Source organism: Aotus nancymaae, unplaced genomic scaffold (genome assembly GCF_030222135.1).
Source record: "Aotus nancymaae isolate 86718 unplaced genomic scaffold, 86718_ANA_hifiasm-v0.15.2.pri h1tg000040l, whole genome shotgun sequence".
NCBI lineage: Eukaryota > Metazoa > Chordata > Mammalia > Primates > Aotidae > Aotus > Aotus nancymaae.
In genome coordinates this window covers 33,850,512-33,922,600 of record NW_026988454.1, presented here as the reverse complement: position 1 = coordinate 33,922,600, position 72,089 = coordinate 33,850,512, and the positions used below count along the sequence as shown (strand labels likewise).

At 35.7% G+C, this 72,089-nt stretch overlaps 1 long non-coding RNA gene across 2 annotated transcripts; it reads right to left on the bottom strand.

The window, feature by feature from the left end:
• Nucleotides 1–27,545: 27,545 nt before the first annotated feature.
• Nucleotides 27,546–60,940, bottom strand: LOC105732440 (uncharacterized). 2 transcript variants are annotated; one of them, XR_001110984.2, is made up of 3 exons: nucleotides 60,799–60,940; nucleotides 40,925–41,022; nucleotides 27,546–27,670 (listed from the first exon to the last, which is right to left on the bottom strand). It is a non-coding gene; the product is annotated as an uncharacterized LOC105732440 (long non-coding RNA). The 2 variants fall into 2 exon arrangements; XR_001110985.2 differs by lacking the exon at nucleotides 60,799–60,940 and adding an exon at nucleotides 46,209–46,260.
• Nucleotides 60,941–72,089: the final 11,149 nt, after the last annotated feature.

Below are 72,089 nucleotides of genomic sequence, written 5' to 3'. Positions count from 1 at the left end.
ATTTCAAATTTCCTTGCTTTTTAAACATGATTCTATCACATATGTCTATATCCTAACAGCACAATGTTTAGTTTCTGAGTGTTCTGAAAGTGGTATCATACTATCTATAGTATGCAGGACTTGCCTTTTTATCACTTAACATTTTGTTCTAAGGTTTATGCATGCTGTTCTGTGATCATTCACTTTCACTGCTGTATACTAGGCTTTTGTATGACTAGACCAGATTTTATTTATTTGTATCCCTGTTGACATTTGGGTACATTATCACTTTTTAGAAGTCTGAACAGAGTTGCTGTATTATTCTGTTTTCACACTGCTACGAAGATATACCCAAGAGGGTAATTTATAAAGAAAAGAGGTCAAATTGACTCGCTGTTCTACATGGCTGGGGAGGACCCAGGAAACTTACAATCACGGCAGAGGGGAAGATGTACCTCTCACGTGGCAGCAGATGAGAGAGGGAAGTGCATGAAGGAGGAAGGGCCCACACTTAATCAAACAACCAGATCTCATGAGAACCCACTCACTATCATGAGAACAGCATGGGGAATACTGCCCCCAAAATCCAATCACCTCCCACCAGGTTTTGCCCTCAACACATGGGGATTGTGGGGATTACAATTCAAGATGAGATTTGGGGGACACAGAGCCTGACCACATTAGTTGCTCTAACCATTCTTGTCCATGGCTCCTGGTGCACTTGTGCTATTCTCTGTCCAGTGTGAACACCTAAGAATGAACTTACTAGTTATTTGCATGTTTTGCTTTACAAGATAGCACCAAATTGTTTTTCCAAAGCAATTGTTCTACTTTACCAGCAATGTATGAGGCCCCATTAATCCATATTCTCTCAATATTTGGTATATTTGATTATGCAGAAGATTTGTTTAGCAAGAGAGAAGAAATGTTTTCTAATGCAAGAGAATGAACTAGCTAATACTACTCAGATTGAGAACGCTGCTACCAGCTACCAGGCTTGCACTTTGGGATGCATGACTCCTTTTGGTTTTAATATACATTTTTTAAAAATTATTTATTTTAGAGACAGGTTCTCACCCTGTTGCTCATGCTGGAGTGGAGTGGGGCAATCATGACTCACTGCAACCTCAACCTCCCAGGCTCAAGAGATCCTCCTGCCTCAGTCTGTCAAGTAGCAGGGACTACAGGCATGTACCATCATGGGTCCCCCTATGTTGCTCAGGCTGGTCTCAAATTCCTGGCCTTAAGCGATCTTCTCACCTCGGCCTCCCAAAGTGCTGGGATTATAGGCATAAGCCACCATGTCTGGCCTTAAGATCCATTATTCACATTTGTCAATAAAGCTGTTGCTTAGGTGTGGGACATTCCAGAGAGGAATATATGAATGACTCAGCTGGAGAGAAAACAGATATACTTCTTTCATGGACCATCCCAGAACTCCCCATCTTGGAAGAAAGATAATTTTAGGGCTCCCTGACCCTTGCACTGATGATAGAAAAAACATAAAGCAGGTGATGTTTTTCTAGGTAGCTCCACTGCTTTGGTGCTGATGATAGCTCTGTGCTAGATGTCCCTAAGCTTGTTCTGTCACTCGAAACACTCAGATATGCTCTTTTCAGGAAGGAATGTGTGTGTGTGTGTGTGTGTGTATGTGTGTGTGTGTGTGTATTTGAGAATATAGGCTTCAACTTCCACCTTTTACTGGCATTATACTATGTGTGTTATCTTCAGAAGCAAGACACCAGCTCAGTAATGTCCTGGTCTGCTCTGTACTAATATGAGATGCTAGCATCTTAGTCTAGGTTACACGTAGGAATTCTGCATAGTGAAAATTTCAAGGTAGGCAGGAAAGAAGACAAGGCAGAAAGACAACTTGAAAGGCCATAACACCAGTTAGTAAGTAGACAGTTAAGTGACTTTTGAGGCTAAACCAAATGTCATTTTGAGAAAATTTAGGCAGACTCAGATTTGCTGATTCACTTAAATGCATTTAATTTAAAGCCTGAACTTTTTCTTTCCAATATCAAACATTTCTATATTTGGAAAATCCACATTTAGAGCTGAAATTTCTAGCAACCAACTGGCTGCTTCATATTACACAAACACAAATTTTAATGTTTATTGAGTTATCTGCCTGTAAAGTTTTTCAAAAGTCCTGGAAAATACATGATATATTCAAGGTCACAATTTGCTCTTGGGAGTTCTGAAAATATCTTTGTATGCTGATTTATGGCACAGTAGCCCTTCTGAAGCAGAAAAGCTCTTGCTCATTGGGTATGCACACTTGTCCTTTTGTAAAATTGGAAATATTTTTCTGTTGAAAAAGTGGTGTAGAAAAGAAGGAAACAATAGAATTGACAAGCTAAAAAAGATTGTGAATTGTGAAAATTAAATACTATGGTCAAAAGATACTTCCTCTCTTGTTCCTTGTCATGAGAAGTATGCACTTGTATAATAAATAGGCTATTTGCCACGCTTTTTTATTCCCTGACTTCTAAATTCACTAAATGTTTTCCAAATTAAGCAAAGGAAATTGGAAGATAAGTTTATGACTACAGTTTCTGGTGAATAAACTTGAGGCCAATTGGACATGACTTGAGTGAAGTAAAGGTGGTGAAATAGAGCAGTGAAATCAGAACAGTCTAACTACCCAATAAGGATGAATCATAATGCAATATAATCTTAGGTTTGGAGGGATTTTAAAGGTCATCTAGCCCAGCAGCATGATTTATACCATAGAATATTTTAGCTCAGCAATATAAAACCAAAGTTGTGAAGTTTTTTCTTCAGAACCAATCCAAATTGTTCTGGCAAAATCAGATTTGTATTCTAACCTCAAATACCAACAGATTAGCTCTTTGACCTATAATCTGTGGATGTGTCACAAAGGGAATCAAGGGGCCTTTTGAAGTGGAACGTAAAATTTTGTGGGATTGTGTGCATTTGTACTTTAATCTGATACAGTAAATATTGATAAATATAACACAAATAAACAAAAGCTCTTTGGGATCCTCAGCATTATAAACATTTTTAAAGGAGTCCTGTAATCAAAGAGTTTGAGAACTATTGTTTTATACGTTGTTATTGTTTTTCATTTCCTCCACAAAATAAGTGCCTGGTACAGTCATACACCAAGTAACATTTCAGTCAATGGCAGACCATATATATGACAGTGGTCCCATAAAGTTATTACACCATAGTTTAACTGTGTGGAGTTTAGCTGCACCTATTAGAATTTTCTCAGAATAATATGAAGATTGTTGTACAACTTGGCCAGAGAATTAGAATGAAATGAACATCCAGAAGGCCTGTAGTGACAGTGGTAGAAGTAGCTGTTACACAGACAGCTTGCTAGATTACTCTAGCTGACTCTAAACGAACATGCTTTGGGAAAGAAGAAAAATGGAAAAGCAGAAGGCAGGAGAAATAATATAAAAGACAGGAGACACCAATTTCACAAGGCAAGCGTATTCCAGATGTTTCTCATTGCCACTGCTTTTCAAAACAAAGCACTAAAGGAAGGCTGCTATGGCTAGAATGTTTGCCTCCTTCTAAACTCATACTGAAATTTAATTCCCTCTGTAGTAATATTAAGGAGGGCCTTTATGAGATAATTAGGTCATGAGAGCCCTGCCCTCATGAGTGGATTAAAACTGTAATTGTGAGAGTGGGCTCCTGATAAAAGGAAAAGCTCAGTTCTCATTTGCTATATGTCTTGTGTTCTCATTTTCCCTTCTGCCATGTTATGATGCGGCAAGAAGGCCCTCACCAGATGCAGATTCTTGATCTTGGACTTCCCAGCCTGTAGAACCTAAAACCAAATGAATGTCTTTCCTTTATAAATTACCCAATTTGTGGTATTCTGTTGCAGCAGCAGAAAACAAAGAAGATCCTTTATGAATTTTTTTGTTTTGCTGGAAAATAACATTTTAGGAGATACCTGTTTTGCAATTGACCTGATGGGCCTTCTTAAAGTTTGAGAACCATATTTGTATTAAATGCAATTTAACATTCTGTCACAGTTTCTGTTACTGCTTTCACAAAGAGTTAACTTAAAAAGAAGAGAAAATTAATTTCTCTTCTATTTTCTGCTGTAACAACAAATTAAAAATTGAATGATGTAATGTATTTACAGTAATGTATATATATGCTGTATATATGTGGTGTTCACATAATCTAAATTCACATATGTAATAGGAAAAACATGTTTGATGTCAGGCAGACTTAGGTTTGAATAAGTATGATCTTGGGAAAGTACTTAATATTTCTTCATATTTGCTTCTTCATCTATAAAGTGGAGTGTAAAATATCTCCCTAGCAGAATTGTGGTAAGATTTGGAATAAGAGATGTAAAGGACCCTAAGCACCACACTGGAAATACGCTATAAACTCAGTAAGTGTTTGCATGTTACTTTTATTGCCACTATTACTAATTTGTTGTTATTGCTGATGATCTAATTAAAGACTCATTTTGATGTATGGATACAGTAGATTAGACAAGTTTTCTAGGAGTGTGTTCAAAAACAATATAATACTAAAGCAAGTTCCAAAAAACCACCATAATGCTCTTAGCAGCAGCAGCAATAAATATATGTTTAGTACATATTATCCTTAGAAAACATCTAGATCTCAAATATACAGTAATTTAGAAACAAATAGCTTGTTCTTAAGAAATGTTACAAGCTATATATTGAAAGACAATGTGTTAGTTGGGGAAAGTGAGAGGCATAATTTTTGTAAGACTCCACAATTTAAAATTATCAACAGAAATTCTGATCCTGGGAAAAATTGGACCTACTGAGCTGTGTGTTGTGAAATATAATATTCAATTTACTATTCTTGAGGTAACATTTCTTCAGAATCTCATGTATATAACATACACATATAAGAATACTTAATATTGATTAGGACTCATATATAAAGGCATAGTCTGTCTTAAAATTAATTTTAGCAATGAGTATAATTTGAAATTTTATTTTTTATTTCTTATAACAAATTACTAAAACTTGTGTCATTCTCTCTTTTACATATAATTTTATGTGATATTTTTAACATTATGATAATATTATTTCAATTCTTTTTTATGAGCATATGGACAGGAAATATGTAAATGTTTGCAGAAAATGAAGTTGAAATGTTCCTAATCTTGGCTATAATTCTTGGCATATAGTATATGTTAAGAAAGTGTTGAATCAATTATTTATCTGTTTTCATATTGAAGCAAAACACAAAACATAATATTGACCAATATTAACAATTTGTTAGGACCTATGAAACTGCTAATACTCAGTTGTATAAATAATATAATTTAACAATATGGTTCTTTTGTGCTTTTTTCTAGTGAAGGGAAGATGAGAAAATCACAGTGTCCTATGAAAATTGTGGGACGTTAGTAAAGATACTTTTAATTTGATTTATTATTCTAATAATGGAATAATTATATTAAAATAAGGGAGTCATGAATATTTTTTAAACAGGTTTCTGCAGGATGAAAAAGTAGACATGTTTATAAATACAATCTTGTGATGTTGTCAAAAGAGAATTTTGGGAACTATAGTTGTTCTACCAAACCTAAATTAGCATCAAGTCACATATAAATTCAGTAATAATGTTTGAAGATTAAAGTGAGTTACGGTTTTTATTTTTTGATCTAGCCTAATTTTCATTTAGTTATGCTAATGGCTGATATAGGTAATGAAATGATATGACCATATTTAGAAATATTCATAATGTTTATGCTAATATGTAAGACAGTTTCCAAAGACTGTTAATGCAACAACTGAACAAGAAAATCTAGTCAGAGTGAAATTTGAAAGAGGTTAATATACTCTAGTCACTTTTCTTTTAGAAAAGACCTGTGTTTTAGAATGAGCCTTCTCAGGAGGAGATGATGGTGCATAGTATTTATTAGTGATGTGACTGTTAAAGAGCATAAGCATATCTTACCATCATGGCATTTACCAGCTGATCCTTACCTTTTGTGTCACCTAGAGTGTATGGACCTGAGGGCTCTGGGCATGGAGTCTGAATTAGTCGTCCTTGAATCCTCCTCAGTCTATGACAGTGACAAATAGGCATATAAAGAACAATTAGCATACTTCCTAACTGGGCTGGATATATTTTTATCAGGGGCAACAAGCATGCTTTGTCCATTCCCTGTATCCCACGTTGGAGCTGGAACCAAGGAGTACTTCTTCCAGAAGCCCTTGCCAGCAGAATTCTGGTTCAGATCCTGACAAGAGGCATTTGCATGGAGTGTGAAATGCTGAGGGAAGGCAGACTCATTAATGCCCCTTTAGCAAGTGGCTTTGACAGATGGCAAATGTGCAGTTCTGTTGTGGTGTGAGCAATTTCCTTCAAATCACTTGCTGACGGTGTGGGCAGTTGAAATCTTGACTGTGGTTTCCTGTGATTTCTGAAAGCTACTGTGGCTTTCCTCAGCAGCTAATTCTGTATATTCTGTTTATTACTGCTGGTAATACTTAAAATTGTTTCTATATTGCTGAGCCATCTATGACTTAAAATGCTTAATAAAATATCTGAATGACGTTTATCTGAATATTACTTCAAGATTACTCATTAATTAGGGATGAACCAAGAAAATTAACAATGAATTAAAAATAAGGCAACCTGGTTTTGTATACAAATCTGCAACCATATTAGCACAAGTCAAAAACGTCATTCTACACCTGTTTTCCTATTTGTCAAATGTAGATACTTAGAAAATTCTCTTAACTACTTGAGTTTACATGAAGATCAAAATCATAAAATTGAGGAAAATGTTGTGAAGACCAGAAATTCAAGGTGTTGTCATATTGACCTACTACATTTATAAGTTTAGAATGTCTCGTTTTTCTTCAGGTTAAATATTATAGTAATAGCCTAGACTAATTCAATCAATCCCATGATAAAATTAATGTGTATTTTTAATATCACTTGAATTAATAAAATTCAACTACATGTAGCATATAGTAATCAAAATTCTGTAGACTTAAGTATATGACATATTTGTTTATAACAAAAATTTATCATGTTCTCAAGCTTCTACTTTAAATCTTACAATGTAAACATAAAATTCAGAAAGTCTATTCTCAAATGCTTCCCTCTTTTCTGTTATTCTATATTTATTGGAGGCATATAGTTCATTCACTAACCATTTATTTAGTAATGATATTCTCAAATATCTGTACTAGTTTTTTCTCTTCTATAAGGTTCATAGTAATTGCCTTCACTGATGATATGTTATACATAAGTCAGACTGGTTCATTATCTTCAACATCATCCTACTTTCCCTAATTCACCACCACTGTATCTGTTCACTATATTCATTTCTAATTAATTATGTGAAATGTATATATTTTAACATACTATAGTTATTAATATAATATTTCTGATACAACACACTGGTTTTATTTTGTCCTTGAAAGTTTCTGTGAAAATCATCTTCCTAGAAGTAGAAGAGGATGACACTAACAACCCCTAAACCTAAGTTAAGAAACCTGAATCCTATTTCTGCCTGTGTCATTAACTATGGACCTTGGATAAGTTGCCTAACTGCTTTGTTATCTACAGAAGTAACTCATTAGACTATCTTCTTTCTTTCTTTTTTCTTTTTTTAAAAAACTTTTATTTTAGGTTCGGGGTACAGGTACAGGTTGGTTATATAGGTAAACTCTTGTCACAAGTGTTTGTTATACAAATTATTTTGGCACCCAGGTACCAAGCTTGGTACTCAATAGTTGTTTTTTCTGATGTTCTCCCTGCTCCCACCCAATATCCTCAAGTAGACTCCAATGTCTCTTGTTCCCCTCTTTGTGTTCATGGGTTATCATTTAGCTCCCACTTACATGTGAGAACATGTATTTGGTTTTCTGTTCCTCTGTTAGTTTATTAATGATAATGGCCTCCAGTTCCATCCACGTTTCTGAAAAAGACATTATCTTGTTCTTTATTATGACTGCATAGTATTCCATGGTGTATATGTACCACATTTTCTTTATCTAGTCTGTCACTGATGGGCATTTAGGTAGACATTCTGTCTTTGCTATTGTGAATAGCGCTTCAGTGAATATTCACATGCATGTGTCTTTAGGGTAGAGTGATTTATATTTCTCTGGGTATATACCCAGTAATGGGATTGCTAGGTCATATGATAGTTCTGCTTTTAGCTCTTTGAGGATTGGCATACTGCTTTCCACAGTGGTTGAACTAATTTACACTCCCACCAACACTGTAAACCATTCCCTTTTCTCTGTTACCTCACCAGAATCTGTTATTTTTTGACTTTTTGGTAACAGCCATTCTGAATGGTGTGAGATGGTCTCTTATTATGGTTTTGATTTACATTTCTCTAATGATCAGTGATATTGAGCTTTTCTTCACATGCTTGGTGGTCACATTATGTTTTCTTTTGAAAAGTGTCTATTCATATCCTTTGCCTACTTATTAATGGGATTGTTCGGTTTTTGCTTGTAAATTTGTTTAACTTCCTTATAGATGCTAGGTGATAGACCTTTGTTGAATACACAGTTTGCAAATATTTTCTTCCATTTTGGAGGTTGTCTGTTTATTCTATTGACAGTTTCTTTTGCTGTGCAGAAGCTTTTTAGTTTAATTAAAACACACTTGTCAATTTTTGCTTTTGTTGCAATTGCTTTTGACATATTTGTCATAAAATCTTTGCCCATTCCTATGTCCAGAAAGGCATTGCCTGTGTTACCTTCCAGGGTTTTTATAATTGGGGGTTTTACATTTAAGTGTTTAATTCATCTTGAGTTGATTTTTGTGTATGGTGTAAGAAAGGGGTCCAGTTTCAATCTTCTGCATATTAAACAATATTATGTCTAAGTTACTTCCAGTTGTAAATTTTCTTTTTATTTACATATTTATTGAACATGTACTATTGCAAAAATTTTTTGCAAAATGTTTGTACTAAGTACTATGAGAAAAGTTGTTTTAAAGGTTCTTTAAAGCCTGTTTCTTTAAAGCCTGTTTAAAGAGTCTGTACTTTGTAAGGGGAGTAAGATAATTCAAAATAGATGAATGGAGGAAGAGAGAAGGGACCTCTTCATTCTTGTTTCTTATTGTATCTGCAATGAATTACACAAAGTCTGATACATGATAATAATAAATAAATAAATATTTAATAAATGAATATGGAAAAGGCATAAATGTGCACTGTTGCACTTACATAAACTGAGTCTTATTTGATTATTTAAAATACAATCCAAATTCTGGGTACCATTTGGCCACTAATTTCAATCCAATCATTTTATATTATGATTCCAAATTAATTATGTTTTCTCCATTAGAGATAGTAGCTATGTCCAAAGAATGAAAAAAATCTGAGAAAGAAATATAGTCAAATGAACTACAAACCACTAAGTTCAGATACCAGTTCAGCTGGATAAATGATTTGATATAAATTTTTCAGATATTAGTTGTATTAGTTCGTTCTCATGCTGCTAATAAAGACATCCCTGAGACTGGGTAATTTACAAAGAAAAGAGGTTTAATTGGCTCACAGTTCAGCATAGCTGGGGAGTCCTCAAAAAACTTACAATCATGGTGGAAGGGGAAGTAAGCATGTCCTTCTTCATATGGCAGTAGGGAGAAGAAGAATGAGAGCCAAGCAAAGAGGGAAGCCCCTTATAAAACCAAATCTTGTGAGAATTTACTATAACAAGAATAGCATGTGGGAAACTGCCTCCATGATTCAATTACCTCCCACCAGGCCCCACCGTTGACACATGGGGATTATTACAATTCAAAGTGAAATTTGGGTGGAGACACAGAGCCAAACCGTATCATTAGTCATAATAATAACTCTGAAGTTTAACCTACATGGCTATTTAAATCACTACTCACAAAAAGGTCTTACTTAATAATTGTGTAATATGAATTATTATTCAATAAAGTATGTTGTTATTAATAATGATAAGTTATTTTAAAATATAATTGCACGAATCTTTTTTGTGTATGTGGAGTGGAGGACTCTAGGAGCACTGCAGTTGGACTTTCCCTCATTTCATCTATACCCATTTGGCCTTACCTTAAAGGCAGCATTAAATCTGCTACCTCAGATAATACAAAAGATTTTTCCTTTTCTTTTTTCCTACTTAATTTTGTTTTTGTTTTATGTAGTTAAAGAGTGCAACATGATGTTTTGATATACACACACATTGTGAAGTGATTACTACAGCCAAGCAGATTAACATAACCACCATCTCATATAGTTACCTTTATTCTTTTTGTAGTAAAGTATGTAAAATCTATTCTCTTGGTAAATTTCCACTATACAATGCATTAACTATAGTCTTCATGTTATACATTAAATCTCTAGACTTCTCCATCCTATATAACTACAAGTTAGTACCCTTCAACCTACATCTCCCTATTTCCCTCCTCAGCCCCCATCCCTAGTAACCACCGTTCTACTCTCTGTTTCTATTTATTTGATTTTTTTATTTTAGATTTCACACATAAGCAAGAACATACAGTATCTTTCTTTCTGTGCCTGGTTAATATCACTTAGAATAATGTCCTCCAGGTCCATCCATGTTGTGGCAAATGGTAGCATCTCTAATCCTGCCATTATATTCTTGCCCATAATATTCTACTGTATCATGGACTATTCTTCAGTCTTAAAACATATTATATGTATACCATAATAATTGTGTTTGTATATATAGATCACATATATATGCATGTATTTTATATATATATATATATATATATATATATAAAACGTTGTCTTTTTCATTCATTCATTGATGGCCATTGAGATTGTTTCCATATCTTGGCTATTGTGAATAATGCTGCAATGAATATGGGAGTGCAGATGTCTTCACAAGGTGTGATTTCATCCCCTAGAAGAGGGAGTGTAGATCATATGGTAGCTCTATTTTTAGGCACCTCCACACCATTTTCCACAATGGCCACACCAATCTGCATTCCCATCAACAATGTTCTAGATTTCCCTTTTCTCCTCATCCTTGCCAACACTTATCTCTTGTCTTTTTGATAAAAGATATTCAAACAGGTGTGAGGTGATGTCTCATTTTGGTTTTGATCAGTACTTCCCTGGTAAGTAGTGATGTTAAACACCTTTTCATATACCTGTTGGCTAGTTCCATATCTTCTTTGGAAAAATGTCTTTTCAGGTCCTTTGCACATCTTTTAACTGGCTGTTAGTTTTTGTTGTTGCTATTGAATAGTATGAGTTTCTTATATATTTTTGATATTAACCTCTTATCAGATATATAGTTTGCATATATTTACTGCCAATTGATAGGCTGCCTTTTCAAGAAGTTTTTTCCCCACAAGAATCTCAGAGGGAACAGCCTAATGCATTAACTTTAATCTAGTTTCATCATTAATTCACCTCCTCCAAATTTCTTTACATTGAACACTAAATTGAATTCATTAAGCTTTTCTGCTTCCAATGTATATGTTACATTTTTAAGTGATTCTTGCTGTCCTGAAGCAGCAACATTAAATTCTTTTTCTCTCCCAAATTACAGTTTTAGATGACCATTTATCAGGTATATATTAGAGGTTAGTGCAATTTTTAGAAATTCCATTTGTTATATGCTGTTTGTGATCTTTGCACAGAACTTTCATTTGTCACAGGATTTAGCTCTCAACAGTGTTTAGTTTTTAGGTCTTCAGAACAAGTTAATCCATATTCAGACACCTAATGACATAATTTATGCAGTGCAAAAGACTTGACTGCCCTCTATCAACCTCTCTTCAGACAATTCCTTTGAATGTAGTAGTGGGTAACATATAAAAAATGTACCTCTTGGCAAACCTCAAAGTTTCATTAAAAACATGACTCTATAACTTAGACTTAAACACATTTGGCACAATGTCAGAAACTTCTAGAATATTCACTTATCCAACACTTGCCCCAAATAACCAATGTCCCAATGTGTCTGTGGATTTGTTTTGAAATCTGTTCAAAACTAAAATGTTAGAGACTGGTAACACTAAATTCCATGAAATGAAAAAAATTCTACAACATATATGACCAAGAATCACAGCAATGTCTTTCATATTAAATGAAAAAAAAATTCCTACAACATGTATGACCATAATTACATACATGTCTTCCATAGTAAGCATCTTTCTAGGTATAAGGAAAACATAATTTATAAAGTAACAAATTATCTCCTGCATCCTTTTTAAAAATATAATTTTAAAACAAATAAGAGCTGATCAGGGGATCACCTAGCATTGTTTTAGTGTCTAGTTCATTGGAATAAGTACTGACTAATATTAAAATTGAGACCTTAATTTATCTCATTAAGATTTATCTTGTGCTTTAAAAACTGAATTTGACACTTCATCAATCATTTTGTTTGTGAAAGTCTCCAAAGTGTTCCAATCTTTATCAAATAGAATTTATCATGTATTCATTTCCATTTCAATTTTATTATATTACTTTGCCTCTATAAAAGAAATCTTTATGCTATATTAATTTATTCTTAATTAATTGCAATTAATATACTGAGTTGTTGATTTCAAATAACTTTCCACCTTTCCATAAAGCAAAGATTTATGAAAAGATATTAGACACTCTGAAGTCCAGGACATTTTACAAATATTTTATATTTCTAAGTGCCTATTTGGAGGATTCATTTCTAATGACCTAAAGAAATTTTTTTAGCCTTTAGATGAATTACCAAAATTTATGTGATTTTGGCTGGGATCTTTGGGATTTTTACCATAGTTCATTATAAATGAAGTCTAGCTATGCATCATAAACCCATGTCTGAAGTGTGAATGCTAATGTAATTAGTTAATTTAGGAATTATATCAATTTTAAAGTGTACATGAAAACTTGGAATACCACAAAACATTAACCAAATTATCTATGAAAATATGCATCTCTCAAATGGATATTAAATGAATGGTTATTATGTATGAAGTGAATGCTAGGTTATCAAAAGGCATACCTCATAAACATGTAGGCTTAATAGATTTGCCTTATAAATGCCAATTAATAGAGAATTAAGATTGTTATTACTCTTCTGCTAGCCTGATATTAATCTCTTGACAGTGGAAAATGAAAGTAACTTGTGATTTCTGCATTGCCCTGGATGCTGACCTCATCTTCTACCCCTCATTCCCCCATAACATAAAAAGGACATGCATAGACTGATGCTTCTTACATCAGGGTTTTCAAACATTTTTAACAGTGATCTACAATAAATATGTTTTGCATTGCAATCCAATGTGGTCACATGCATACAAACACACAAGAAAAATAAAATAATTTCTACTATTACTACAATTGACATACACATATTTTCTCTATTCTTTTATCATATTCTTTTACATTTTTTTAAATGCTGTTTTCATACCACCAATTTCATGACACTTAATTGGTCATGGACTAGAGCTTGAAAAACACTGTCCTAGACCATATCTGATACAGCTGTTGTCAAGAATTTATCATAAAAGACGAGCAACTTGGAGGATGATGGTCTGGAGCACTAACAATAGAGGCTTCTCACATTAGCTCAGGGTCAGAGAGAACAATGGCCTTAACTGGTGCTCATGTATGTCCTAGGTTTTAAAGGTTTAGATGGTGCTTTTCAACTTAACCCTGCAGAAAAATATTTGCCAAAAGTCATCTTTGAATTTTTTCTCCTTTTTGTTCCTTACATTCAGTATTTCACCAACTCTTCTGAAATACCACTTGGACTTTTCCTTTCCTGTCTATGACCTTTGTCTTCGTTCCAGGCCAGTGTCTTATCAACCAACACCTAGATCATTGCAGCAGCCCCTCACTGCTCACCCATCTGCAACTGCTGCAAGATAGATCTTTGTAAAACATTGTTTCAATTATTTCATTCACTCTGATTAGAACTCCATAATAATGTTGTACTTTCTAGCATGTGAGGAGAGGAAAGGGGATCAACATTTGCAGAACATTTACTCCATAGAAGGAATCGAGTTATGTTCTTTTTTATTCAGTATTTTCTATACTTTGGAAAACTTTCCTATAAGATACATAATAATTAGCTTCTCTATAATAATTCAAAAAGAAAGAGAATTATGGCTTTCTAAAAAAACCACATGGAGCGTTTGTATTAATGTCCTATTGCTGTTGTAACAAAGTACAACAAATCTAGAGAACAAATATCACAAACCACAAATACAAATATAAATTTACTACTTTATAGGACAGGAAGTCAGAATTCTCACTAAGCTAAAATTATGGTGCTGGCAGGCTTGCATTGCTTCTGGAGGATCTAGGGAAGAATCTTTGCTTTTCCAGCTTCTAGAGGCTGTCTACATTCTTGGGTTTTATGTCCTTCTACCATCCTTAAAGCCAGCAATCGTATTTTTCTAATCTCTATTACCATGGATGTGTGACTTTCCTGCCTCCCTTTCATAGTACTTATAAAGGAGTAGAAGAACCACAGTAATAACATTAGGCCTACTCAGACAACCTAGGATAATCTCTCCATCTCAGAATCCTTAACTAAACACATTTGCAAAGACCCTTCTTCCAAATAAAGTAACATTTACAGGTACCAGGGATTAGGACCTGATGTCTTTGTGGCCATCATTCAGCCTCCTGCAAGCAGAATAAATGTTCTTTTTAAGTGTAAATGGAACATTTATTTAGATAGACCACATTATGGCCCATAAACCTAGTCTCAATACTTTTTTTAAAATTTGAACTATACAAAGTATCTTTTCTGATAACAGGGAAATTAAACCAGAAATCAATAAGTAAAATATATCTGAAAAAGAAAATCCTCCAAAAGTTGTTATATAATGCTAAATCATTCTAAGATCAAAAAATAAGTCACAAGGAACATTGAAAAATATTTTAACTAAAGAAAATGAAAATACAACATCCAAAATATTGTGGGATGTTACTAAAGTATTGCGTTAAATGTTTATATTACATTAAAAGTGTCAAAGTCAAATAAAAATACAGACACAAATTTCCAGGCAAAACGTTTTATCTGGGAATGCACACATATAAAAACAGAATTGCAATTAGGGTCATACACATAGATCAGGGCAGTCTTTGATATATTCAAAGAAGAAAAGGTTGAGAGTTTTAGGAGAAAGATAAATGTTACATACTGTTTCAAAAGAAAGCTAGTGCCAAGAAAGTTTGGCACTAGCAAAGTTTTGGGGAGCTGGCAAGATCTGATTGGTGAATGATGGCAGTAGGTAAAACCAGTCTTGGAGGCACGGCAGGTTGTTTGGTAGCTACTAGGTAACCTGATACTATGGTTATAGCAGACTGTTTCAGCAGCTAGGCTTGCAGATAATCTTCTGAACTGGTACTACGTGCCCTGAGTGATTTTTCCTCCTGCCCCTTAACTCTGATTTAGTTGGGTATGACAAGAATAACACAAGGTATATATTTAATTTTCACAAAAGAAAGATCTAAAAATCAATAATCTGCATTCACCTGAAGAACAATAAAAATGGGGGAAATTAAACTCAAAGTAAGTGGGAGGAAGGAAATACTAAATATAAAATCAGAAATCAAATAGTTTATATCTCTAAATACCTATTTAGGGGGTTCATTCTTAATGACCTAAAGAAATTGTTTACCCTTTGATTGAATTAAAAACCTTACCAAATTCAACAAACCCACATGACACAAGTTTGCCTTACCAAAGTCATGTGGTTTTGGCTACTGGAGACTACCAAAGTTTATTATGGATGAAGTCTAAACTACCCACCATAAAAGCATGTAAATTACCTAGAATAGCCAAAGCTATTTTTAAAAATAAAAATAAAGTCGGAGGGCTTAAATGATCAGATTTTAAGACATGTTACAAATATAAAGCTCTAGTGTTAATATTAGATTTAATATTAGTATAAAGCTCTAATAACCAATAAAGTCTGGTAGTGGTGTAATGGTATATACAAAGAACAGACATACAAATTGGAAAAAAAAAGTTCAGAATAGAATATACATATGTAGTTAAAAATTCTTTATGCCATGGAATACTATGCAGCCATAAAAAAGAACAAGATCATATCCTTTGCAGGGGCATGGATAGAGCTTGAGGGCATTTTCCTTAGAAAACTAACACAGGAACAGAAAACCAAATACTGCTTGTTCTCACTTATAAGTGGGAGCTAAATGTAAACACATGGAAACAGAGGGGAACAAAACACACTGGGGGCTTTTGGAGGGTGGAGGGCGGGGGGAGGGAGAGAATCAGAAAAAATAACTAGTGAGCATTAGGCTTAATATCTGCGTGACGAAATAATCTGTACAACAAACCCCCATGACACAAGTTTGCCTATGTAACAAACCTGCACTTGTACATCTGAACTTAAAAGTTAAAAATATATATATTTACTAATTATCAATTTTCAACTCTATATATTCTACTTTGTACTTTCTTCCATTAACCTCTGCATATTATGTGTGCATGTGTGTGTGTGTGCACACACATATATACACAGTGTATATATGTATACATATACACTTAATTTTTAACAAAGGGTCCACGACATGCAAATGTGAAAAGGAATGTCTTTTCAATAAATCGTGCTGGAACCGCTGGCTATACATAAGGAAATAAATGAACCTAGACCCTTACTTGACACTATACACAAAAATTAACTCAAAATGCATCAGACCTATATGCAAAAGTCAAAATGTAAGACTTCTAAATGAAAACAAGTACAAAATCTTTGTGACCTTGAAGTAGCCAGAGTTTTCTGAGATAGGCTACAGAAAGCATCAATCCTTTCAAAATGTTGACAAATTGGATTTATATAAAAATTTAAAATATCTGCTCTTTGGAAAACACAAGAAAATAAAATACGAGACACGGAATGGGGAAAAACATTTTCAATAAGTGTATCATACAGACAAGACATCAGGTTTAACAAATAAAAACAAAGAACATACACATATCCAGGGGTAGAAGTGCAGGTTTGTTATATTTTCATTTTGGATAAACAACAAATGATTTTTTTGAGATGTTTGCCCCATGTAATATTTGGACTATATATTAACTGGCACATTATTCATTGTTTATCTGAAAGTCAAATGAAACTGGTTGTCCTGTATTTTATCTGGTGATCCTCCTTACAAACAATGTGTATTCAGAATATATAAAGAACTATTAATAACAGAAATTGAGCAGAGGATATGAAGCCAATAATATGCTTAGATGTTGTTAGTGGTGGGGATGAAAAGTTCTAAAACCACTTTGGGAAATAGTTTGCCAGTTTCTTATAAAGTTAAACTTATACTAGCCATATGACTTCATAATTTCACTTCTAAGAATTTACCCAAGAGAAATGAAAATTTATTTTATTTTATTTTTTATTGTACTTTAGGTTCTGGGGTACATGTGCATATCCTGCAGGATTGTTGCATAGGTACACACATGGCAATGTGGTTTGCTGCCTCCATCCCCCCGTCACCTACATCTGGCATTTCTCCCCATGTTATCCCTCCCCGAACTCCCCAATCCCTTGCTGTCCTTCCCTTGGCCCCCTACAACAGACCCCAGTGTGTGATGCTCCCCTCCCTGTGTCCATGTGTTCTCATTGTTCAATACCTTCCTATGAGTGAGAACATGCAGTGTTTGATTTTCTGTTCTTGTGTCAGTTTGCTGAGAATGGTGGTTTCCAGATTCATCCATGTCCTTACAAAGGACACAAAAAATATATGTATTCACAAAGACTGGTAGACAAATGTTTACAGCAACTTTATTCATTAATGTTAAAAACTAGAAACAACCTAAATGTCCATCAAGAGGTAAGTGGATAAACAAATTGTGGTATATTGATACGATTGAATACCACAAAAGGAAACTACTACTCATGTACACAACAATTGTGAATAAATCTCAAAAATATGCTGTGCCAAAAAAGCCAAACACAAAAGAGTGCATATTATATTAATTATATTTACCCCTCTTTTTCCCCGAGAAAAACAATCTAACCTAAGGTGAGGCAATGCAGAGTAATGGTTATCTGGGTTGGGGGAGTGAGGGTGGGAGTGAGAGGCAGAGGTGAGATCAAGGCAGAAAGAGCACAAGGGAAGTTTTGGGAGTGATGGAATGGCTTCATATTTTAATTGTAATAGTCACACAATTGTTCAAAGCAGTCACAACTCATCAAAATGTACAATAAAATATGTGTGTCTTTTCCTATATAAATTATATCTTAATAAAGATAATCAAGAAATAAAGATATATGACATAAGTCATTGTAATAACCAGGAAAATAAATGATTATCTTTAAAATTAGTAGAAGAAAATTTGATTTAGCCTAATAAATGGAGAAAGGTGAAAATACAGAAAAAAATCAAGCACAGTGGTGAACGCTTGAAATCTCAGCTTTGGAGGCTGAGGTGGGAGGATTGCTTGCATCCAGGAGTTCAAGACCAGTCTCAGCAGTACAGTGATACCTCATCTCTAAAGAAAAGCGTTTTTTTAATTAGCCTGGTATGGTGGTGCAGGCTATTTCCAGCTGCTGGACTCGGGTGGGAGGATCGCTTAAGCCGAGGAATTCAAGGTTACAGTGAGCTGTGATCACGCCACTATACTCCAGCCTGGGTAACAGAACAAAACTCTGTGTCTGAAAGAAAAAGAAAAGAAAGTATGGTGAATAAAAACCATGAAATGAAATTACAGAAATGTATTTCCACAGTGCAATAAGTGAGTCTATCAAAACTCTCTTGACTTATCAAGAACATTTGATACAGTTAAACCAGTTCCTTCTAGGACACTGCAATCTTCCAATTTTCCTTCTGCTTCATTAACCTGTCCTTAATCACTCATACCAATTCCATCTCATCTCCATGGTTTCTGAATATTCTAGCACTTCAGATCTCAAACCTTGAACTTTTCCTCTTGAGTGCACTCATTTACTTTGTGATATCATTCTACCCCAAGTCTTTAAATATCATCTACAAGTTAACAGCTCTTAAATGTACATCTGCAGCAATTTCCCACTGAGCCCTCAACTTGTGTGTCTAAACTGCCTGCTCATTAGTTTCTTCTGAATGTCTAATTAGAATCTCAAACTTAGGGCATACTGAGCAAAACCAAAACCTGACCTCTATCCTCCTCTCAGACCAGCTCTTCTTGCTGTCTGTTGCTGATATTGGCAATTCTCTCCTGTTGCTTAGGAAAGCTGAAATCCTTGAAGTCATTGAAGTCATTTTTGTCTCTGCTTCCTCTCACAACACATCCAGTAAATCATACAATCCAAGCTTGCCAGCTCTGCCTTCCAAATATATGCAGAATTTCATCACCTCTCATTACCTCCATGCAAGCACTCTGGTCCAAGCCATCACCTTTCCTCTGTTGTATTGTTCTTTTATCAATCTTCCCTACTTTTACTCTATAGAATTCATTCTCAACAAAAGAATTAAAATCTGTTAAAATGTAAGTGGGATCACATTAATTCTCTGCTCTAAATCCTGCACTGGCTTCCAATTACAGTAAAGTCCTTACTTGAGCGTACAAGACCATAAGCATTCTGGCCTCTCCTGCCTTCTCTGCATTCATCTCTTACCACTCCTCATTCAGTTACTCAATTCCAGGCACACTGGCCACTTCTGTGTTCCTCTAGTTCACATCTGGGTTTGGCAATAGTTTTTTCTTCTCCCTAATATTCTTTTTCCTCAACTGGACCCTGACACATTTTATTACCTCTTTCAGGTCTTTTCTCAAATGCCACTTATCAAAGAGGTCTGCTCTGATCAATGTCTTCCTCTCACTAGTTTCACTTTCCTGCTTTATTTTTCTCTATAACATTTATCTTATATACTATATATTTTACTTATACATTTTGGTGGGTCTGTGTGCCCCACCTAGCACAACATATTCCACAGAGCAAGGATTCTTATCTGTGATCAATGTCTGACACACAATAAGCATTCAGTATTTACTGAATACATGAATGACTTTACCTAAAAGCAGAGACATTCAAAATTGAAATTTAAAAGATTCAAAGATATTTTCAACAAAACACACACTAAAAACTAAAGGACAAGGACAAGCGCGGTGGCTCACGCCTGTAATCCCAACAGTTTGGGAGGCCAAGGAGGGCAGACCATGAGGTCAGGAGATTGAGACCATCCTGGCTAACATGGTAAAACCCTGTCTCTACTAAAAAAAAAACCAAAAAATTAGCCGGGTGTAGTGGCACACACCTGTAGTCCCAGGTACTCAGGAGGATGAGGCAGGAGTATCGCTTGAACCTGGGAGGCAGAGGTTGCAGTGAGCCAGGATCACTCTACTGCACACCAGACTGGGCAACAGAGATTCCATCTCAAAAAAAACAAACAAACAAACAACAACAACAACAACAAAAACTAAAGGACATACAATACTTAAAAGAATAAAAAAGACATACCATGAAAAAATATGCACCAAAAGAAAACTTAGGTTCAACTCAAGATGGAAAACATTATAAAGCACTGAGATAAATATTCTTACAAGTAAAATAGTAGCTGATCAAAAAGTTTTAATTATCCTGAATAAATATGCATGTAACAATATAATCTCAAAATATAAAAAGGAAGAACTGAAATAATTCTTGAGTGATATAGGCAGAACAATAGAGATACAAATATTAATGCATATTTATCTTGATTATTAAAGCAAACAAAAATGTAAACATGAGTGCCATGATTTTTAAGCTTATAATAATAAAAAGATTTCCTGAAATATTTATAAAAATTTTATTCTTGGCTGAGTGCGGTGGCTTACGCCTATAATCCCAACACTTTGGGAGGTTGAGGTGAGCAGATCATGAGGTCAAGAGATGGAGACCATCCTGGCCAACATGGTGAAACACCATCTCTACTGAAAATACAAAATTAGCTGGGCATGGTGGTGTGCACTTGTAGTCTAAGCTACTTGGGAGGCTGAGGTGGAAGAATCATTTGAACAGGGAGATGGAGGTTGCAGTGAGCCGAGATTGCGCCACTGCTCTCCAGACTGGTGACAGAGTGAGACTCCATTTCAAAAAAAAAAAAAAAGAAAATTCCCTGGGCCACAAATAGTCTCAGGAATTCGAACTCAAAGAAGCTAAATTCTCCAATTTTAATACAATAAAAATAAATTAAAAAAAAAAAAACAGTAAAAAATAAAGCAGAAAAAATACAAAAGAAAACAATGGATTTCATGAGTAAGGAGTCAATATAGGATGCAGGAACAAATTGAGTTACAGAATGACAATTTATTATATAAACGAAACCTCATTGTGGGAGAAAATGGGGAAGCAAATGTCCAAGAAGAACGTTTGGAGACCAGAGGAGCCCCAAGTCAATCAATCTAAGAAGCCTAACATATTTTGCCATCTCAATCAGACTGGAAAGGGAAGACTCCTTAAAAGGTCTATGAGAAGCTGTCTATTTATGTTGCTACCACCTCTGTGATTTTGCTCCCAAGAATCTGGTGATGGATCTGGGATTTGTATTAGTCAATAGGGTCAGCAGGTGGGAAGAACTGGACGTGAAGCAGACAAGACTGAAGATAAACTGGAACCCGATGCCACCTCTGTGTCTGTCACTGCAACTAATCACAATAACTGTCAGCTCATAATAGGTACTCCTCACTTCAACCTTCCAAATCTCACACAAATTCCTCTTCTGATCAACTCTAGACAATATGGAAACGTACAAAAAGAAATTCTGATGCAGTTGCAATTTGACCAAGATGACACAGTGCAAAGTACTACAGACACCATTTATTATAACAAAAATAAAGAAACAAAAGGAATTTAGGAATGAATCTAACAAGAATGACAAGGACTTCATAAATAATTGTTAAAGTTTAATTTTAGAACATAAAAGAAAATCTCAATAAAGAAAAGATACTACGTTCATGGATGGAGTGACTTAATAAACATAATGATCTTGCTCCAAATTTATCTACAAATTCTTCACACTCCTGTGTTAGTCCATTCTCACATTGCTATAAATAACTATCTGAGACTGGGTGATTTTAGAAGAAAAAGAGGTTTAATTGACTAACAGTTCCTCATGCTATACAGGCAGCATGACTGGGAGGCCTCAGGAAGCTTACAGTCATGGCAGAAAGGCAAAGGGAATGCAAGCATGTCTTCACATGTCAGAGAAGGAGGAAGGGAGCAAAGGGGAAAGTGCTACACACTTTTAAACAACAAAATCTCATGAGAACTCACTCACTATCATGAGAACAGCAAGGGTGAAATGTGCTCCCACGATCCAGTTACCTCCCATCAGGTGTGTCCTCCAACACTAAAGATCACATAATTCAACATAAGATTCGGGTGGGGACACAGAACCAAACCATATCAACTCTCAATCAAAATTCAAAATGAATATTTTGAGGACCCTGACATTTGTATACCAATAACTGTGTAAATATTCAAAAAAGAGCTGAGCAATTTTGATAAGGAAGAACAAATAGGAGGACTCCAGCCTTGCCTATGAGATGTTAAAATGCACTACAAAGCCATAACAATAAAGACAGTATAATATCGGTAGAGAAATTGACAAAGAGATCAGTGAAACAGAACAGAATGCTTGCCAACAGGCCAATGTATTTATGGAGATGTTCTACTACATGCTAAATATTATACTACAAATAATTGAGAAAAATTGATTGTATAGTTGAGGGGGTGGGAAAATTGGGCTTATTTTTTGGAAAAAAGTTGGAATTCAATCTTTAAGCATGTCAAATATGAATTTGAGATAAATTAATTAAATGTGAAAGGCAAATCTGTAAAGTTTAAAAAGAAGAATAATGCCTTTTTAACTTTTATAGGTGGAAAACTTAAGATGCTAAAATAATGAACTCTAACTTGAAAAAAAGTTTCTTTGAGTTTGAATTCCTGAGATTATTTGTGGCCCAGGGAATAAAATTTTTATAAATATTTCAGGAAATCTTTTTATTACTATGAGCTTAGTAATCATGGTACTCATGTTCACATTTTTGTTTATTTTTGTTTGCTTTAATAATCAAGATAAATATGCATTAATATTTGTAATTTAACAAAACATACTACACAAAAGGTTGATATGTGAATGACAGATTAGTAGAATATATTTGCAAATATCTAAAACTGACAAAGGATTAGTATCCAGAATATATGTAAATAAAAAAAAACTCTTGCAAATGAAAAAATAAAAAGCAAGAAATGAAAAAGAGAGCAAACAAATTATATAAATTGGCAATAAAGACGTTCAATATGTAGAGATATTAGCTTCACTAAACATCAGAGAAAAATAAAATAATAATGAGATACCACTTCATGTCAAGAGATTGTAAGATTTAGGAAGGTAGAAACAGAAATTGCATGCCCTGCAGGCAGAAGCCTACCTACAGGGCAATTTCTGTTCATCTGATGACTCAGGATTCCCACTCTGGGGTATACACCTGAAAGAATTGATCAAGGATATTCATTATGGCACTATTGGGGAGTATTTTAAGTGTTCATGCCAGGAAATGTGGAAGGAAATTTGGTAGATGTATACCTTGTAATGTTATGTACCAATTAGAAATAACACCAATACATGTATACATAACATATGAATAGTTCTTAAAAAGCATTATGTTTACTATTTTGAAAAACAAGAATAAGGAAGTTTGGGTTTTTGAGACAGAGTCTCGCTCTGTCACCCAGGCTGGAGTGCAGTGGTGCAATCTTGGTTTACTTCAACCTCTGCATCCCAGGTTTAAGTGACTCTGTTGCCTCAGCCCCCCAAGTTGCTGGGATTACAAGCTTGCACCACCAGGCCTGGCTAATTTTTGTATTTTTAGTAGAGATAGGGGTTTTACTATGTTGGCCGGGCTGGTTTCGAACTTCTGACCTTAGATGATCCACCCACCTTGGCCTCCCACAGTGCTAGGATTACAGGCATGAGTCATGATGCCAGGCCCAAGAATAAGCAAGTTCTATAGCACAATGCTACTGTAAATATAAAACCCATATATACCAAAGCAATATATATTTTATGAGAATACACAAATCTAAAATGTATACATCTATCATAACAGCATATTGTACCCCATAAATATGTACAATTATTTGTTGATTAAAAATTAAATTATTAAAAATGTACAGATATATCCAAAGATAGAGATAATTCACAACATGTTAGTCTAAGGAAATATAAAACAAAACAACACAGAAACCCCTATGGACTGAGGATAAGAATGTGCCATGAACTGAGAAAGATGATTAATGCAATTATCTACTCTCTGAGAACTGAAAGAAAAAAAAAATTAATGAAGTGTTCCCAATAAGTGTACTTTTTTTGCAGTTCTCCAAGGGTACAAAGATGAATGGATGAAGGTGGCTCTGTTAAGCTAGAGTACATTTAAGAAAATGAGGCATCTCCCTCATGGTAAAGGAATTCAAGGAATGTGTGAATTATTTCCTTCTTTTTAAGAATACACAGTTATTTGGGGCTGAGATATATTACGGAACTTTAATAAGACCCATGTATTCACATCAAATGTATGACAAATGATAAAAATACAGAATAAAGATACACAATCCATATTCGTGGTAGTGTGGGTGATCACTTGTTTGCCCTGAGAGGCCCAGCAACTTGCTAAGGAGTTAGCTATGTATCAAAGACTACTTGAGAGCTACCCCAGGCTTCCCTTTTAGGTATAATTAAACAACCACTAACATAAATTCATATGTGAACAATTTATCTAAATGCATATGCTTTTGTAAAGTGGAAATAAACAGATATTCATTTGTGAGTGCAATTAGACATTTTTTTATATGTGTTACAGGTTAACCCTGAGTGAGGCTTGGTACAAAAATTTTTCAATATTTGATGAGGAAAGACTGAGAAGAAACTAGGCTCAAATTCAAGTAAACTAATCTTGACTGAATGTTTATAAACAAGTGTAGTACTATTCAAGCCCAAATAAGCATAACTTTAGGTACTATACTATTGTGAAGCCATTATGTGACTATTCCATCAGGTTCATAGGGCCATGCATGTTTCAAGAGTTAGAGTTGAACTTCCCCTCAAGGTAAAGAAAATTCTCATTGACATCATCTTAAGAATAGGTCAATATAGGAGCATATAATCTTTGCCTAAGACATACACAAAAATGGAAAGACCTCATATATTAATAGATTGGATGAATTAATACTGTTAAAATGGCCATACTACCCAAAGCAATCTACAGATTTAATATAATCCCTATCAAAATACTAATGTCATTCTTCACAGGAAAAAGAAAATCTTAAAAATCTATATGGAACCACAAAAAAATCCTAAATAGATAAAGCAGTTTTGAGCAAAAAGAGCAAAGCTAGCATCATCACACTACCTAACTTCAAAATATACTACAAAACAATAGTAAACAAAACAGCATGGTGGTGAGATAAAAACAGACACATAGACCAATGGAACAGAATAGAGAACTCTGAAATAAATTCATGTATTTATAGCCAACTGATTTTTGACAACAGCACCAAGAACATACCATGGGAGAAAGGATCACCTCTTTAATAAATTGTGCTGAGAAAACTGAATATTCATATACAGATGAATGAAAATGAACCCCTATCTCTCACCATAAACAAAAATCAACTCAAAATGGATTAAAGATTTACAATGTAAGACCTGAAACTACAAAACTATTAGAAGAAAACATAAGAAAAATCCTTTGGCAGTCCTTGGACTCAGTGTTCTGCTATACATAATATGTTAGTTTTCCTATTTCAGTTTTCTTCTACTTTTATGTAGTGTTGTGCAGTGTATGATGTGCCCAGGGATGATTTGCTTTTTATTCTGTGTGCATTCTGCTGAGCTTCTTAAATGTGTAAATTTGGGACATTTTTCAGTTATTATATATTTTTGCCCTCATTCTTTCTCTCTATATTCTTCTGTAACTCCAATTACACATATGCTAGACCTTCAACATTGTTGCACAGGTTCCTGAGAAACCAGTCAGTCAATACTTTTCTCTCCATTCTTCACATTTGGGTAATTGTTATTGATCTATCTTAAAATATACTGGATCTTTCCTCTATCACTTTGAATCTGTTGTTAAGCTCAATTAGCGATTTTTTTTCCTTCAGTTATTGTATCTTTAGCCTACAGTTTCCATGTGGTTTGTTAATAGTCTAATTATCCACTGAAAATTCTTATATTTTTCACTCATTGTGAACATACTTTTGTTTATGTCTTTGAGCAAAGTTATTATAGCTACTTTAATATCCTTGTCACAGGGTGATGTTAGTAAGATGACAGACAAGGAAGCTTGAGTTCCCCACAGAGGCACTGACATAACTATAACAATATATGCACAAGAATACCTTTATGAGAATTCTAGGGACCAGTTGAGAAGCTACAATACTCAAGCCAACATCAAATCAAGAAGTGAAAGGGGTAGGAAAATTGATTGCATTTTATGTACTCACATTTGACCCTCTACCCAGCATAGAGGTGCAACTGGAAGAAATCTTTCATACTAGGACTCCTTCCTAAGGACAGAAAAAAAAAAAACAAAACCGTGATCCAGTGTTCTTGCTTGTCTGGGAGCTGCAAAGGGACTGCCTGACTTGTGCTGATGGGACTGGCAGCATAGTTTGGAAGCCAGTGAAAACAGAGGTGAGTGCTGCAGCATGTTACAGCTACAGTTTTGGAGGCCTATGCCAGGGAGCAAGAGATTACACTTCTGAGAAGAAGCAGGGGCAAGCTGTTTAGGGAATTTAAGACAGCTAAAAGCACATGCACAGCCCAGAGAAGACACATCTCTGGAAAATGTTTCAGAGGTCCTAGAACCTCTAGCAGGGCTGAGAGCTGAAGGTCTTCCCCTGCATAAAGCCAGCTCATAATGATTGGGGAGGTGATTTTTTTTTTTCAAATGCCCCAATTTCAACAAAATATCACAAGCAGACAAAGAAACAGGTAAAGATAGCCCAATCAAAGGAACAAAGTAAAACTCAAAAACATACTCTAAAGAAATACAGATTTATAGTTGGCTGACAAATAATTGAAAATAACTCTTTTAAAATCCTTGTCACCAAATTTCAAAACATGGTTGAACTAAACCTCAGGGTTCATCTCCATTGATTGTCTTTTCTCTTGGGAATGGGTCATATTTTTCGGATTCCTTGTATGGTGAGTAATTTTGGATTTTATCCTGGGCATAGATAATGTTATATTGTAAAGATTCAAGGTTATGTCAAAAATCCTCAAAAGAGGATTTTTTGTTTGTTGTGTAACAGGTAATTAACTTGGTTGAATCCAAACTGCAAATGACAGCTCAAAACCTTATTTCATCCTTAGTTGAGCATCTTTGAGTCTGTCTCACACATACACAGTCCAGGAGTCAGTCAGAGATTTGGGAAGAATTTATATGCAGAATTAGATGTACTCTCTGGTTCTCTTCTTTCCAGGATTTTCTCCTCATGCTTTTATTTTCCAACACCTGTGATTGCCCTAGACTTTGGCTTCTGATTCTTAAATTCAGAAATACTTTGGGTTTTCCATTGAAGTTTTAGTCACCCAGTACAGCACTATCTTTGGTCTGCCCTCAAGCTAAAAGACACATAAAATGGACAGCTCACCCATGCGGCTCCCTTCTTCCCAGTGCTGACTCCCCTCTAGCATCTGTCTGCTTTCGTTCACTCATCAGTGCCTTCAGGTTGTTGTTGCTGATGTTGTTGTTAAATATGTACTTCTTTCAGAGTTTACGGTTATTATCTGTGAAAAGACATGGTCCAATAGGAGCTTACTCAACAATACTAGAAGCGGAAATCTGAGATGATGTGCTATAAAGTATTAAAGAGAAGCACCACATTCCCTGCCACATGAGGCTTCGGTTTTGGTGTCAGTATCGACCACCTGTACAGGACAGTTTTGTATAGTAAAGAAGAATTCACCAGGGGCTGATGGCATAACAGATGACAAGGAGGATGGACTTCAAGGGTCTATTCATGAGAAAAACTTGAAGAGTCTGGTCCTAAGAATTTGGGAGGCAGTGTCCCAATAAATTCCTAATATCAAGAAGAGAACACCTTAACGAGGACCCACTTCTGACAAGAGGCCCAGATGGAACTTATTCTATTTTAGTTTAGGTCATACAAGCAAAGGAAAGGAATTGTATCCCTATAGATGAGCTGAACTATTTTATTCATAAAACAGGAAATATTGATGTAATTTCTAGTTAAATTACATGAGAATATGATTAAAAAGGGAAAAAAGCTAATGCCCATGTGGAGGACCGCAAACTTAAATAAATATGCAATATGCAGTATTGCTCTTTCCAACACAGCTATAAAGCTTTGAAACATTAAAGACCTTTAGCAATTAACATTTACCTGGCCTATAAACTAGATTTGACGTCCCTTTATTCCTGGAAAGGTTTTATTATTAAAATATTAGAAGTTATATTACTATTAGACCCATAGTCTCCAAATATTTACATGTTCAATTAAGGGGGCTGATTTTGATGTGCCAGAACTAATTAAACATATAAAGATATCATAAAAAGTCTACTTATATTACGTGTGAGAAAGTAAATGCCACTTTCAGATGTACAGATGTGGCATTCCTTGTCATCATGACCTCGTAAAAATGTAAAAGTATAAAATGTATAATCTTATAGACATGTTTAGTATAAAGTATAAACATTGAGGCAGAGTGGTTCTAGTATGAAGACCATGGCTAAGTTTTCCTTGAACTTACTACCTTAGAAATCTAAACACAGGACCCTCAGACAAGCCAAGGCAGCTTATTATTACATAGCAGCACAAAGAAGTAATAGTGCAAGGAGCTAAAAGCTTTAAAACTTTACAAATCTGGGGAAAAGTAAAATATCTCAGTGTTACGGCTTAGCAGTTAAATGGTAATTTTGAATTATAAAATTATGATTATATAGTAATATGTATAATCTGCCAGTTTTATAAAAATGCATTGAAAAGAAGGAAGGCAAGTGAAATTATTCCAGAAATAATGATGCATTGAAAAGGGAAGGCAAGTCAAATTATTCTGGAAATAATGTATGAGAAGCGGGAATCCCCGCACCATTTTATCTGCTTTAACGAATAAATTAAAGAAAGAATAAATATAATTGGAAGTAAAAACATGTTAGAGCTGTAGAGAAAGAGATAGAACTTGTGTCAAAGAGGCTTAGTTATTCCATCATTATTTGAAAGTACTAAGAGATCTTGGAGATAGAAGAAATATGTTAGGAAGGGGATATAAGAAAGAATTGTGTAAGGAAACGTGTGTGCTTGACAGCCGTCGCCTTTTTAGACTGAACATTTTCTTTAACCTTCCTAGAATGCATTGCAATTTATTGATTGATTGAATAAATTTATATTGAGCACCTCCTATATGATATGTTAGAGAACAATAGTCCACAAAAGGGCTCTGCCTTCTAGAAGTTTAGATTTCAATAGTAGATACAGGCAAGCAAAAGCAAAATTTCAATACCATATGATGGGCAGGTAGAGGTGAACTGCCTTGCTTTTTGGAAACTCATAGGGAGAACACTTAAGTTAAACTGAGAAGGGTAGAAAAGGAACACTTCACCAAAATAGGGCTTAACAGAACATGTTTTAGAAACACAGGGAAGAATGCAGAAGAACTGGAGCCTGCAGAGTCGACATGAGGCTTATAGGGCAAGAGCTGAGGCTGGAGAGAGTGCAAGGCTCAGTCAGTGAAGGGTCTCATACACTATGATGCAGAGCCTGGTCTTTACCTTGAGAACAGAGGGGAGCAGAGGAAGCATGATCAGATTTGCACAGCAGGAAGATCACAGGGTGGAGAATAGATAAGGGAGTGGGGCAAGGCTTGAGCCACGGTGCTCAGAGAGCTCTTGCAATAAGCCATGGAGAGAGGCGGGTGGATTTATCAAGGGTAAGAGCAGTGAGGATTCAGGGAAGTGGAAAGATTTGAGAGATGCCAAGGACATAGGACCACCAGAATCTGGTGATTAATCAAATGTTGGGAGTCTGGAAGAGGGATGCATGAAGATAACTGCCAAAAATGCTGTTTTGGGTCATAAGGTGGGCAATGCATCAGCTATTGAGTAAGGAAACAAAAACAAAAAGAGGGTGAGGTTTAGAATAGAGGACCAGAAATAATGAGATCATTTTTAGGCATGCTCACTTGAGGCTTCTGTGGGACAAGCAAGTGAAGATTGTGAAGACAGAATATAGAATGGTGGGTGAAATAGAGAGAGATAGAGAGAGATTGAGAGAGAGAAAGAGAAAGAGAGAGAAAGAGAAGAAGCTATGGGATCAGAGGAGATCTACCAGGGAAAATATATGGCATGAGAAAGAAAACAGCTAATAACAGATACTGGTATGAAACTACATTTCAGAGATGGGAAGAAATTACATTTCAGAGATGGGAAGAGGGCAATGATCGGCAAGACTGAGAAGAAACATCTAGAGAGAAAGAAAACTAGGAAAGTGTGGTATCATGGGAGCCAAGGAGAGTCTTGTGGGAATGTGGACATGTTCAAAAACACTGAGAGAGGACAAGTGAAATGGAGACTATAAAGTATCCATTAAATTTAGTGACATTTACACAAATAATAACTGCCCTGTGTTGCAGACCAGTGGATTCCTCCTTTATAGAGAGGAAGTAAACTGTTTTTAATGACTCGCTGTGACCTGCCAGCTGTCTAGAATTGTTCAGTCTGCTCAGAAGCTCCAGCTCTCAGTGTGCTTGCCTCTCAGACACATTAACAAACACTAGCATGTGTATGCACCCTCTCAGCAGCCGACATTTGCCACGATCCCACCTATGACTACAAATAGGCAAATAAAAAAATTCCTCCTTTGTCAACTGTTTTCTCTTCTTTTCCTCTTCCTCTGATTCTCTACTTTTCAAGAGGATTCAGTACTAAGGAGTCTTAGATGTACAGGTTTGGAAAAACAAAGCCTCATAATCAGAATATTTCATCAGCATCAGGAAAAAAAGACCAATGTTTGAACACTGCTCCCCTATTTTCTACTGCAACTCATCTTTTGTACTATTCTAAAAGCATATGCTGTGGGCCTTGCTTTTATATTGCAGGAAATACCTCCCTAAGGTTTGCTACGATGAAAAAGACTTAACCATAGTTAACAGTTCATCATTGAAAGAGATATCAGGAGGAGATCAATCCTTACCTCCTTATACACACACGTACACACACACACACACACACACACACAGAATATTCTTACACCCCATTTTCCTACTACCTAATGCCTCCTCTTTGGCAAATATTCTCTCTTACATAAGTGACTCTTGCTTGTTTCTCACTCTGCATTTAAGCTTCTTCAAAATAGGAACAGTCTCTTGTACTTGGCTCCTACCAACACCTAACATCATGCCTTGGACATAGGGAATACTTCACATATCATTGTCAAATTTAAATTTATTAATATGAATTGATTGAAAAGCTTATCAGTGTTCTTCTGGTTCTCAGTTCTTTACAGAGATTGGAAAGCATTATAATTTTTTTCAATTTCTGAAATAAATTATCTCCATCAGAGGCCTTCTGTGAGGATTTAACTTATTTTGTTGCTTAAACTATTAGATTATATTCACTTTGCTAATTGACTCTTAGTGAAGTGACAGGTAATAAGACACTTTAAATATAAAGCAAATGTTTCAAAAGTACAATAGTGAGCTCTTAGAACACTAGTGTCAGGAAACTCATTAAGCTTTGGCAGCATTTTCTTTCATGTAAATTATATCTTTCTAAAGTCCATTTTTAAAATTACTTTTGAATATACCAATAAGTAATAATAAGACTGAATCAGCAGTCAAAAACCTTCCAACTAAAAGTCAAAACAAAACAAAAAACCCAAGACCAGATGGCTTCACTGGAGAATTCTATCAAATATTTAAAGAATTAACACCAACCTTCCAAAAAATTGAAGAGAGGGAACACTTCCAAATTTATTCTATGAGGCCAGAATTACCCTAATACATAAGCCAGATGAGAAAAGAAAACTACAAGCCAATAACCCTGTAGATGCAAAACTCCTCAACAAAATATTAGAATTCAACAGCATATTAAAAGTATTATACCACATATCATATTATACCACAACCAAGTGGGATTTATCCCTGAGATGCAAGGATGGCTTAATATATAAAAATCAATCAGTGTAATGTACCACATTAACAAAATGAAGGACAAAAACTAAATGATCATCTCATTTGATGCTGAAAAATATGTTATAGGATTTAACACTTTTTCCTGATAAAAGCACTGAACAACTAGTAATAGAAGAAAACTACCTCAACATAAGAAAGGCTGTATATGAAGAGTCCACAGCTATCAGACTCAATGGTTAAAGGCTGAGGGCATTTCCTTTTTATAATTAATGGCAAGACAAAGATGCCCATTCTCACCACTTTTATTCAATATAGTATTGTAAGTCCTAGCCAGAGCAATTAGGCAATAAAAAGATTCAAAATAAATAAGTAAAATTATCTGTTTGCAAAATATGTGATCCTATATGTAGAAAACCCTGAAGATTCCATACACAGAAACCTGTTAGAACCAATAAGTAAATTCAACAAAATCGCAAGATACAAAATCAATATGCAAAAAAATACACTTGTTTCTATATACAAAAAATGAACAACTTGAAAAGGAAATTAACAAAATAAATCCATTTACAATAGCATCAAAAAGAACAAAATACTTGGGAATAAACTTAAGAAGGTGACAAACTTGTTCTCTGAAAACTACACAAGAAATAAAAATGCAAATAAGTAAAAGGACATTCCATCTTTATGAATTGAAAGACTTAATATTGTTAAGATATCAATACTACCCAAAGCAATTTACAGATTCAATGCAATTCCTATCAAAATCCCCATGGTACTTTTTGCAAAACTAGAAAAACACATTCTAAAATTTATATGGAATCTCAAAAGACCCCAAATAGTCAAAACAATTTTGAAAAAGAACAAAATTAGAGGACTTATACTTCCCAATTTCAAAACATATTACAGAGCTACAGGAATCAAAACAACATGGTACTGGCATAAAGGCAGAATAGACGAATAGCATAGAAAACCCAGAAATAAACCTTAGCATATATAGCCAAATGATCTTCAGCAAAGATGCCGAGACACAAAATGGGGAAAGGACAGTTTCAACAAACAGCTTTTGGAAAACTAAATATCCACATGCACAGAAATAAAGTTGGACCTTTTCTTACACCTTATGCAAAAGCTAATTCAAATGAATTAGAGATATAAATGTAAGACCTAATATTATAAAATTCCTAGAAGAAAATATAGAGGGAAAGCTTCACAATATTATATTCAGCAATGATTTATTGGCTGTAACATAACACCAAAAGCATAGGCAACAAAGCAAACACTGGCAAATGAGACTACAACAAACAAAAAAATTTATGTATCAAAGAACACAGTTAACAAAGTATAAGGTAACATACAAAATGGGAGAAAATACTTACAAATCATGTATCTGATAAGGGGTTGATATCCAGAAGATGTAAAGAACTCCTACAGCTCAACAGTAAAAAAATAAATAACTCATTTAAAAAATGGACAAAGGCAGCATTAAAAACAAAGGAGCTATCAAGCCATGAAAATACACAGAGGTAATTTAAATGAATATTAACAGGTAAAAGAAGCCAGTCTAACAAAGGCTTCCATTTCTGGAAAAATCAAAACTTTGGAGACAGTAAAAACGATCAGTGGTTGCCAAGCACTGAGGGAAAGAAAGAATGAGTGAGCAGAGCATGGGCAATGTTTAAGGTAGTGATACTATAGATGTGGATCACTTTTATTATAAATTTGTCTAAACCCATAGAACATACAACACCAAAACTAAAACTTAATGTAAACTATGGACTCTGGATGATAATGATGTGTCAATGCAAGTTCATCAATTGAAACAAATGTACTGCTCCAGTAGGAGAGGTTGAAAATGGGGAAGCCTATACTTGCATGAGGTCAGGGAGTACATGGACATCTCTGTACCTTCTTTTCAATTTTGTTGTAAATCAAAAATTGCTCTAAAAATAATCTTTTCTTTAATAGGCAAAGGATTTGAATAGGCATTTCTCCAAAGATAATATACAAATGGATCAACAAGTATGTGAAAAAGATTCCCCACATCAATTACTAGAAAAATGCAAGTCAAAAACATAATAGACATCCAGCCATGTCTATTATTGAAAAGAATATAACATAACAAAAGTTATTGGCAACAAAAAGTGTTGGTGAAGGAGAAATTGGAACCCTTTCTGCACCACTGGTGGGATTGTAAAATGGTGTAACTGCTGTGAAAAACAGTATGGTGGTTCCTCCAAAAAATTAAAAATAGAACTACCATATGATCCAGCAATCATAATTCTGGTTACACATCTAAAAGAATTGAGTGCAATTTTGGAGCTCCCAAGAAATACACATTAAACACGAAATAACAGGTGTAGGAAAAAATACTATTGACTCCTTTGTGTATCTGTCTATTGTGGTTGTAGAAAATATAGTCTAGTAGTTTAACGAATGTAGTCTAATAGAGTCAGCAAGATCAACGTTTGAATGGAACTCTGCCACTTACTAGCTAAGTGGACTTGGGTTACGTTAGTTAAAGCTTACTGATTTTTTGATTTCTCAACTGCAAAATGTGTCAATAGTACCTATGCTACAGGTCTGTTAAGAGAACTAGATGAAATAATATATGTGGTAGTTCCTGACTGCTCACTGCACAGTGAATGCTGTTTTCCTTAGTATTTTGACCCCACCCTTTTTTTCTTAATTTCAGTTATATTTTATTGAAAATTAGTGTTACTTTAAAAATTTTCATGTTTACTTAAATACTTTAGAAGAGATTTTGATATTTTAAGAAATTTTATGATGAATTGTTTTACTACGAGTAAGTCCCTTTATAAAGCAAGCGTTCACATCTTATTTTTATATTTTGAAGTTTTGCTTAAATTGAGGTATGCTTGTATTAAGTGTTTTTAGGTAGTGCTGTTTCTTCACTTCTTAATTCAAAGAAATTTTTTCATAGTCTCTGCAAGTGAGTAGTAAAATGAATAATAATAATCTCTTTATATCTATAATTTTTTCTCTCTTGCTACTTATCAATTAACTTTTGTCAGTCAAAATTAATTTTCGTTAGTTACATGGGCCTCAGAAGCTATGAAATAAAACTGAACATCTTCTGTATCTAGACAGATCTTTAATTAATAGAATCTTTGAATTATTTTCATCATATGGGGATTGTTTTCTTTATGTAGATAATTTAACTATGACTTTTTCCCTCTTACATCTTTTTTGTTTGCTACTATTTTACTTCTGTCAAGTAATCAGAAAAATTAACCTTATCATGTTTACCTAATAGACTCTCTTAGGTATCCATAGAGTCTGGTAACTAACCATGTTAGGATGAATGGTACTTAATTAGTAACTCCATGAATAATCTAAATGTATATTAATGCTTATTAGCCAAGATTTTTTAAAAATATTTTTTATTATTTTCTTAAATTCCAACGATGTCAACTGCAATAAGAATATAATTTCTTTTTGGTTAATAAATAGTACATATCTGATTTGCCAATTTTTATATTTCTGATTTTTCGAATCCTCATTTTAAAACAAGCCGGATAAAATGAACAAGTACATCAGTATTTTTCATTTTACATAATGTCTTCAGCTCTTTGTCAATTCCTGCTTCTCAGCTGCCTGAATTATTTTTCACCCACTTGAAATGTGACTATAATCTTTTAAATATGTCACAAATGTCCTAATTTGATTGAACCAAGATTTTTAGTGGATAGACTTTCTTTGTCCTCCTCGTTTACCACCTCACTTCCTCTGTTCAAATCCTTTTTTATTGTCTTTCACAATCTTAGAATGAGAATGCATCTTGCATCTGGCTGTCCTTACCTTTCTCTGTACTGTATCTCTACTCAGCCCCCCTCCCCTTTTCCTCCTTTTCCAGGACACTTTCTGTTAATTCTGTTCTTTATTAAGACATTAGATAATTATTAACGTTTGCATTCTTCCTTTCCAAGGGAATTGATATTCTTATGCTTTACTGTAATTAACCTAAAATATTCCAGGTCTTTTTGATTTTATAATCATGTGCTGCTGCCCAAATGTCCCTGAGAAGTTAAACTCTACTTCATCCACATAAAACACTACTTCAAGGATTTCTACCTTGAATCAAAATGGCTTCACGTGAAGATTGAGAATTGTTCAATTTTTACTAAGTGAAATAAGCCAGACACAGAAAGACAAATATAGACTGCATAATTTCACTAACATATTAAATCTAAAAAACTCATCATAGAAGCAGAGAGTAGAATGGTGGCCACCAAGGGCTTTGAGAGAGATGGGAAATTGAGAGATGTTGGCCAAAGAGTACAAAGTTTGGGTAGGTAGGATGACTAAGTTCTAAATATCAGTTTATTTATAATTAATATATAATATAATTATTATTATCATGACTGTAGTTAATAATAACATGTTCTTGAGAACTGCTAAGAGGGTAGATTTTACATGTTCTCACCACACCAAAACAAGGTAAGTCTATGAGGCGATGGATATGTTAATTAGCTTGATTTAATTATTTAACAATGTTATATACATCAAAATGTCATGTGTATGTATAAATATATACAACTTTTACTTGTCAATTTTAAAAATTTGAATAATTATTCTATTTTAAGGATACCTTTCATCATAAAAATAACTAATTTATTTAGGTGACAATTTTTAAGGGCAAAATATTTTCCGCTTGTGAAAACATTGTGCTTAAAATCCAGTTTTATCCCAAATATGTTTATGTTTCACACCTAATGTGGCCTTGTCTCATGTTTTACATGAGAATGCAGTTTCCACGAGAAGAAAGTTCTATTCCCAGCACCTTTGGAAGACGCTTGGCTTATAATAGCATCAGTAAATATTTGCTGAATGAATAAAAAGAACATGAAAACTAAAATGCAAGCCTCTAAATTGATTTCTAAAATGAAACACAATTTGTATTTTGACTAACGCTCTGAATTTGTTGTTATTTAAGTCTGATTCAAAGCTCTTTCTACCGTTGAGGCAGGATAGCACAGCAGTAAAAATGTATATCCTGGAGCCAGAATGTCTGGGTTTAAAATCTAGCTCCCCAACTTTCTAGCAGTGTGATCTCAAAGCAATCGTGCAACCTCTCTGTGCCTGAATTCCCCACTCTGTAGAATAGACATAATTGTCACACTTACCTCATAGGTTAGTTGCAGGATTAGACGGATTGATAGATGTAAAAGTGCTGGGAATAGCTCCTGGCTCTAAATGAGAGGTACATAAATTACTGATTGTAATTACTATTATTATTGAAATTTGGTCGCTAAATTTAATGCCTCTGAACCTGCCCGACCTGAGAAGTCGACGTTGATAGTATACAGTGAATGAGGAACACATGACCAGCAATGCATGTTGAACACTTCCCTTGCTGTAGGAAACCAGCCGAGAAGGGATTTCTCATTTCTATGCCTAATAAAGTGACATCTTAATGTATACTTAAACAAAAGTCACTTTTATTAGACTATTTTGTTTAATTTGTTTCAATAAGAGTGTTATGATTTAATAAGTACGCATTAAAATGTTTAGATCTTAGGTATTGCATATTATGAAATATACAAATAATAATAAAGAAAAGTAGGAAGAAGACAAAGAAATAAGAGCGGTATCCCTGATGCTTTCCCACTAACATTTGCAGTTTTTCGCTCTACTTCATAAGTCTAATTAACTTATATACTTGTTCTGTAAATGAAACAAAATATTGATTTTCGTCTTTTCTAAAGAACTTAACTTCCTGTGCAGACATCATTTAAAAAGTAGTTTAGGGTTTCTGTCAAGGTTTTAAGGATTTCAAAATAACCTTTTTAAAAGATAAGATGTTTTGTGCTTTTAGGTTGGGGCTCTCCCAGCTCTCTAATGGGAAGGCCATTTTCCAGATAATTCCTTAAATCTTCATGGACTGATGCTTTCTGAAGCAGGTGAGGCTATGTGACCATGAGCAGGTGAGAGGGTGGGTGGGTGCACTGACTCCATGTCTACTACATTAGTCTGTTCTCACACTGCTAGAAAGATACTGCCTGAGACTGGGTAATTTATAAAGGAAAGAAATTTAATTGACTCACAGTTCTACATGACTGGGAAGGCCTCAAGAAACTTACAGTCATGGCAGAAGCAAAGGGGAAGCAAGGCACCTCTTACGTTAGGGCAAAAGAGAGCACACAGGGAAAACTGCCACTTTTACACCATTAGATCTTGTGAAAACTCCCTCGCTATCAGGAGAACAGCATGAAGGAAAAATCCAGTCATCTCCTACCAGGTCCCTTTCTCAACAAGTGGAGATTACAATTCGAGATAAGATTTGGGTGTGGACACAGAGCCAAAGCATACCATCTACAACAACACACGGTTTTTCTGTGAGATATAACCCCCATGCCCAGCTCAATCCAGAGTAGCAGAGCCTAATCAACAATGCCAATTACAATGAAAACAGCAATAATGAACTGACTGCTAGAGTACACCAAAAGTCAAAACTCAACATGAATTTTGTGCTATGATCATGAAGGAAAATGCCTTCCCTTCAGTTGCTTCTGCATGCAAGGCAGGCTGTACGTATGGGCAGCAATCCACGCTGTCCAATTTAGTGGCCCCAAGAAAGCCCCTGTCCCTAACATGCTTCATCCTGAACTCTCCCTAATGTCTGAAGCATTAACATTTGCCAGCCACCCATTCCCCTGGATTAGCATCACCATCTTTGTCACTTTTTCCATTCCTTTCCTTTATCATAAGAAGTTAAAGGTTTCTATAAAACGGAGGACCTGGAGGTGAGAAGAACACAGGTGAAGAAACTTAAGTCTGAACTGGGTGTTAGAAGAACTAAACTCTATGCCATATGAATATTTGGACTGATTCTTGCCACCAAACTCTTGAGCAGCTACAAATAAAGCTGTGCCCAGTTCACAATGATACTCAAGAGTCAGACGCAGCTGTTCACAATTTATGCCGAATAATTTTCTCGCATAATTCTCCAATCTATTTTTCAAATTATTTTAAATAAACCCTACTGTTTTTTTTTTAATTAATGAATACAGGCAAAGTATGTCAAGGAATTTAATTACCTAGCAAAAGTCTCTTCTAACACACTGATTATTGAATCATTTGGACCAGAAAATGCAAAGAAATCACATCCTGCTCATTCCCAAGTCCTCTGGGGCTAAGAGAGGCTGAGGGTGACACTGTGATCTGACAGGAGTCAATGACTTTGGGTGTAAAAAAATGTGCTTCAGTGAAAATTTTCCATCCTTTTTATGAAAAAGGCCTAGGCTAGTGAGCTTTGGCTTTGGATATAGAGGTTGTCTGACTGACAGTCATTTTTGGAGAACAGAATGAAAACCACATCCCAGCTGTGGTAGTGGCAGGAAAAAGGTCTCTTCCCAAGAGAGTTCATTGCTTGTCCATTAGGAGACTTCAGCCTCAAATCCCACAGTGGAAAAACCTAAACAAGGATTATACAATAGCTAGGCGCCTCTCCCCTGCAGCAACTCCTAATGTAGGCAGAGACAGCCTAATTACCACCCAAGCTGTTCCTATGCTGACTACAAGGTGACATGAAAAGAGCAAAGGGAAGGGGAGAGAGAGACATGTAATATGATCTATTATTTTGCAATTAACTGGAGACTCACTCCTGTCCACTGTCAACATCTGCACGTACACACACACACCACACACACACATACACACACACTCACACACACACACACAGCCCAATCTCCAGAAACCCTAAATCAGTTACTCCTGCCTCTCATCCTCAGCGGGGCTAGGTCACCTTCTTCTTCTCCTGCATCAAAAACTGGTTCCAAGACCCCATAGACCAGGAGACCAGGTTCTTTTCTCACTCAAGAGAAAGTCAGCTAATATTTCATTTGCACCTATTTCTTTCTTTTCCATCATTGCTTCATGATGCCTGTGACATGGCATAGGGTTCATTGTGCCTAATACAATGTAAACTCTATGTAAATAGTGGTTATGTTCTTAATTATCTAATTATTTAATACTTTAATTTATTAATCATTTGCAAATTCTGACTTTTTCTGAGTGCTAACTGATACTCAGGAGTGGAGATGAATCCCCCCAAATAATTACTGTATCTCCACAGTAATAATTATTTGATAAAATGAAAAACACCGTTATCAATGATGCTTTACCTTTAACTTCTAGAAATAATTCCAGAAAAACATTTTTTATTATTTCTTTAGATCATCCTCCATACTCCTGACGTAAAACATTTTTTATTATTTCTTTAGATCATCCTCCATACTCCTGACGTAAAACATTTTTTATTATTTCTTTAGATCATCCTCCATACTCCTGACATAGTGTTTCTTCTTCCCACGTTCTCCAAGCTTAGCTGACTCATCTTGTGTGTCATTTTCTCTGGTGTTTGATGCTTGGTCAGTGAATATAAAACTTTAGTTAAAGCTTATGTAATAAACAAAGATAATTATTTGAATTAATCTCTTCTAAATTAAAAGTATATTTTCCAAGTAGAATTTGCCATTTAATCAAACCACACAAGCACTGAATAATGGAAGCGTTCAGGTCTGTGGACTAGTCTAAAGGTGGTCACGTCTACTGATCAGTCATTGCTCATACTGCCAACATATAGACTCTGATTTCATTTCTTTTGAATTTAACTATTTGAAAATTTTGTATTATGAGCCATGAGTCACAAATGCAAAAAGCCAGAAAGCCCTATTCACCCTATTATGATGACTAGGGTCTTTAACATGTAAGAAAGAATTGACTTTAGATCTCCTTGTCCAGATGCAGAACTAATCATCAAAATTCCTACCAAAATGACTTACAACTGTAAAAAACACACACACATACACATTTTAGATGTGTAAATCTATAAAGCTGTTAGAGGGAGTTATGAAAATTATATGCAATTACCTTGTAATTGGAGTTATGAATCAATTTTCCCAGTGTTCCATCTTTTGCGTTCTTACTGCCTTCCAGAGTTTGAGTTTGATGTTTCTCATTTACAAAAACTGGAATATATTTCATTTAGCAAAAAAAAAAAAAAAAAAAAAAAAAGTTGGATTTAACTCTATAATTTGTAAATATTTATGCATATTTCCAAAGAATCTATGAGCTTAACTAAATTTTTCCCTGGTTACTTATAGGTCTAATACATCATGTTAGATCTCACATGTTGCACTTTGACAATAAAACGTTCAGATGAGAAGGTGATAACCAAAACAACCTGACAACCAATCAGTGAACACTCAGAAAAAGTAAAACCCAAAGGTAGAGATTATCTATAAAATGGGTGTAGATTTAATTTGAAGGCTGTTTTCTACTTAAAATTTTAAAAGTTGTGTTCAAGGATAAAATTGTTGTTCAGATTTTGCAGAGAGTTAATAAAACAGCCTGAAAAATGACCAACTGGTGTCAGTGACCCTACCCCATTTCTCTTCCACCTTCACTCACATGGCAAGTGGAACATGAACACTTTGTTCTGCATTGTATTCAAAGATGACACTACTGATAGTGATTGCTCCACTCTCTGTGTGTTACTGAGAAGCCCAATATGGTACCAGGAGTCCTTCCTGTAGTTTGCACATATGAAGTGTGTTGGGGGATTTGTGACTGCAGCTGCTTTTAACAGAGCCTGTCATTGTTTATATCTCTGCCTCCAAAATACAAAATGGTCCGTTGCTAGGAATGAACCATTCATTTCCTGACTGCTGCAAGCCAGACGGGTGTCTCTGTTGTTCTTTCCCAGATGTTCCCCAGCATAGCCATGTTGCTCGAAGCTGTGCTTTGCCTCTGTCTGAGATGGATAAGATAAATTAACTTCAATTATCAGTATCCCTCTTGTTGAAGATTGTAGGAACTGCAAAGATTTAACAGTAAAAATTGAGAACTAATGCTAAGTACCTACTATGCATTATATAGTGATGATTAGTGGTAAGCAGAACACAATGAAGGATGAGGTCTAGTTTCTGCCATCAAGGTGTTTATAAGGTAGACACCATCCCCAAATAGTGAAGGTCAATAAGTGACACGGCAAGCTACTTGTCAAGTGGAAGTTACCTAGAGCAATGGTCTCCTACCTTTTTGGCACCAGGGACCAGTTTCATGGAAGACAATTTTCCCAGAGACTGAGGAGGGGGATGATTTTAGGATGATTCAAGTGCATTACATTTATCAGTCACTTTATTTCTATTACTACTACATTGTAATATATAAGGAAATAATTATACAACTGACCATAACAGAATCAGTGGGAGCCATAAGCTTGTTTTCCTGCGAGTAGACAGTCCCATCTGGATATGATGGGAGACAGTGACAGATCATCAGGCATTAGATTCTCATAAGGAGCATGCAACCTAGATCCTTGGCATATGCAGTTCACAATAGAGTTTGTGCTCCTATGGGAATCTAATGCTGCCACTGACCTGACAGGAGGTGGAGCTCAGGCAATAATGCCAGTGATGAGGAGTGGTTGTAAATTCAGATGAAGCTTCTTAGGCTTACTTGCCACTCACTTCCTGCTGTGCTCCCTGGTTCCTAACAGGCCATGGATGGCCCCAGGACTGGAGACTCCTGCCCCAGAGGGAGAGATCATTTCAGGTTTGAGTGTAAAGAAATCCTTCATGGAAGAGAGTATATTTGAAAAAGGATTATCAAAGTGGATCCTTTCAGCATAAAAACTGTGAAAAACAAATACCAAAGTGGTAGCAAATTGACATGTTTGGGGGATGGCGAGTATGCAGGTTTGGCCTTAAAGAAAGACTACAGGATATAAGAAAACAAAGTGGATGAAGCTTAGAAGGATTTAAGCCATTATAGAGATTTTACAAAGGCTTTGAAACTAAATAAAGGACCAGTAAATCCATGTACCTAATCCTGATTCTGGCTACTGTGTTCAATATCAACAACTGTGATATTGAACAAAGGATTTAACCTCTCCAGGACTCAAATCTGTAGATTAAGAAGGCAAGAATAGAAAAGCAGTTCTGGACATCTGAGTACAGAAATGTTTGGAAAATTATAAAGGGACAACTATGGCTGCCACAAAAATTTGAGACAGAAGAGTGATGCTGGCATCCAACGGACCTGGCTAGGGATGGCTTATGTCGTTATGTACAGAACAGTCTCAACCTGAAAATGTACACACAGCTTTCAAATGTTCCCCTGGTGCAAGGGAAAAACCTATTTATTATTATCTGAGCCTAGAAGCCAATTCTGTTTTGCATTAAAACATAAAGTATTTAATCAAATGTTAATATAAAACTTTTCCTAGAAAGGTAAAGCTTCTTCTTGTATTTGAGTTGCTAATGAAATATTCCCATAACTCTGCATTTTACATTATCACATTCATGCTGAATCTAAGTATTTGTCAGAATATAATTATTTAGACAATATTCCAAAATGCCAATATAGAAGAAGGTATTTACAGCATGAATTTGAATAGTGTCTTCATTTTAATACAAACTTATGCACTGTAAGTAGGTGCAAGCCTCAGACTACGTCATAGTATCTTCCACCTAAGTTGTCACATTTTGAAAAGCATGTTGCTGATCTAGAACCAGAAATACCATTTACCCAGCAATCCCATCATTAGGTATTACCCAAAGGATTATAAATCATTCTACTATAAAGACACATGCACATGTATGTTTATTGCAGCACTATTTACAATAGTGAAGACTTAGAACCAACCCAAATGCCCATCAATGATAGACTGAATAAAGAAAATGGCACAAATACATCATGGAATACTATGCAGCCATAAAAAAGAATGAGTTCATATCCCTTGCAGGGATATGGATGAAGCTGGAAACCATTTTTCTCAGCAGACTAACACAGGAACAGAAAACCAAACACCACATGTTCTCACTCATAAGTGGGAGTTGAACAATGAGAACACATGGACACAGGGAGGGGAACATCACACTGTGGCCTGTCGGGAGGTGGGGGACAAGGGGAGGGAGAGCATTAGGACAAATACCTAATGCACGTGGGCTTAAAACCTGGATGATGGGTTGATAGGTACAGCAAACCACCAGAGCGCACATATACCTAAATAACAAACCTGCACATTCTGCACACGTATTCCAGAACTTAAAGTAAAATTTAAAAAAAAAGAAAAGCATGTTGCTTTATTTTAAATTATTTTCTTATTATAGTTAGGAAACTTATTAAAGTTTTTTAAATGATGTATCTACATGGAAAAACTGAGTTTTATTTTAGATTTTAAAGAGGTCAGTACAAAATATATGTCATTAAAAGAGGCACGATATTTGCTGGGATTGAGAATTAATGGGTGAGTGATCTCTGTGGTCCTCCTAGATCCCATCCTGCTGATGTGAGAGTCCAGTGTGCTCTCAGATGCTTTGTGTACTACATTTTTAAACAAACACAGCCATAGATTAGTAAATGATTCCTTGATGGACTGAAAGAGCAATGCCAAAAAGAATCTGTCTTTCACTAACAGAATTCTATTTATCCTTAGGATATTTACCATTGGGATAAATGTAAACATGAAATCCTTGAGGATTTTTTTAGTAAATTCCTCGCCCAAAATAAAAGGCTGTTTCCTTTACTTTTCTGAAGCATGCCTCTGGTACCCTGTGCCCCGACACAGTCACTTACTCCTCTGATCATTTTTAAATGATAGTTGAAATGTCACAATACATATTTTCTTCCCTTCCCATTCTCATTCTGCCTCTTGCAGGAAAGCAGTCATGGCAATGACATTTTCACCATGTCTTCAGTTCAGCAAACATTGATTTAAGGCTTTACACTTTCAGTGTGTCCTGGACTCACAACATCTGTAGGTTATACCCTGCCCTGCATTGGGTACAGGCATAATGCAAAGCCTCAACTCTCAGAAGACTTCTGCTTTTTTTTTTTTTTTTTTTTTGCCGGTGGCTGTAGGATGTTTGTAGGGGCCTCCTGGAGATGTTCTGCTAATAATGAGTTACAGGTTGCCTCATCTATCCAGTGCTTTGACTATCTGCCCAATCTTTGTAAGTTTCTAACCTCATGCTTCCTTCTTCCTCCTACTAGATATCCTTCTGGGAGACATGGGCTAAGGGGATGAAAAATTCTAATCCTAGGTCCTGCAGTCCTGTCAATGTGTAAACTCAGGGGTCTGTTGCTTCGTTTATCTTTCCTACTTGTCTAGTGGGAGGTTTGGCAAAATGGGGAGTCTCCAGGAGTCTTGGAAAAATATCTGAGTGGTCTTGTTGTTTTAAAAATTCTAGTCATTCATAGTAGATGGCTAAAACACTTTTACTTGAAAATGAAATTTCATGCTTTGAATATAGCAATCTTTTCACTCTGAAAGGTCTTTCACATTCTATTATATTATTTTCAAACTGTTATTGTGCATCAATTGCGAGTTCCTGTAGTTTGAGGATAGTAGCCAAAAATGTAAGATATCCTTATGTTAAAGAAGCAAAAATGTTGTTTCCAAAGTAGGATCCTGTTGACCCTAGGTTAAGCCATGCTTTGTTTTTGACAGACTGAACAAATCAAAAGAAGAATTTGAGGATAGAGATTTTAGAAATGCTTTCTATTGTCTAATAATTAAAATTTCATTTCACCTGAGAACTTATGATTTAGAAAAAAAAAACCCTAACCAAGTCAGATGGTGTTTTAATGTGGATGCAATATGAAGAAAACTGAAGCAAAGATGCTCCTCAATTAAGGATGAGTGTTGTGAAACCTGATCACTTGCCCTGCCTGGGTTAGAGAGGCTTGTAGATCCGGTTCCCAGGCAATAATAAGTGGATAATTAGAGTTAGATTGACTCCTGACCCTTGATGTGGCCACATCGCTCTCCTGAGCACAGAGGCCTTCAAAGGGGCCTGTTCATGGAGGAGGTTTTTGGTGAGGAAGGGGATGGGACATCAGTTGAATAATTTCAGTCTCAGTGGAGTTGTTCATCACAGCTAAGCCTTGTGAGTGTTGGAATGCTGTGTGTGTTATATGCAGGGAGGATCTGAGCTTCAAAGGCTGTAAAACACAGTATGTGTTATCTTACATCACTTCTCAAATCTGTGCAAATTCAGATTTCTCTCTGACAAGGCCTTCCCATTAGAATGGGAAGTTCAAAAGTCCAATGCGGTTTGGATTGACTATTCAATAATAAACATCCCTCATGAATGAAAAAGTCAAAAGCAATTGATAAATATCCTTGTCTTAAGAACTAGATACAAACCTCTGTAATTTACGAGATATCATTTATCCATCAACTTATTTCTTCTTCTTCTGTTTGATAGATGATTATCATTACATCTCTGTTAGCCTGAACCCTAGAATCTGCAAAAAAGTCTTATGAACTGAAACAGCAACACAATTTGTTATGCCCTAGAATTTTCCTCATTCACTGAGACTTTGAATTAAACGCTTAACTGAGGTGCTCCTTTGTCTAAACTTTATCCATGGGCATAAAATAGGAAATGGAGAAAGGGCTAGAACCATGTTTCAGATGAAACCAAAGAAATGAAAAGTATTCTATAGTTCAAAAGACTTCTTGAGTAGATAACCTATCACAGCTATGCTGGGCTGCAGCTACGGTTAAATAACTAGTTCTCACTGCTAATCTGCAGGGTTGCTTATTAATCACAGAAAGTGTAATCAGTTAACCTAACCAGGAAGTTGATGTTGGGTATCATTCTTCTGCTGTACTGCAATCATTCAGTATTTTCAACAGCTCTACACACACTCAGTTCATGATAGGGCCCTTTCTCATAAGATAAGCATTCTTGAAAGAGTAGCTTGGGAGAAAATAAAAAGCATTTGGAAAAACATATCCACTGACATGACTTCCTATAATGTTAAAAGCTCTTTATTAGGCTGGGCACCGTGGCTCACGCCTTTATTCCCAGCACTTTGGGAGGCCAAGACAGGCAGATCACGAGGTCAGGAGTTCAAGACCAGCCTGGCCAACACAGTGAAACTCCATCTCTGCTAAAAATACAAAAATTACCTGGATGTGGTGGTGTGCAACTATAATCCCAGCTACTCAGGAGGCTGAGGCAGGAAAAATCACTTGAACCTGGGAGGCAGAGGTTGCAGTGAGCTAAGATCACACCATTGCACTCCAGCCTGGGCAAAACTCCATCTCAAAAAACAAAAACAAAAACATTATTTATTTTAAAAATTAAACACAAAGAAAAAGAAAGAAAAGCAATGACAAAAACCTGTCATGGTCATATGTGTCTAGCAAAAAAAAAAACAAGTAAGCCATTGATTTGGAGACCTGAGTTGAAAGACTAGGCAGGACATTGAACTGTTCCTTGGTGGAATGGGAGGGTCTAGATTGCTAAGATCATCTAAAACTAGAAAATTCTATGACTAAAAGTTTTTACAATGACTTGAGCCCCTTCATCTTGGGCCAAGTTACTGACAGTGCTTGCGGCTGAGCCTTGTTGAAGAAGGGCCATGTTTTCTTGAGAGCAGTTGTCTAGTGAACAGAGCCAGGGCCAGCCATTGGATAGTCAAAACAGCTGGATTTGAGCCTCATCTTTAGAAATAACAAATACCATAAATTCTGGTGCTTTCCATGTGTCCAATACCAAACCTTGATTTTGAGTTCTTTATTTTGTTGGTTTAACACCAAGTCTTACATTTTAATGTAGAAGCAATAAAAAGGACAGTAATATTGAGAAACCTTGGAGGTTTAAAATACGGCTTTAGTGGCAAGTTTGGTGATTTCATTATTATTTTTGACATGCTACCACTCTGATCATTCTTACCTTTAAATAAGTTACTTTTCACACACTTCAGAATTACCAACCAGAAAACAAAGCTTCTTTAAATGTATGTGTATTTACTGACTCTTTAAGGGAAGAGTAGTGATTACTATCATGTCTCCTATTCTTAGTTCTTTCTGATATGCTTACACTATGGATTTTGCCTAAGGCTTGAAAAATCAAGCACTTTCATAATTAGTCCTATTGTTAAAATAACCTTATAAAAATAAGATTTTCCCCCAAATTGATTGTAAAATGGATAGAATTGAATGAAGTAGTATACATCATGGCTTTCTTAATTGTACTAAGGAATATTACATTCTGTGGAGTAAGAAATACTTTGAAACCAGAATGCAATGAGAAGGGAAAGAGGCAGAAATTGTTTCATTTCCCCCACACTGTCAATGACCAAATGATGGAAAGGAAAAATAGTAGTAATACACAAGTATCTTCCTGGTTGTGAGAAATTATTCTCTTGCTTGAAATAGTATGAAAGCCATAAGAGACCAAACACTCAAATCTTGAAAACTTTTGCCTAGTAAGCAACTTAGGGTCAGGAAATTTTCTTTGACTTTGAGCTACATGCAAAGGGTGGGTTTTCAAGTTACTGGGATGAAATTTGAAGGAGAGTGTTAGTTCTTTATGGCTTAGGAACACAAGTCTTCTCTCCATTTCTTGTTTCTTTCATCTTTTTTGTATTCCATCTGCATTACCTGAGCTTCTTTTCTCTCCAAAAATGCAGCAAAGACAGGGGAAAAGATAAAAACCAAATTGAACAACTGCATATTTTTTGATGTCCAGAGGCTCCGAAACTACATTTTCTTCCCCCAGAAACATTTTCAAGGTCGGGGGCCAAAGGACCCTGAGTGAACTCAAAGATTTAGAGCATCCAACAAATTAAACTCCTTCCTTCGGCATGTAAGTTAGAGTCTTTGAGTCCCTAATATAATTTAAAGCAATTGTCCCTGTAGGGAGGTCTAGCATTTTGCACAGTTACATTGCAATAGTTGACCTGCCTTGAGGAAACTAGAAGAATTTCAAGGGTACATTTCAAGACTCTGTTTCTGTTGATAATTGTGTTCCAGAGTTTATATTTATTAATATTGCTTTATTTTGGGCAGACTCCCACAGGAAATCCTGAGGAGTGTACGTTTCTGGCATATTTTATCTTAGATAGTTCCATCCCTTTGGTCTTGCACCCTGACTGCTAGGCTGAAGTGTACCTTTGAAAGCCTCTGCTCTTTAATAGAGCTGAGGATGACAACAAGCAGGAACTTCAACACTCTAGGAAGACAATCTATCTACTTTCTCCAGTTATCATTAAAATGTCTTTTAGACGTAGGTCATAACTGGAAACCTATAAATGATGTCTGTGTAGTAAGCACTTCCCACAGAGCTGGAGTCCCAAGTGATTAAAATTTATCACATTGTTCTTATGGTTACAAATACTGCTGATATGTGTCATTACTTAGACAGTACTATTCATAACATTTTGATTTCAGTCCAAATAGCTTTTTTTTCTGAATTTCCCATAAAATGCTCTTGATCTTCTTCTTAAAAGGTCTAATCCGCTTCTCCTTTGAAACAACAAAGAAAAGGGGTTGATTGTTCTTTAGTTTAAATTTTGTTTAGTGTGATGTATTTATTGCCTGGTGGAGTGCATCTAATTTTCCACTGGCTTTTCTGAGAAAGTAATTAGGAAATAACTGAATCCTTTGCCACATGCAAGCTCTAAGCTCTTTCATGAATTAAAAACTATGGTGCTTAGTGTATATCTCTATTAAAATGATATATAACCGCAAGACCTCATATTTGAGCAGTGCTTTGGTTTTCTTTTTTAGAAAAAATGCACACTTTGAATATACAGATTTGCTCTTAATTAAACAGCATAGGGTGCACTGAAATGCTTTAGAGCAGGTCCTAAGTATGGTAAGAGTTTACTAGAACATGGGATAACAGGGCAGCCTCTATTTCAGTCTCCTGGAAAGCTGAAAATGTAAAGTTCTTTCAATATGATTGTCTAACCTTCAAGGGTTTTGCTATGCCCGCTGGGAATTTATATCTTAAGGAACAAGGTTAGTGCAGGATGTCCCCAGATATTCAGCTCTTGTTAGGTATTTTACCTGAAAAGCAGTGAATTGAACTGGCTTGTATTTATTGAGAAAATGAGACTCAAGGCAGCATGTTGTCTGCTTTTCTACATAAACATTTAATCCCTGAATGACAAGTTGAGATGACCCTGACAGGACAAGTCTGGTTTGAGATTTTTGTAACTGATTTTTGTAACTGATTTTTAAATCCTAGGACTAAATGCACAGTGTAATAATATTAAGACATCGAGAAAGGAAAGAAAGATACTAGTGGAACTTAATGCCAAAAGTTTTAACTAAGGAATATATCAAAACTCACATCATGATTTTGACTCCTAACTATAAAAAGTTCAGTACATGCATTGCATTCTAACCATTTAACCATCTAATTTGGCTAACTAGTACATACACTATTGTACTATAATTTAACATTTTACAATACTTCACAAGGGACGCTAATTATAGATGTTCCCAAATTTTTACCTTCATAGTTCTAGAAATAAATAAAAAAGTGAAGACAAACTTCTTCATGTGGCGTATTTGGGGGTTAAGTAGACAAATATTCAGATCTAGGATTTTTTTATTTTCAAAACAAAATGTACTAGTTCTTTCCATTGCTGACATAGTTGGCTTCATGTAACTTTTGGAACAAATTTCTTTTTGTAGAATTATCTTGTAGTTTAGAGTCATTTTGTGGTGGGAAAAAAAAGCCAGCTGGTGACTAGCAAAAATGAAATAGAGGGGGTGTTGATACGAAGAAAAAAAGAATCACATCATAGATTGCATTAATCTTATTAAAACAAACTCCAAGGAGCTGACTTTCTTATTTTGTCATATAGATATTTTATAGTATCAAATATTTCTTAAAACAAGTGAACAATTGGCCAGGGCTTGACAAGTATTTGCTATCTAGAGGTTTCTCATTGTATATTAAAAGGCTGGAAAGAGACAATAATCCGTAAGTGCAAGGAACACAAAATTCTGATTGTAATGAAATTTTACAGCTAATGTATTTTAAGAACTGCTTTGATCAGGATTTCGTGTATATTTTTTGCAACTCATTTTGCCTCTTTATATGGAGTGTTACATTGAAAAGGCCTGTATGTGGGCAAGATGACCCAATAAGCACAAAACAAGCTACATCTCCTAGATACCTACCCAGCAAATTGAAACTTCCAGTCAATCAACCAGCTGCTTTGTCTATGTGATAACAAAGGGTAGATTTGGTGGGGGGGAGTTGTTTTTTAATATCATGAAATTTCCTGAAATAACTGATTGTTTTAGAAGTTATGTACACCAAAATCACATGTAACTATCCTAAACATCCTTAAAATCACAGAATAGCAGATTTGGAAGAGACCACAAAGTTCTAAATCTAGATCCAGTGTGTAAATCATCTTTCTTCAGCCTCTCCAGCAGGTGAGGAATGCTGATGTCCATATTCACACAATGGCAGCCCATTCTATCTAGAAAGGATGGGTTGCAAGTAAGTCCATTCTTATATGGAAACTTCTATATATTGGTCCTTGTAGAAATTCAACATCAGGGAGAATAAACCCTTTTCCTCATTAACAATGAAGATCTTCTTTTCTACAGGTAAAATAACTTCTATTCCTGTAGTTTTTCTTCTTTTTATTTTTGTTTTTGTTTTGACATGGTTTTATATCTTCTCATCAAGTACATTTTTCGTTTTTAAAAGTATGCTTTTAAAATGTGGTTTCTAGATATAAAGTCAGTATTTAAAAAAAAAAAAAGTTTGGCCCACTATAGAATGCAGATTTGGAGTTATATCTTCCTTAGTCTGGCAAGCTTGCTCTAAAATTGATCCTAAATCCTATTAGACTTATAGCAGCCCACCACTTTCTTAACTTATATTGAGTTCACTATTATCTAAAAGCCCTAGGCCATTGTTTTTCACCATTTTTCAATGTGAACTACTTTTCTAGTTGCTTTTCTGGATCCAGGTAAAGAGCTATGTGTTTATTGCTTATTCCTATTAAATTTTATCCTGTGAGATCCAGCCATTAGGCCAGCCTGTCAAACTCATTTGGAGCCTAATATCACCTTTATCAGATTCAATAAAACCCCAGCTCATTTGACAATATGCCTGCCAAATCATTAAAAACATTGAGAAGACAACCCATTCCAACATGTTATACTCTCCCTATCAAAGATTTGTTTTTCTAACCCCTAAATCATTGTTGCTGATGTTTAAATCCTTTCGCAGACAAAGCAAAATCTCAAATAAAGCATGGTTTAAAATCTAACTTACTCTTTATGAATTCACATGCTTGATTACTAATAGCACTTTGTTTTTAAGCAGAAATAACATGCCTACTAAGGTAAAAATAATTCAGGAAAACATAATGAATCCAAGTCATTCGTTATGACCAATGTCTACGTTGGTTATTTATCTGGTCTTTACATGAAAGTGTTAATGATGAAACTCAGATTGTGTTTACCACAGTTAGATTTTTGTCTTTCCTTAACCTCCTCTAAAGCAAAGAAAGGCTTAAGCAAAGGACAATAAAGTGCCTTATTAAATAAAAATGAAATGAAGGCAAATTATCCAAGTCAATTAGAATTTTTATATCTGACTGTTTTCAAAATACATATATTATACTATGGTTCCTATGAGATTTACTACCATTGTTCATTAGATACAATGAAATAATAACAAAAGTAATGATTACCGTAACTTTCCTCAGGACACACACACTAATTATAAAGAGGTCTTTGCATTTAACTTTAAAATGTACAATCATCAAAATGCTTGAGTGGCCACATGTGTAGGAGTGATAGCTCTCGCACATATTTATGAGCTGCCTTAAATCCTTTCTGGAGTAAGGAGAAAAGTAAACAAAAGACACAGTCACATATTTAATGAGGAGGGAGAGAAAAATTTAAATTGGTATGCAGTCACTGCCATCACACACCATTTTATTTTCTAAATGTTATATCAAAATATTTAGATGCAGCCTTTCAACCAATACCACAAATGTAGGAGACGCTACATGGGCCAATGTCACAGCTACCCTGGACATCATTAAGCAAAAACACAGAAATAAAATATGTTTTAAAACAATCGTTACCTTTAAATTTTAAAAATTAAAAAAAATATATAAATCTTTACAGAGATAAGTTCTCATTCTGTTGCCCAGGCTGTTTCTCAAACTCCGGACTTCAAGAGATCCTCCCTTCTTGGCATCCCAAAGTGCTGAATTACAGGCACAAACCAACGTGCCTGACCAAATTTTTAAGTAAATATAACAGTGCTACATGCCACCCTCCAAGTGATTCCCAATTGTCCCCAAGCAGTGCCATCTTCTGTGATGCTGGAAAGAATTCCATGCTCCTGAGTCATAGTAAAATATCTTTGCTCTAGTTTGGACAGGATTTGCACAGGGATAATGCAATTTCATCTTTTTTGCCCCACTTAAAAATTAAACAGGAAACACATATATGCCATATAAATGTATCTGTTTTTTCTCTTGCTGGTTTTATTTAACTTTCTCCTCCCTCTAAAGCATTTCTTCCCTTTCTCATACATTTCTCTTATGGAAAAAAGAATAATCAGACATTAGGAGTTTATTTGAAAGTTTGTTATAAGTTATTTTATTACATGACTTCTTGAACAAAGAAGTACTTTTCATTAGAATGCTTTATTCAAACTGTTTGTTTGTAACTGATAAGTGGCACATATGATCTACTAAGCCACAGGATAAACAGACATCCGTTGTGTAGGTTAATGCTATTTTAAATCCTATTTACCATGTGTAGCAAAGACCAGTTTCTCCAAGTGTAAGCCTCAACCTGACTCTCTCAGCATCCCTCCTGGTGCCCCCAGCCTTACATGCTACACTCAAACAAAGCCCAAATGCACAGCATGGCCAGATTTTAACAAACTAAATCACAGAATTATTGGTTAAATTTGAATTTCCAATAACCCACAAATAATGGGTTCGTATACATTCCAGTTATTGCGTAGGATATACTAAGCCATTATTTGTTGTTTAATGGGAAGTTCATGTGTCCTGCATTTTATCTGACAATTCTGCAATCACATATTCCATGCCACTGTTTCAAGCTATTCTGGGCAGGCTTTCCCTCCATCTCAGATGATCTGCTGTGCCTTCTCAACAAGGAAGACAAGCTCAAATGGCATTTTCTCCTCATCCATAAAATCTTGGCTGACCTGCTCCACGCAGCCCAAGCAGAGCTGATCATTCCCCGCTTTGTGCCACAACAGTGCCTGGTACATACTCCATTATCCCGTGAGTCACAAGCTGTATGTCACCCATTTGTGTGTGTGTGGATGTGAAGTCAGTGGGACACTGAAGTCTTGGCTCACTGCAACCTCCGCCTCCCGTGTTCCCTCAGCTACATCCTCAAGACCAGAGCTAGTAGATACCTAGTGAGAACTTCTGGGTGGGGAAGGAGCAGAGGGTCAGAGCCAGACAAAGCTGGATTTGAACCCAGGTTACCGTGGTCAATACATTTACACTCTCAAGGCTTAAAGTTCCTTGTCTATGTTTTGAAAAACATGAATAAATAAAACATCCCTGTTGTAACAATTGTTGAAAATTAAATGAAGTTTATGTAAGTATAAGTAAGAAACTTGTCACTAAACACAAGACCACCAAAATAGTTAGTTACCTTCTAATCCCATGTTCTTTATTAAACTGAAAAATCTTTCCAGAGTAATAATGTCTTCCACTTAAAAATAATCTGGAGAGACCTTCCATTTCAGTTTTTCAATTTAGCTTTAAATTTTGTCTGATTATGACCTAATATACTTAATAAGAAGGTAAGCTCAACTTTTTATAAGACATTTTATTTGTTCTTACCAATTTACCTGCCCAATTTTCTTCCTTTACAATTAAATGGCACTTCCAACTAGACCATATCAAAAGAGAAAAACTCCACTCCCAAAAGCTTGCAAGAGAAGAGAGTTTCTAAAAATTACTCTTGTCTCATATGTCTGACTCACATTTATCTAAAAATAAAAGGAAAACTAGGAGAAAAAATAAACGAACAGAGGATAACATGCAGCCTCATGTCTCTGAGTCAGATAACAAGATAATTTTTCTGCATGCTCTATATTTCACTTTTCTTTTCAAAATGACCTTTCTATCCCCTAACCCTATCACTAGAATATAAATCCATTAATGAGAAATCTTTTCTTCCCCTGTCCTTTTTCATATCAATTGCAGCAGGACATTAGACTGTTCTTTGAGTTCATTCACTTTATAGCTATTAAAAAGAAAATATAGCCTGGAGACAGCCTGTCTCCAATTGGTTAAGCACAAGATGAAAAAATAAATTCCCGAGTTTCTAGCTTTCATCTGTCATTGATTTTCCATGTAAAACCTAGAGAAGTGTCCAAACTTCATTTTTTAAAACTGTGAAATGGGTAAACCATTAAAAAAAAAAAAACAAAAAAAACCTCTTTTAATGTCCATTTTTGGCAGAAAATAAAAAGCTCTTAAAATATTAGTGTTTTATACTTAATGATTTTTAAATGTGCTTGCTTGACTTTCACTCTCATAGAATTAAATGACATTGCTCATTAGGTGTTATGAAATAATAAAAGTAATTATATTGGTAGGGCTGGGGTATGATGGATCACGCCTGTAATCCAGCACTTTGGGAGGCCTAGGTGGGCAAATCACGAGGTCAGCAGTTCTAGACCAGTCTGGCTGACATAGTGAAACCCCGTCTCTACTAAAAATACAAAAAATAAGCTGGATGTGGTACTGTGTGCCTGTAATCCAAGTAATCCCAGCTACTTGGGAGACTGAGGCAGGAGAATCACGTGAACCCGGGAGGCAGAGGTTGCAGTGAGCCAAGATTGCACCATTGCACTCCAGCCCAGGCAACAGTGTGAGACTCTGTCTCAAAAAAAAAAAAAAAATTGTATTGGTAAAATGTAGTGGTTACTGTAACTTTCTCCAGAAGTACTTACATTGTAATCTAACTTCCGAAACTAAAGGAATCACTGAGAAAAATATATAGGAAACCTTAGAATAAATTGACAGATATCTTAAAAGGTATACATAGAGTGAGTGGTGCCAGTTCATTCAACCATTGACTTATTTGCTCATCAGATGTTTAGTGAGCATATACTATGGGGAAAGCTCTATGACAGACTTTTTCTGAGTTCCATTTCCTCAGTTTCCTGACAATCAGACTGCACTAGTACATGTATAAACTATGTAACTAACTCAGGGGATTATAGCTTAATGTTCCTAAATTAATCCTCTGATAACTCTGTTAATACTAGCATTCACCGAGCTTTGCTGCCTTTCGAATAACATTTGTACTTTTACTGCAGCATGGCTTTCTCCTAAAGACACAAGCATCTTATATTTGACACTGTGCATGCCCAGTTGATAGTTAATGTATGTCAGGGATAGATCTTGAGTCCTCCAACAAGACTAACAACAAAAGCATGACAACTGAGTTTTGAAGAAGACTTTTTTGCTTGAGTTAGAATGCCAAGAAGTCTTTCACAGACCCTGGAAACTATGTTATGTCCCTCAGCTATCCTTGCTCAAAACCTTCCATTTAAAAGCCTTTCTCTCTTCCCCTGTGAAACTGTCAGAGCTATGAGTGCAGGGACCAAGTGTGTCTTATTCATCCCATATCTTCATGCTCAGCACAGCACCAAGTCTATAACAAATGTGCAAAAATGGTGAATGAACTTTAATGAAACTTTCTCAACACATTATCCCATTTGATCCACTCCTCCCACACTCTCTTCACAAGATCATTTTCAATGTCAAGACCCATAACTGCAGTATACCACATACTTAGCAGTCCATGAACAGTCATTTCTCATCGTCTCCTTGCTGTGGGAGGATGGGGAATGTGGCATCACAGTCAAGCAGATGTTACGGTAAGGCAAAGGAAAGATGAGCAGAAAGAAGGCAAAGCTTATATGGAAAATATTCAAATAGGAAAGCCAAGGTAGGAGGAAATTTTCCTAAGGGAGCAGCACTGTAGAGTAAGCCAGCACAAAACATTTCCAAAGTACCAGTGATACTGCTTTCTCTGCAAAGTAAACTATGAGGGATTACCAAAAGCTTCAAAAAACTTTCTGATCGATACTAAAGGAGTCTTTAAAGAAGGCGGCTAATCAAGGCACCCAGTTTCTAAAGAGCTCAAGAGCTGGCCTGGCTCCAATGTCGAGCAACAATATCTATTGTCTGCCTGCTCTGTGCAGTGGTGTAGTACATTTCTCCCTCTTCCAGCTGAATATCACATTTATAAACCTAATGCAATGAAAAACTCAAAAGCTTCTTCAGAATGTCTGTTCAATGACACTTAGTGAGACATAATCCATACTAAGAAAAGCTGAACAATACTTTGAGATCCAAAGTGTAAGGATCCCATGGGTATCTTGTGTAATTACAATTAATAATTTTATGCAGGTGCATACAACTCTTAGTGCTTTCCTACCTTTTTTAAAAATGGCTTACGAATTTGATCAGGGGAACCACTTTCACTCATACACCCTGGAATGTCAACCTGTACTTTCCCCATGAAGATCTTACCAGCACACAGACTCGGAGGACACACATGAAGTGGAGGGAAAGAACAAGAACAGCCAGTTCAACCCAGAGTATCAAAAGCTGTCATAGGTGCATGTCTTACATTTAGGTAAATTTCTTCCAATGATGAAAGAGAGATCTTGAGATAGCAAAACCTTGCCATCAAAATCTAAGCAGAACACTTGGGAGATCCGTCTTAGGCCAGCCTGTGTCATGGAGAAGCCTCTGAAGCCAGTCTGGGCCACTCTGTCAGGAGGGCCGTCACTTTATATCGTTTGCAGGAACCACAAAAATAAGACCCCATCTTAACCCTAAAAGGGTGATCCTGATGAAATTCAAGGAGGCAACCTAGAAGAGATTAACTATACTATGACTACACTGCTTGGATTGTTTTGTAATAAGCAGGAATCATTTTTACAAAAATGGTAAAAACATTTCTAAAGAGAAAAAGGAAGGAATGGAGAAAGAAAGAGAGGGAGGGAAGGAAGAAGGAAGAGTAATTCTTTGCTCTTTTATAGTTGATATTCATAGAAGACTGGGGATTGCATAATTAGAGGACTTACTGGTCCTTTAAACACATGCTTCCCTAAAACACGTCATTTCTGAACCCAGATGCTTGATCTCTGAATAGTGTGGCTATGGAGGTTAGTGCAGAATCTTGGATCAGCTCTCATACTCCCTTAGTTCCTCAAAAATTCACTTTGAGTCCTGCAACATAGAGCACTGGTAAAAGGAAAGAGAACTCCCTACAACTTCAGAGAAAAAGGCGAGAGGGCTTTCAGAATCTTCTGTGCTAATGGGAAATATTCATTGTTGACCTCATTTCCTTTTCCTCAGAGGCTTATGGCTCTTTGTAGACACAACTAGGGAGTTTGAACAGCTTCTCTCATATTTCCAGGTCAAGAGAGCAAGACTAGAGTTGTTCAGATATTTACTGAATGCCTAATAAGTACAAAACCTAGTACTTGGCACTATAGGGATCCAAAGAAATGAAGGAAACGGTTCCCACTGGAGCAAGAAGAAATATATAAGCAAAAGTTAGATGATAAATTAACAGCAAAACTTTGCCTGAAGAATAAGTTGTAGCAGATATTTATGACAGAGAAGAAAGTAATAATCCAGTGTGAGGTGATGAGATGGTGGGAAGGTGAGGAGGAAGGAGACAGACAATACAAGGGGTAGTAAGTCCTGTGATCAGGATATGGACAAAGGGATGCAGAAGAACAGGGATGGAGCCACAAAGTTCTCCCTGTGGGAGCTGGGAATGGCTTCACTGAAGATGTCATAGCTGACCTGGGCCTAAGTAGATTGGCAAAACTTTGCCTGAAGAATAAGTTGTAGCAGACATTTATGACAGAGAAGAAAGTAAGTACAAACACATGAACATTATGAGGCAGTGTTTTCCAAATGAGAAAAGTTAAACACCTCTAAAATGGGACAAAGCCAGGAACTATTTCAGGTAAGCCTGGCACTAATGGGAAATATTCTTTTTTGACCTCTTTCTCTCTCCCTCCAGAGGCTCATGGCTCTTTGTAGACATACTAGAGAGATTGAACAGTCTCTCCCATATTTCCAGGTCAAGAGAGCAAGGCTAGAGTTGTTCAGATATTTACTGAATGCCTAATCAGTCTTGGAGAAAACAAGGAAATGAAGGAAAGGCAAGACCAGTGAGTGTGAGAAGGGGGAAAAAAGGAAGAATTGTTAAGAAAATATGGCTGATCACAGGAAACTAGGGAAAACCAATGCTTTTCCTTTTCAACCTCAGAAAAAAAAGTGATAATTTATCCAGTTATTCCACCAGAAAGACAGGTATTATGCATACCTCCTTCCATTCTCTCATTCTCTAAATCTCATCAGTCACTGAACGCATCAATTCCACACCTCCTAAACTTATCTCCCGTCCACTGGCTTCTCTGCAGCCTCAATGCTACCGAACTAGAACAGGCATCTGCGTCCTCTTGCCTGAGCTAATGCAGCAGCTTTCTAACTGTACCCCACCAGTCCATTCTCCTTCCTCTGGCCAGCATGATCCTTTTAGAAACACAAGTCCAATCATGTTACTCTTTCAGGGGCTTCCCAGAACCCTCAAGGTAAAGTTTAATCTGAGCCATATGGTTCACAAAGCCCAATGCAGCCTCTACTTATTCTGTTCCCTACCCCACCTCCTAGTCCCACCCTCGCCTACTAAACACACTACGATCTACTAATGTAGGATTCCTTTCCTTTCCTAAGATATGCCATGCCCTATCTTCTCCAGAATTTTACTTATCCCGAAGCACTTTTTCTGCATCTGACACACTCTTTTCTCCAAATGTCACTTAGCTAACTCCCACTCATCCTGCGGGCCTCAACGTACATGCCACCTTTTCCCGGAAGCCTTCCCTTATGTTCAGGGCAGGATTATGCATCCTCCCTTGGTGACTACATAGCACAGTGCTCTTTCTCTTTCTCAGCACTTAGAGATGTGTAATTGCCTGCTTAGGGATCTGTATTTCCAAATAGACCTTAAGTTCCCAAGAGCAGGGCTATATCCATCTCATTCATTATATCTCCCTTAGCAGCTGCTGCATAATAGGCCAGGAAGTACATCACTAAATGACTCTTACTCTGGGCCAATATGGAAGGGGGATAAACAACAGCGACTGAATCAAATGAGGCTCAGTTACCACTTCTGTGACCAAACCACAAGGGCAATTCAGGTTTAATCAGCATTGCTCAAGCAGGTTCCAAGCAAAATGAGACCAAGGTGTTTTGTCTACCTGGATCTGGCTATGTAGTTTAGTGGAAGCCAAAAAACTGAGTGTCCATTCAGGACTGAAGATGGTTGTCTTCCCAGCTGAGGTCCAGAAGGTGAGAGTTATACAAATGAAAAAGCTGGAACATGAGGCTTAAGTCAAGGTGAAGGTAAGGAAATGATCTTATTTGGCAGATTGGAGAAATATCAGAAATTGAGTTTTAGTTCTCTACTGTAAGAAAATACCTAAAATATAGGACATCTTGTTATAAGCAGTACAATAATAACAAGATGTCTCATATTTAAATTATAATTACTGATTAAATTACAATTTATTCCATAAAATAATATGTATTACATACTTCAAAAAAATGCAAGAACTTACTTTCATCATCTCCTAAATGTAAATAGGCTCTTTCCCCCTTTCCTTTACTTTGCACCTAAACCTTATTTCATTCTTTCACTGTGATAATCTTCCTTGATTATTTTCAGAGTCCTTGTACTGGTTTGAGCAAAGTGGAAGGCAAGGCCAAGTGAACTATAGCTACCTGCCCTCCATATAAAAAATATAAGGCTGTGCATGTGGCTTAATAAAAATTCCAATAAATACCTGGATATTTGGAAAGGCCAGAGGAGCGGGCAGGAAATGACATGAGATAGAGGAGCGCAATGGTACCTGACGAAGGCATCAGGAACGTATGCTGCACTTCTGCGTTTCAGATCTGTATCTATTCTGTGCTGTTGTTGATTGGTCTCTTTGTAGCGGCATCTGTCTAGAGGTAAGAAAAGCTGGTCATTATCTGGCTTCCAATTGTGTACAAAGTCTGATAACACTTTCTGTTTTTCAAGAATAATTAAAGCTTTTCTGAACTTTTTTGGGTAAAAGCACACTTAATCATCACGCAGTAAAGCTGGCAGCTGGCCAAAAGCAGGACAATCAAAGGGCTTGCTCTCAGAGAGCCCCAAGCGGATCCCTCAGCTTTGGATAAGTACTAGTGGGAGAAACGCAAGGACCCTGGTTCTGGAAATCTTCAAAACCCTTCTGAGTAAAAGCAGATCCTGTACTCTTCGGAGTAAAACTTCAGACTAGAGCATGAAAAGGAGTGAATGGTCCATGAATAATAATTTTTATTTAATAAACAGAGAATATAAGACAGTTTACAATTGTGAGCCATAAAGATAATTCTTAAGCAAGAATTTCTTTTCTAATTAACTTGTCTGAATATCCACCCTCCCTTCCCCCACTAGAATAAACCAAAGTATTACTAGCTCTGGCAGTTTTATACTAAAATGCAAGGTTATATTTAGTCAGGGAAAACCTAAGATAAGCACATCCTTCCTAATTGCCTCTTTCTAAGTTATGTTTCTTGTAACTCCTCATGTTAGAAGCTCAAACCATATTTTCAGGGTATTTATCACATTTTATGCCTCTAACTCTGCCGTGTTCATCCTCATGGGGCCCATTCTAGGGAAGGTGACAAAAATGAAACCTAAGTGAATCCCTCCTTCTTTAACAAACCACATGAGCTGCCAATTCACTGATGTCATCAGCTAGATGGCTTTGTTCCTCCATTGATAATGAAGCACTCATTTTAGTTTATAATAGCTGTGAAAATAAAAAGAAATCAAAGACTTGGAAATGCGCTGGGTGATGGTCACTGGCTCTAATCTTACTTTATGTAAGACCATTAATTAATCCCATTCACCCTCTTGCCTCACTTTGTTCACTTTACAACTAGGTGTTTGGACTTCTAGAACATTCTCAAAACCCCCCACTAAAATTCCAGGAGTTCTTGGTCTATTTTAGAAGTACCTTATTCGAAAACATATAAAATGTATACTTCATGGCAAATACCACCTGTTCGCCTTCAAGTTTCATGTTTATTTTACATTTTGTTTTTTAAATATTCACTTGCACTTTAATATTTTCATAGTTTAATTTTTTAGATGTTGATCCACCTGAAATTTTATAACATTATAATTTAATGCAATGCAAAATTATATAAATCTCAAATATTAGGTAAGAAAACATTAATGCATATTTTAAAAACATAAAAGCCTTAAAGAGCTTTGAAATTACTTTTAAGTTTTTAACTTCTAGAAACTTAGCTGAATTGTGAAATATTCATAATGTGGTAAGATAGACTAAGGAGGCAAAAACCAAAATCATATGATTTTTTAACACACTGGGGAATGATGTCAATTTAGAAAAATATAAATTGTTGGGTGTCTTATTGTATTCATTTTCCCTACTTTTTATTTGGTATATTATTATGTACCAATATTTATGGATTTTGCACAATCTCCAAATATTATATGCAGAGAGAAACCCTTTCCTAATCTTTATGTCCATGTATTCCTATAAATACCAACATTAAAATGTTACTGTCTTGAGCTCAATCAAGTATTGCATTTCCTTTTTTTAAAAACATTTTCTCTCCTTTGCCTCTATTCCTATTTTCTATCCCATGTTACAATAACCCCCATTATTTTGAGAATTTCTGTTACAGATTTTTGCCTCTTTGTAGCTCCTGCTTTAATGGAGTAGCCTTTCACTCATCTTCCTTGAATAAATATTTATTGAATGCTTACTATTGCTTGCCAGTGAATTAGGTGCTGAAGGGGCACAGAGCTAAGTAGACACAATCCTTGCCCACAGTGAATTGACGTTCTCAAAAAGTTATCCCTCCTCTCTAAAGCCCAGTTTCTTCATCTATAAAATAGGATAATAATAATTACTGAATGAGCTGTTATGAAAATTAAATGAAACTACAACTTTTAAGCACTTGGCAAAATACCTAACTAACTCTCAATAGATATTGTTTATTCCATTTTCTTTCTTAGGTGCTATAATAGAAGAAACTCAACCAAGGAGATAATGTTTGAGCCATGTCTTGAAAAGAGTTGGTTTTCAAAGGAAGAAGGAACAAGAAAGGAAAACATTCTAGATATTGAGTGTATCCAGTCTGTACATGAAAGAGCATATCATATGCTGTTTTAAAGAAGTAGAAATCTGCCCCATAAAGGTAGGAAGAACAAGCTGGACATGAAACTGGAAAGCTGAGCTGGTTTAATGAATTTAATCCTGCAGAAAACAAAGAGCCACAGTGGACTTTGATAAAAGAAAATAATACAGTTCCACTTGTGTAATGGAAATATCACTATGACTTCACTATTGAGAATGGGTTTGTAGGGCAAGAGCCCAAAGGGAGTGAAATCAAGTAAGAGATTCCCAAGATCAGATTAGAGAAGATGATGTCTGAACTAAGACAATGACAGTTACTGGATTATAGATATTGAATTGAGAAATAATTTAGAGGCAGCATCTACCATATGTGGTCACTAACTATACCTTGGGATTAGGGTTGACCCTGAGGTTTTCAGTTTGGTGGTCAACCAGATGAATATACCATTAACTAAAATAAAAACTATAGACAAAGAAGAAATACATTGGGGAAGCAGAGGATAAGGATTTGGATAAAGTTGGAGATTATGGACATGATTTTAGACAGAGAAAACACCAGGAGAATACCAATCCTGAGAGGAAAGGGCAAAGGGAAGGAACCAATTTAAAAAGTCTATGAAGAAAAGTTATAACCAAAGAGAATAACATATTGGGAGCCAAGAGAACAGAGAGTTTTAAAAAGGAGGAATTAAAAATTTGTGCCAATATCACAGAATGATCAAGTAAGAAAGCTAGGAGAAAGCTGGTTTAATCTTCTAACTCCAAGAGTAGGGGAGAGGGAGAATGGACAGCCTCCCCTCCAGCTGGGTTTGAGGGAGGGAGTGCCATCAGAGCAAATTTATGTTAAGTTGAGAAGGCAAAAGGAACACTCTATAGATCATTTAACAATCTTGGAGAAAATGAAAGATCCAGTATTGCAATGGACATGTTTGGGCAGAGGAGAGGGAGGTCACCAGACCACCCAAAAAGGACAAGACCATCCTGGATGAAGATAGAGCATGAGGGGATTAATAATGAGGGAATTCTGATTCTTTTTATCTTTGTCTTAAATGAAACAATTCTTAGCACTTTGATTACCTATCTGATATTACATTAACTTAATAATTTAATACTCTGGCTGTCCTTCAATTCTTTCCTTGTAAGTAAGCTGCTACACCAGTCTAGGCAACAGGGATGCCAACCTCCATAATGAGAAAGCACAGTCAAGTGGGTCCAAAATTACAAACGCTTTTCCCATTCCATTTGAAAGCCACTAGTTCCCCTGTGAGCTTCTCAAGTGTCACCTCTGGATTTAATGACAGTCTTGATATGCTACACAGATATCTGCTTACAGTAGACGATAGTCATTTTCCCAACAGGAAAACCTACATCTGCATTCTTTTGACTTAGCTGTTTATCTTTGCAAAACACATATAGAACCATTACTTACTAGCCAAGCCAAGACATTATCCTGCAGGAGCCGCCTAAAACCCCATCATCACTGTATTAAAAAAAAAAAAAAAGAAAAGCTGCCAGAGTCTAGGTGTGCCCTTGCACTTATTTAATAAGCTAAGAGAGAAGATTGGGTAAACTAGATGTCTAAATTGAAAGATAAAGTTCTGAAAATTGTTTTTGTCACCAGATATGCCTTGTTGAGAGCCCTGTTTTCTTTTGCCAGCATGCTGAGTCTAATATTTTACAGCCAGCTTTTTCAGCAGTCCTGTGGTTAAAGAAAAAAGATGGACTGCTCGAGATACCACATTTGGACCAGCTGCAGAAATAATTTAATCAACATGGCATGAAGGACATTGTTCAAGTGAATAGTTTGCTCTACTCTCAAATTAGCAAATAAACAGATTATCAAGGTCATTTGTTGATATGCTTACCCTAGTGTGGCAAATTTAACATATGAGTCAAAAATTTCTTGACACTCATATCAAAAGGTGGGATCTATGTCCTATAGATCAGAAACCCTTATGACTACTTTAGCCAATAGAGTATAGAGTAAGTGATGTGGTTTCCAAGGCTAAGTCAGAAAAGGCCATAGAGTTTCAGTCTGGTCCTCTTGGAGCACTCTCTAGAAGAACCAAGCACCATGAAATAAGTCCAATTATCCTGCAACTACCATGCTGGAAAGGCCATGTGTAGGCATTCAGTAAAAGCCCAGGTAAGCTCCTGTTGAACAGCCAACATAAATTCCCAGTAATAGGAAGGAGGCATCTTGAACATCAAGCCCAAATGAGCTACTATATCCCCAAATGAGCTACAGTATCTCCACATTACTGGATCTCCAGCTGATATCTGCCTGTAACTACAGAAGATTTCAAGCAAGAATTGGTCCTCCAAGCCCTTTCCAAATTCCTAGCCCATAAAATTGTGAGCAAAACAAAGATTGTTTTAAGTTGCTAAGTTTCAGAGTAGTTTGTTACACAGCAACAGTAACCAAAACAGAATTAGTTATCTAGAAGTGGGTTACTGGTGAAAACAAAAATAACAACAACAAAACCCAAAAAAAACGTGGATTGATTTTGAGACTGGGTGCTGAACATTCAGTTTAGGTGCTGAGAAAAAAAGCTGGAAGGGTTAAGGAGACGACTATCAGAAGTCTAATGGCCCTTGAAAAGACTCAGTGAGAGCATAAAGGTAATTGAGAAAAATGTTCCTGGAAGCTGGAGGAAAGGAGATTCTTGTTTTGTAGTGGGAAAGTTTAGCTAAACTGTTGCCTGCAGTAATAGAAAATGTGCCTCAGAAACTGATGGATTTGGCTAAGGAGATTGCTAGGCAAAATGAAAAACTCAATTGGTTTCTTTTAGCCATGCATTCATAAAGCATAGATAGAGCAAGATGAGCCAAAGAAGAAAATATTCAGTTTCCAAGATTATGTGGAGAAAATAGAAAGAAGCCAAGGCTTAATGGACTTGAATACAAAACTGTTTCCAATCTCTCCCAGAAAAAGATTCTAAAAGTAAAAAAAGTCTTAGGAAAAATGTTGAATCTGGAAAAATGTGGTCTTATAGTCAATACGAAGACTATGTTGTGACTACAATTTTCAAAACTTCAAAATCATTTCAGATAGTGCCTCAGAAACATTTTCAAACAAAATTTTTTTAAGTATCTTAAGGATTGCCTCGTGAGCCTTTCTGTTAAATAACAAGGCTTCTAAGACTACTAAGAAAGTGGTCTCATAACCACTTTATAGGAAGCCCAAGGTACAGAAGGACTTGCCTGGGAGAGATTTGTGCATGTGGATTTTATCTCATGGAGCAGATTTTAAATTGGTGCACAAGAAACTTACAGAGTTTTAAAAGGAATTGTGTATGCTTGAACTGAAATGAACATAGACAGTACAAAATGAAGGGACACCTTTGAGCAGGAAGCAGACTGAAAAAACTGACTCAGCTGCAACACCGGCCATTTCTTGTGGAAAGGAAGGATGACTCAGAGAGACAGAGCAAGATTCTGAGGGCAAACCAAAATCTGCAGACAATAAGTTCCAGACAACAGTGCTGATTCCTTATTTTGTGCTCAGCTTATTCCAGACACTACAGATCAGTGGTGTTTATCACTTCCATTCCCATCTTTTTAAATGAGAGTATCTCTACCTTGTCTGATGTCTATTCCACCATTTTATACTGGGAGTGTGGGAGTAGATAATGTGTTTCTTCTGTCATGGATCTTCAAATCAGGAAGAATGGTACTCACAGAGCTGAACCCAAGAAACAATATCTGAAGAGACTCCTCCCTAGAATTGGTTTAGATGAGAAGATTCTGAATCTCCAAGCCTGATGCTGAAATAGGATGATATATGGTTGGGGGGATAAAGAGGAGAAGGGGAAATCCTAAGAAGGGATGAGTCTATTTTGTGTGTAGGAGAAATAAAAATAATTTGTGAGCAGAGCATAGACATTGGTTGTTTGAAATGGATCCAAAACCTTTTGACATTCCTTTTATCCAAAGGTATGATCTATGTGGATGTATTTATGACTATTTCAATCAACAGAGTATGAAAGAAGTGATACTATATAACTTCTGAGTCTAGGTATGAAAATGTCATGCAACTTGTGCCTGATATTCTTGGACTACTCACCTTGGGGGAAGCCAACCATCCATCATGAAAGATGTCCAATTAGGCTGAGCCTGTCATGCTGGAGAACTCACCAGTAGGTACTCCAGTCAACATCACCAATAGCAAATGCCAGTCGTGAGAGTAAATTATCTTGAACATAGAGCCAAGTCAAGACTTTAGATATTGGCAGCCCCAGCCAATATCTGATTGCAACTTCACAAGTAACTCCTGAATTCTCACCCTCAAAATATTAAGCAAAATAAAATGAATATTTTAAGCCACTGAGTTTGGGGAATAATTTGTTATTCAGCAGTTCTAAGTGAAATACCTATAAATATTTTTCCAGGATAAATATGTCTTTTTAGGATGAAAAGTCTCTCTTTGGGTTAGATCATAGAGAAAGATTAAATATATGACATAAATCATAAGACTAAGAGTCCAAATGAAAGTCAGAAATAAAAGCTGGACAAAGTGAAGGTTTAGTTAATGAGAGAATGCATAAAAAATGATGTATTTACCATATAGAATATTTTGAAACTACTGTCAAAAATTTGGGGCTGTATTATTACATTTGGAAGGATTTTTGTGAGGTAACATTAAATGGAAAAAATAAAAAAGGATGTTAAATACCTTCCCTCATATATGTGGGTACATATACATTTGAGTGTGTATTTGTGTGTATTTCTGTGTGTGTGTGGTGGGTGTATATAGAGATTATTTTCTATATATGTGTTCTGTATGTACATGTGTATATTCTAGATGTATGTGTGCAGATGATTTTTAAGCACAGTTAAAAAATATGGTATTAAACAAACTAGATTGCCAATATGTCTACCCCACAGTTGGGAGGCAAAAGGTTTGGTAGTCAGAAAGGGAAGTGGGGAAAGAGAGACAAAACAAAAAGGAAAAGAATGACTGCATTAGGAATATGTGGTCAAACATTTATGAGTTTATACACTATATATATGTTTACATAAGTTAAATTATTCATATATGTGTATGTGTGTGCCTATGGGGACACAGGAGCATAGATCATAGATGAAAGTATTATAACTGGCTGTCAGCAAGAATAAATAGGGAAACAGAGGACAAAGAGAGTCACAGCAAAACAAAGCACAGAGGCACAGGTGTGAAACTAGCTCAACACAAGCAACAAACACTAATGTAATGGTGACTAATTGAGGAACGCATAGATACAGGTCAAAGCAAATACTAAAAGTAACTGGAGTCAAAAGAATACAGATACTGAAGAACAAGATAGGAATACTGGGCAAAAGTAGGACAGGGTCAGGAATAAGAAAACCTGAAACAATAAAAAAATATAGAGCTACGTACTGAAGCAGAGACAAGATTCACAGAGCTGAGAAGTCAGAGAAAGGAAATGCTAGGGACCACCAGCCACACAGAAGACCTTAATAAAACTGACACAAAGTCGTATCTTGGCCAAGGAACTTACAGATAAGGTTATTTATGGATTACTTGGGGACAGGCAGTATTACATGGGATAAATGTGTCTAATTAGTGACAACTAGAAACTCAAAGGCTGCTAGAGTGAAGCAGCTTACTATGGATACAACAAGCAGCATTTTCCAAGATGTGGAAACCCTTCAAAAGAGCTCTAAAATGTGTTTTCCAGAGGCTGGTGCTAGGTTCTGCCTATCTACCCATAAATTTGACAGCAAGAAGAGTCATCACTACTTTCCTTCAAAAATTTCATGCGGGGGCTTTTGTCCAACAATGAGTTTAATTAAGTCATATTCACTCATTTCTAGGAAGCTCAGATTTCTTTCTCTACAGATAAGTAACACTGTACATTTACACATATCATTTGATTCATTTTGGAATCACAAATACCCCAATAAAAACTTTTGGGTTCATATGTCAATTTACTAAGTTATTCAGGTGGAAATCGTAAGTATAGTAAAGCTTGTATAAGTTAAAAAAAAATTTTCTTCCCAAATGTGTCTATGATATACATCATCCAAAAAATTATTTCAGAAATGTCTCTCTATGCTGGAGAAAACAGCAAAACTTAGTGGAATAAAGTGGCAGGCAAAACTGTTAAGGGAAACTGTCTCCAAATCATTTTAACAAATTTCATGCCAACAGAAATACAAGTAGCCCAGGCAGAATAGAACTAGTTATTCTGACATGAGAAATGAATTATTCTCATTTCTCCTAGTCCATGAGAGGAAGATCATATTTTCACATATTTTTATATTTTGTGTTATTGAATTCAGAAACCATGAGACACATGCCAAAATCTTAATAAAGCCTCCCTAGAAAACAGGAAAAGAGGTAAGGGAATTGGAATTCTTATTCTTTATTTCATTCTGAAATGTTAAATTTCTAATCAAGAGCCTGTGTTATTGTTGTTTAAAATTTTTTTAATAATTTAAAAATAAAAACAATCCTATAAGAAATAATATTGTCAAAGGTTTAACTGCAATATTTTGCTTTCTCTTAAACAACAATTTTTTTATATTGTTTGCAGCAAAATTGTATTATGGAGTATGGTACCAATAGCCTTTATGATTCAGGCAATATTCAATGATACATCCATTGCCACTACTTGATTTTTGACTTTGCAACAAGAGGTCTTGCCATCAAGGCATATCATTCATCAGAATGACAGTTCTTCATATACACTTTAAACATATGTTGAAATCAAATCACATGTCACAAGTCTTTTTTTCTTACCCTAACATTCATAGGGTAATGTTTTCTTTCCTCTCAAACTCTCTTATCATGCATTTTTTTATTTTTATTTTTTTGAGACAGTCTTGCTCTGTCACCCAGGCTGGAATGCAGTGGCCCTATCTCAGCTCACTGCCACCTCTGACTCCTGGGTTCAAGCGATTCTCCTACTTCAGCCTCCTAAGTAGCTGGGATTACAGGCACCCACCACCATGCTCAGCTAACTTTTGTGTTTTTAGTAAAGATGGGGTTTTGCCACGTTGGCCAGTCTTGTCTTGAACTCTGGGCCTCAAGTGATCAGCCATCCTCAGTCTCCCAAAGTTCTGGGATTACAGGCATGAGCCACCACACCCGACCAGGATGCATTTTTTATTATGGAAAATTTAAGTCACTTTTTTCAATTACAAATTCATTGACATTTGCTATAGGTTTAATTATTTTTAATGAAGAACATATTCAGAAGTTAATATTAAAATTAGGCAATCCAAATCCAAAATTCAAATTTCAAAAAATGTCATAGCTCAAACTTGAAATTCCAGTTGCTTAAAAAATTATCTAAGGTGGAAAATATTTTTTTGTCTCTGAAGGGTTTATTTTTAAGCCTATTTTTCAACTTCACTGAGTTTGTTTCAAGCCAGTTTGGACTAACCTAAAGTCTGAAAAAGAGTGGGAAAAAATCAGTAATTCAAAGTCATTTCAAACTTGGACATGTGACCTAGCATGACTCATACGGGGAGAGAACACTGTCCAAATGTCCAGGGCCTCACACAACTCTACATTTTCAATCTTGGCAAATCCTAATGATTCACATTTGGTTTAAAATTATAAGCACATAGAAGATTTCTAAGCCCACACTCAACACAAAACTACACTTTTTATCTATTAAATTGGTTTATATACAAGTTACATTTTTACTCTTCAAAACTAAAACAGATTTATATATTTGACCCAGAGATTCTTCAGAATTCATCTTGCAGCAATACAGAGTGAAATGTAGCCAGATAAAGAACATTGTTCAAGTGCATGAAAACAATATCTATATTAGAACTGACTGGTGTTTGCAGTAATATCAGCCACATATTTATACAGTTAAGTGTTCCAACAATACCACTTAAACTGAGCAATAAAAAAACATTGTTTAGATTTTTGACATTGCTTTCCTAACTCAAATGCAGGGCTAGAGTAAAACATAACTATAATCTTTAATCTTTGTGATCTTTGTGTACTTTTTACCTGCAGTATATATGTACTATATATGTTTTGTGTGTGTGTGTGTGTGTGTGTGTGTGTGTGTATATCTGTGTATCTGTGTATAGTGTCTTAAAGCCTGAGTTCAAAATAATAAAAGACTTTGTCAGAGATAAAAATACAAGTTAAAATCCTAGAAGAAAAAGAAAGTAAAGTAATGCCTGGTAGAAACATTTATAAATATACACATATTGTTTTATGAAACAAGAAACAGATTTGAGGCCAATATGTTTTATTATTAAAGAAATTAAATAGAGTTTGTCCATGGTTTGTGAATGCCAGAATTTATAATGTATCAACATTACTATGTGCACTATGAAAAATGATGTCACAAAAGATAAGATTATGTCTTTCAAAAAACTCTACATCTGTTTGACAAAGTAGCACACAGATTCATGATAAATTGAATTACTTAGTTTAATCTGTTTATACTCAATCTTGCTCACAAGGAATCTAAGATCTAGAAAAATTTAGCTATTAACAAATAGAAAGTGTTTATATTCCATATTCTCCAAAGGATTTGAGAGAGAGAAAATTAATAATAGAGCCATGTTTATAATACAGGTAAGCAATTGTACAAGGTAAAATGCTAGAAGTTCCAAATGAATAGAATAGACAATAGTATAAGAGGAAGAGAAACAACAGCAAGACTGACACAATATGATTAACTTACTGATCCAAGTAACACCTCATAATAGCAATTAGCACTTTATATTCATCATTTCATTAATTTTCTCATCAACAACAACCTTGGGAGAGCTTATAATTATCTGTGTTCCACAAAAGAAACCAAGGAGGTTCACACAAACTTAAGTGGCACAGCCAGAAACTCAATGCAGATTGTCTTCTAGGTCGAAAGTCTGAGCTCCATGCATTAATTAAGCTATTATATAACCATATCTATTTTATGCCCAACTCTGGTTTGGGAGGCATCAAAACATTTAGAATCTCACCAGTACTTTTCCTCCAGTGGCATGGGTACCACAAGAAAGTAACTATCCAAATGAACTAT